This window comes from Lygodium microphyllum, chromosome 7 (assembly GCF_053477565.2).
Source record: "Lygodium microphyllum isolate KBCC chromosome 7, Lygodium_microphyllum_v1.1.10, whole genome shotgun sequence".
NCBI classification, from domain to species: Eukaryota; Viridiplantae; Streptophyta; class Polypodiopsida; order Schizaeales; family Lygodiaceae; genus Lygodium; species Lygodium microphyllum.
The window spans coordinates 145,359,139-145,431,227 of record NC_141141.1 but is presented as its reverse complement, the minus strand read 5'-3'; positions in this window follow the sequence as shown (position 1 = coordinate 145,431,227).

Below are 72,089 nucleotides of genomic sequence, written 5' to 3'. Positions count from 1 at the left end.
AAAAATTTATAACCGTTGTAAATCAATACAAGTTCTGCATAACAATGATTGCAAGAATCAAAGATAATGCAAGGAACATTCAAATAAAATTTCAGCCCATGTGCACACCATTTAGACCATGAAAGATAAAAAACAAGCAAAATTCTTTCATAAAATAGAGCATACCGCCTTTTTGTGTGTTTAGGGTTTTTTGAATATTTAATCGAGACTGTGTATTGACCAAATAGCCATGGATTTCAGCATAGATCTTTAGCCTTTAGCCTCCTCAGCCTCTTGGAACAATCCGGTGCCTCCTGGACAAGCATCCATCTCCCGATTCTCTTCTTGATTCTTGCCACATGAAGTGTCTCTATGCAGGAGAGAGAAAGATTGAATTATGATCTCCACAACTGGACAGCCATTCCACGTGCGGTCTGGAGCGATGAGGAGTGAAGATTGAATGTAGATCAGCCATCTGGTTAGTTGTTGGGGGGGTTGTTTACAAGCCCCATAGCCCCCTCCATCAATCGTGAAGAAAATGGCACCCTCCTACTGCTCTTGCGAAAAAAAATGGACTCCCTTCCCACACAAATTCATTTTTTTTAGGGGCCCCCAAAGAGTGCCCGCAAAAGGCATGCCCTTTGGACTTTTAAAGTCCATACCCACTTGACCTTGGGTCTTGGCCTCCCGAGCGCTCCCATTTCCTCGTTCGGTGTTCGTTTCAAAGTCTGAAAAATCCTGGGCATCCATCTTGAAGTCCCGCACTATTGAGCATCTCCCACCGTCTTGTCTGACACACCAAAAAATTATTAAAATTCACCAATTGTTGTCTAGTGGGTCTTTTAAGCACTTTCAGGCATTGCCACTTAAAATCGTACTGATTGCCACTGCCGCCTTTGACGAAGTCTATTTTTCCCCTGAAACTCAAAATTTGTGGTTATTTTTAAGCACTTCTCAATATAAAAAATCATTTTTCATTGGCAACCACGAGATAGGGTGACTCAACCCATCAAATCCCACGAACAGATCTGCACATAAACACAACCACAAAGAGTATCAAGCTGATACAAAAAAGTTACACATCAAAACACAACATAGCTCTCACCCTACCCCTTGTCAAAACCAAGGCATGATTCGACGAGGAGTAGGTCTAGCATAATCTGACAAAAAGCCCAAGCTAGTCACTAACCAGCTGCTGCAACAAAACTAAGCTAAAAAGAACTATCAAAGAGGTCGTCCTAAGTGGTGGTCTGAACTACCTACCTAACTAAGGACAACTCAACTAGGAGCTTCTAGTAGGCGAGAACTCTTATAGTCTGATCAAGAAATAGTTTATTTTAGCACATTACTCTTTAGCCTCTTATTTTCCATACTCGGGCATGTAAAAAGGAGGGAGCTGAGCGTAGTGACCCCAGGAGAACACGGCATCGGTCTCGGGTCTTATCTCGGTATCCAAGAACCTACAAAGCCTGCGCAAGGCGACACTGAATCTTTTTCTAATGCTCACTTTTATTTTCGCTCCAACCTTCTTGTATTCTTTGTTTTTCAGCTAGATGCTATCCCTCAGAAGACAAGGCATCAGCCTCGGGTCTTGTCTCATCCCCAAGAACCTATCAGGCCTTCGCAAGGCGATAAACAATAGCTCAAGGATTTTTCTTTCTTTTCTTTTCTATTTTTATAGGGGTTAGAACCCATTTTTACACACTTTCATATATTCATATATTGGCTTTCAGATATTTAGGGTTTTACCTCTTTCCATCATTATTTTAGTATGCTTTTCTAATTGCCTCACAATTAACAGAAACTCCTAGAACGACCGCCTAGTAGGTTAGCAGAACAAGGTCACTAGAATTGCCTTCTAAAACAAGTCTTTCAATGCCTGACAATGCCTTTGCAGGAGGCAATGACTACTCAGACCTCCCCCTGACATACAGAGCCTAAACCTAAGACTTCATGCCTCAAGTGCCGGTCCCCAACAAACAAAAGAAAGTAACCCTTATACGCACATATATCATTAATTGCTTAAGGAAAAAGACTCGAAAAGGGGACAAAACCACCTGGAATGGCCACAAGAAGCTCCTTCACAGCAAAGGTTCCCTCCAGCGACTTCGTCAACCTGTATGATGCAATCACTACAACAAAAAACCATTAACTGTACCTGCACCAAACAGACATGGGGCCCTCTTGGCCTAAAGAAATGGCACATTTCAGTGCAAACTAGCTGGCCCTCTTGGCCTAAAGAAATCAGACATGACACGACAAAACTAACTGGCCCTCCTAGCCTTAGGAAATAGATCATTAAAACCTAAAAACAATTGGCCCTCTTGGCCCAAAGAAATCAAGCAAACATACACCCCATTCCAAGGGGAAAAATAGGGCTCTCATCCCTAAACTAAATGAATCAAGTTGTGACCTATACCTCCTGCATATATAGCAAGAGGCATACGCATAACATGTCGTCTAATCAACCTATGGGTCCAGGATAATAGTGGTAGATGGGTCTCGGCCACTCTTCGCATTACCCATATCAACCATCGCTTGCCATATAACGCGTGGTCTGATAACATTCCCCACAAGCAGCCAGGTCCCGTCTCGTTATCAAGAGAGACATCCGAACTAGGACCACAGTTGAAGAAGAGGTCCTCTTCATAAGCAAAATTAGCTAAGGAATCCACAAACTGATTCCAATAACGTGGAATGAGCTGAAGAGATATGCTCTCAAATTCATCAAGTAGGGTTATAGCAGTGCGATGATACATATGAAGGATGGGATTTCGGATTGTATATGTCCCATTGAGTTTATTTAAGATCAGCTATGGGAATCCCCCTTTACCAACAACTGTCGAATACCACCTTTCTTGGCAATATTCAATCCCATAATCAAGGCTTTATACTCTGCACGTTGTTAGTGAATCCTACCTCGAGATAAACAGCTAATTTCATTGCAACGCTACGTCGGGGATCTCGGATAACTACTCCAATAGTCCCTTTTTTATTAGGCCCTCGGGACGCTCCATCAAAGTATAACGTATATGTCCATAATGGGTTTACACAACAGCCATTACAAACTCCTCTATTCGTAATTATGATAGTCAAAATTCAACATATTTAGAGGATGAACTGATGGCTCCATCCCACCTTCTTCATTAAAGTCAATAGGGATGCTTGTCAAAATTTGTAAACAGTGATGGTAGAATACTTTGATCTCCCACACAAAGGTCCTGCCTTCTTGCTCAATCATGTTGTATCCTTTGCTCCACGAGATAAGCTTCCCTTGATGATATCTTTGCTCGAGATATGGGTGCTCCAAATAAGGGATTAACTGCCCCATCAACTAGTTTAAGCTCTCTTGCAGATCTCAAATCAACCCTAGCATAGACCTGCAATGCATTTAATGCGTTAGCATATTCAGAAATAATAAGGTTCAATCTTATTAAGATTAACCTTATTCTTAAATTCCACTCCCTGTAGATTAGCTAATAAAGCCGTGGACTTATTTTTACATAACCGAACTATCTTGTAAGGGCCATCCCATCTAGGTTTCAGCTTTCTTGGAAATAGCTCCCTACGCGCATCGTAGTATAGAACTAACTGCCCTTTCTTAAAGGTATATTTATTTGCTTTTAGATCATGCGTTTGCTTCATCCGACATTTAGCCACTTCCTGGTGCAACAAAATCTACAATTTAAGTTCATCCAAGTGGGCTATAGTCGTAAAACTCTCGAATAGAACATCTTCATCACCCAAAGAATGATTGATTGCGAATCTAATGGTTGGCAACTCAATTTCTAAGGGCAAGACACACTCCTCCCCATAAACTATTCTAAATGGAGTGTGGCTAGTGGCTTGTTTGAATGTCATATTATACACCCATACCACCACATATAAATTTGTATCCTAGTCTCACTTCTTTTCGGAGACTATTTTGGATAGGATACCCACAAGCTGCTTATTGGTACTTTCAACTTGTCCATTGGCTTGTGGATTATAGGGGGTCACCTTATTATGCTTAATTTTCCATGCTTTAGCCAGGCTTTTAATTACCTTGTTCAAAAAATGGGTTCCACGGTTCGATACTATTTTCTTTGGTGGACCAAAATGACAGATGATCTACTCAAGTAGGAAACTAGCAGTCTCTTTTGCATTATCCTACCTCATCGCGCTCGTGCTTCTAACCACTTTGTAAAGTAATCAGTTGCTACTATAATGTACCTTTTCTGAGTAGTAGACGATGGGGCAATAGGTCCCACAAAATCGATGCCCCACTTCTCAAATGGAAGGATAGCCATAATCGGCGTAAGTGGACGCTTCCTATTCTCTCTACTATCATGTATATGACATGTATCACATCTCTTGACATAGTTAAATGAATCCTGGAAGATGAACGGCCATCAATATCCAGCTCTTAAAGCCTTCAGTGCCGTCAACTGGCCAGCAAAGTGCCCTCCACAAGCGGAGTCATGGCACTCTTCCAATATAAATGGAACCTCGTCAGGCATCACACATCGATGATAGATATCATCAATACCCTTCCGATATAGTGTCCCTGCAATTAAGGAAAATTTCAATGCCTGTTGTTTAATTTTCCTCTTCTCCGATTTTGATAAAGTACCTCTAGTCTCTCTCCCGTAGAAAGATAGTGCGTTATAGCAGCATACCATGAGGGAATAGATGCCATATCAATCTTGAACAAAGTTTCCATGTCACTTCCTTAAGCCAAGACCTCTTTTGGATTTTTGAAATCCATAAGACACTCTACAATGCCCTGAAGCTTCGGCAGCTTGCTCTTAATCTCATAATCAAATTCCTGAAAAGTGATTAACCACTTTGCTAAACGATTAGGCGGCTGTAGCTTATTCAACAACAATTGAAGCCCTTCCGCCTTCGTATAAAAAACCTCATTCTCATAAAGAATGTAGTGCTTGAACTTTTGGGTCGCAAATACCATCGCAAGGCACAACTTCTCCATATAGGTGTAGTTAATTTCCGATATACCCAACTTTCGACTAGCAAAAGGTATCGGATGGTACCATTTTGCCTCCCAAATTTGGGATAAGAGCAGCTAATACTATACATGGTTGATGTTGAAAATATATAGAACATTTTGCTCCTTTTAGATGCTTTTAAAATAGGTGCTTTGGCAAGCTCTTGCTTCACATCGTCAAAAGATACTTTGCAAGCATCACTCCATGCAAACTGATAGTTAAAGGATAATAGGTTCGTCAATGGCAACATTCTTTCTACCAAGGCATTGATAAACCTTTGATAATACCCTACCGATGACAGAAAGCTATACACTTCCTTTGGTAAACACTGTTAACTCATGGCGACTATGACCTTGATTTTTTTAGGGTCAGTCGCAATCCCTACGGAACTGACCACATGGCTTAACAAAAGCCCATAAGGCACTCCAAAGACACACTTCCGCAGGTTGAGAGCTATGTATAATTGTTTGCAATGCTCGAAACACTTCCGCAAAATAATCAACTGCCTTTCTCTTACGGTGGCTACCCCTAGATCATCAACGAATACTTTCAACTCCTCTGGGAAGATATCACAAAAGTTCTTGTCGGCTATTCTTTGCCATGAACCAGGTGCATTACATAACCCAAATTCCATCACATGGTATGCAAAGGTACCGAAGACAGTGATAAATGTCGTTTTCAGCTTGTCTTGCTCAGCAATCACCATTTCGTTATACCCTACAAAGCAATCCATGAATGAATATATTTCCCTACGCGCCAATTGATCCAAATTTGGTGAATAAATGGCAACGGGTAGTAATCTTTAATAGTCTGTTTATTTAGCTCTCTAAAGTCTACACAAAGACAGATTTGATTCTTCTTATTCTTTTTAATCACAACTGGTGAACACCATTCAGTATGCTGAACTGGGAAGATCAAACTTGCCTTTTGCAACTTCTAGAGTTCTTCAAACAGCCCGTCCTTTAGTTCAAAAGGCATACGCCTTACTTTCTGATGTATAGGGTGGGTATCTTCCTTTACAGGATTGGTATGCATAGCTAGATTGGGAGGAATACCCCTAAGTTCATCAGATGTCGCGGAACTCTTGAATCAGGGATACATAGTCCTCTCTCTCTTTCGAACTGAGCATGGAACCTAATTTGATTGGCTGCAAATCATTAGGCATGCCAAGGTCCAACTCAATAATGTTCGCATCTCTTATTTGATCTTGAGACTCTATCTGCTCATTCAAGGTTATCTGATAAATATCCTCTGTAGTGGACCCTTCTTTAGATCCATTGCTCGATGACGTCTCACTACTAGATGGATCATCTACTGTTTCTAGTTTAGTGGAGGATAATGGATCTCTCTCACTCTAAGGAGACTCAGGGTAAGCATTCACTATTAAACGATGGGCACCTCGACCTAGAATCACTCGACTAGCGGGTATATCGACTTGACAGTCTGTCTGTATAATCCATGGCCTGCCTAGCAAAACTCAATAGCTAGGGCGTCCTGCAAACCTTATCACCCTGAAGTCTAGATAGCATTCCACGCTCGCAACTGTAATGTGGACTTTAGTGATGCAACCTTCTGGTTGTCTTAGATTATCATTAGCCATCCTAAGAAGTGTGAAACCGTCTTTGGATCTCTAGACCTAACCTCTCCATCAAATTTGAACTCATGATATTGACGGAGGATCCAATGTCCACAATAGCATGCTCCACTAATATTCCATCCACATATACTGGAACCCTAGGGCAATGCTTTTCAACATTATCGAACCAATCTTCTCCTACTCTAGCTATGCCCAAAGGTTCTACAATATACCCTATACACAGGATTTTCTTGAATTCCTTGCGTATTCTTGGAGAAAGTTTAATCAATTGTAGGAGATTTACATCTGGTTTAACTTTGCAAAGAGAACTTGCTAGGTCAAAGTCGTGGTAGTTAGCCAAAGTTCTCTTCTCGCGCCAAACCATTCTCTCCTTTGGTCTTTCAATCAGCTTTGGTGCCTCTTTTCTAGCCTTTACCTTCTTTCTTGGAAATCCTTTATCCTTCTCGGGATCAACTTTTGTAATATTTCCGCAACTACGTACCGTAAATATTGACGTCCCGCACACGACGTAAACCTTGTGCAAAGGATTATCTCTTGCATTGAAATTATTGGCAGTGTAATGTGTGACCCGCACACGTGAAATGGGATCCTCCGCATGGGTAAATCAAAATCGGGAAGTTCAAAAACCGCAAGACTCACAAAAACACCCTCTTGGGAGGGACAATTTAAATATGTAAGGCAAATTTTTTTACTATTATCCCTTCCCCCAGCCGATGCATGGCTGGAGGAGAGGGAGTGTGGAGGGGGGGATGGCCAAGAAGGGGTGAAGTGAGGGACTGCATGAGGGGAACCCTCCACGTGTGTGGAGGCCCTCTTCCCCACCCCCATGCCTATATAAACACCCCCTTCTTTTGAAGTTCCTCCTGAAGAAGATGCACCACCATTTCTCTACTCCTTAGAAATTAGAAGAGCAATCAACTCCTCAAAATCAGGAAATCTTTCACGGATGGAAATGGATGTTCAGAACTGTGCATAATCCTTTCCTAGACCATTCAAGGTCACGGAAACTAAATCATCATCTTCCACTGGCGACCCAATGGAAGCAAGTGCATCTGCAATCTTCTTCACCTTCATGTGGTAGTCGTTGATGCTCATACTTTCTCTTTGCACATTATGCAACTCTTGCTTGAGCTGCATTTTCTTGGCTTGCGTATTTGTGCTATACATTTTTGACAAAGTATCCCATGCCTCCTTTGGCGTACTTGCATCCTGAATATGCACAATCATAGAGTCTGAAATGCTGATAGACAGCCAATACATAACTTTCCTGGCTCTCTCATGCCATGCTTTAAATGCCTGCATTTGCTGTTGATTGGGAACATCAGGAAGAACTGGTTCTTCTTCATTTCCTGCAACAAATTCCCAATATCCTTTTCCCATAAGGAAATTCGTCATTCTAAACTTCCATGCTTTGAAGTTATTCTTGTCAAGCTTTTCAGTGACAATCTGTGAAAGAGAATCAGATGCCATTACAGAAGACTGCAAAAAATTATGTCACTGCAAAAACCACAGCTTCACCCTCACAAGGGAAAATCTGCAAAACTGGCGAAAGTGGTATTTGACCACACAGTCACTTCCTAGTGACGATTTTGCATAAACAGGAACCAAGGATGATTCTGAAACTCCCAATGTCTCTGCGCACAAGCATACGATGCAATTTCTACAGTAACTTTTCACCGACCTGTAGAAAAGTGGCTAAACAGCATAAAACTGAGCCTTTTCCTAAGTGCGTGCAGAAAACTTCCGCCTCCAAAACAGGCCCCGAAATGGCCTCAAATCAAAAAAACAGGGTCGCTAAGAGCTAAAGCTCTTTCCCGCAGCATATACTGCCCTCTTGCTTTACCGCGAAGGGCGTCTCAACCTGAGACAATGCACTCCTGCAATTTTCGGCTGTGCTACCTGCAGAGATCTGCTCCCAAAACAGAAAATGAAAGCAACACTGCTCCTCTTACCAGACCACCGCGAGCTTGGCTTGCTTTCTTGAGCTCCTTACCATGAACAAGGCTCTGATACCATGTCAAGATTGTGGGAGAGAAGGAAGGAGTCTCGCTTGAAGCTTTCTTGCTTGCACAATGGGGGAAGACACACAAGGGTGGAGGCTGAAAACAGTTTTCCTCTTCTTAGTTGTGTAAGCCAAAAAGAACTCTAGTACAAAGAAATAGAAGAACCCTATGTATGGGTCTCAAACCAAACTCAACTAACTAAGGTGGCATACTAACTGAGCCACGAACTAGAGTAGATAAGGATAGCTATCATGTAGCTATTATTCATGGGCGGTGTACCAATCGTGTCTGCAACTGACAAGTCGGTGACATAAATACACAACGGTCACCCTGGCGTATCACGAGTGGAGCTCGATATCTCAACACTTAGGTCTTCTTTATAACAGTCTAATGTGTAGGACCAGCAACTCTTCTCTATTCAAACCCTCTTCCCATGGTAGAACACTCCAAGTAGCAGTAGTCTCCTCAATAGGCATGATTGGCTATTGTCCATATATTAATTCAACAAGCATATATCCTATAATTGCACTTTGAGTGGTCCTATCAGTACATAAAGCAAAGAGTAACATTCTTGGCCACTCTCTCATTCAACCCTTGCATGACTTTGCTAATGCCTCAATGATAGAGTGATGACCTCTTTCACTTTTTCCATTTACTTTAGGATTGTAGGATGAAGTTAAAGCCATCTTGACCCAATTGTGAAAAGAAGTCACGAGTCTCATCCGCATCCAATTCTCCTCTAGCTGCAACCACTTTACCAACAAAGCCATACCTGCAAAAGACTTCTTCCAATAAGAATTTGCAAATTTCTTGAGTAGTTTTTGTACTAAGAGCTCGATTGTACACTTGATTTGCCAATACTTCTTGTGCAAGCAAAAGATATCTCATATTCCACAAACCTGTAGGCATGGTAACCAAATCAACTACCCATTTGTAATGAATAGAGAATGGATAGGTTAGTTGCAACTCATCTCTATGCTTTACCATGGAATACATTTGATAGACATTGCATGATTCCACATAATGCTCCACATCTTTATACGTATTTTTCCCACCAATACTTCTCTTTGATCTTGGCAAATGTGCCCCATACTCCTCTATGTCCAACCCATAAGCTTTCATGAAACTCCTGCATCACCATTGTTGAGAAGCCCTATCTCCCACTACACATACTGGAGCTCCTCTCTTTTTCTTTGCATGCTTCCATAAATATATGTCTTTCAAGAAAAAAACATAAGCTTTTCTTTTAATCCTTTTGAATTCAATTTCGGACCACTCAGTCTTCTTTGTCATGAGCATGAGATATTGACCTATTTTCAGCCAATCATCGTCATACAACTCTTCCAAAAATTGTGTTTTCATTGAAGCATAACATTGATGATGCTTTCTCTCTACCACCCATCTCTTCTCCATGGCCATAAGCTCTTTTCTTACTGTTGAAATCCTTGTTACAATAGTTGTACCTGTAGTAACAACAACTATACTCATTCCCTATTGTCATAAAGTCATTTTTAGCACCTATCTCATTGTCCTCTTCATCTTCCATCAACTTCTCTTCATCTTCAAGCCTTGCTCATAAAAGCATGTGAGCCACTAGGTTTGCTCTACATACAAGATTCTAAAAATCAGGGTTAAGTGACTTTATATATGCAATCCACCATAACATGGCAATATTGGGAGTTGAGCAATTTACTATCATGCCCAATAGAGGTAGACAATCAATCTCTACCACTACATGAGCTCCCATAAAACACTCCCTATCACACTTAAGGGCTGTCACTACACCCCAAAGCTCTCTTTTGACTTGAGAATACTACCGTTGCCATTCATTGAGGACCTTTGCTCCAAACCAAAGGGCATACCTATTCCCATCAACATCATCTTGACCCATTTCCCAACCAATGCCAATTGGGCTTGTATCCACGGTGAGAATAATAGGCTGTCCATTCTCATAATTTTCTCTCTTTAGTATTGGGGCTAAAATCAATAAGCTCTTTAACTTCTGAACTGCCTTCGTATGCTATTTACCCCACCAAAACTTTTTCCCTTTTCTCAAGAGCTCATATAAACTTTCAACCACATGAGCAAAATGCGGAATTCATATCAAGTAAAAGACACATGCACCCAAAAATCTTCTCACCTTGGATACATTAAAAAATGTCTCCTGCATCTTGCTTGTGGCATCAATCTTCACTAGTGAGGGCTTTCTCCCATATGGTCCACACATGTTCCCAACAACTAATACTTCCTTCACTCCAAAAACTGACTTTATCCTGATAGAGTCAAATGCACTTCTTCAAGATGGCTCAAAATCCTGTCACAATCAGAATATGATCAGCCACAAATCTTCTACATCCACACTCATTCAACTCTTCATTCTTCTCATAGATATCACATACTTTGATTGGCACATCATCTACAAAAGGGTAATGCCAATTGAGGAATATACTCCCTCAAAACTTTATGCATAGCATTCATCATATGCGTCATTGAGTTGGTTGCTCCCTATGGAAGCATACACATCCTAACCAATCCAAGAGGTGTCTTCATGGTAGTAATATCCTGGCTTTCCAATGCAAGATGAAACTGATCATATCTTGAATATAAATCACCCATAGAGTAAATTGCGTCTACAAATGCTTCTGCAAATTCATCCACTATCGGGCTTGATCCAACATTCCTTATAGTGACTTTATTAACTGGTTGTAAATTCTGTATAGACCTCAAAGCACCATTCTCCTTTGAAACTATAAACCACTGATTCGAATATGGAGTTGAAGAGGGCTCTAAAATCCGCATCTTGATCTTCTCATTTAAAAGCTCCAATAGCTTAGGCAAATATGCACGAGGTATTGTAATAGGCTTTAAATTACATGGCACATGAGGTACTGTAAAGATCACCATAGGTGCAACTATGGCTGAATCAACACATCCAATTTCATCTGGCTGAAATGTAAAGGCTTTCCCATGCCTTGCCAACATTTGCAAGAAATAAGCTCTTTCTACAGGCAAAAGAAAGCTTGTATCGCTTCAGATGTAAATTTATGTCCTACTCCATGTGGATTCCACAAACTAGGCTGATGAGACACTTTTTTAGCCAATCCATCACTTTCACTTGGTAAAGGCAAAGACACAAGCTTAACCTTCTTTGCAATTTTTTTGTACTTTGTATCCACCCTTGCTTCAGCCCTGTTTTGCAACTCATAACATTCATGCTTAGCAAACTCTTGAATGACTTCATACATATCTAAAGTGTCAACATAAATAACCTCTTTTTCTGCCCTATTATCAACATTAATTACGGTAAAAACTTCAGCCATTGTATCAACATCAACCATCCCTGAATACAACCCTAAAATACCTTCATTTATAGCCATCAAATCATATGTCTTCAGCTCTTTTTCAGCCCATCCTACATGTTTCTTTTCAGGCATGCACATGACTGAAATATTCTTAAAACTGCCAAGACTACATGCTGTCCATTCTTGCAATCCAGACACAAAAATAGTTTTCCCCTTTCTTGGACGCATAATTATCTTCCTACATGCACTGGCATAGCCTCCACTTATAGCAACACTGTCTAAAAACCCTTAAACTCTGGTGCATTAGGTAGCATGGGATTATCCCGCAACCTATCCCGATTATGGGGACTATTCACACAAACAATGAGAAACTGTACCACCTTTGTATTGTCTTTACTCCAAATTCTAGCATATAAAGAACCATTATCCAAGCCTTTTGTCTCCAGCCTTGATTCGGAAATATAGGGCTGCCCCAAAATCATTGGATAACTACATGTAATATCCCGCGTTAATAAAAATGAATTAGTTAATGGAAATTTTTTTATTCCCCCCTTATCCCTCCAGGCGACTAGCGAGCTCGAGGGGGAGGGGAATAGAAGGAGCTACTAAGCTCCTTGGTGGATCCTTTGGAGGGAGGGAGGACATGCGTGTCTACACGCAGGGAGGGAAGATCCCCGTCCCCTCCATTATTTAATCGAGGGGGCGCTAGAAGGAAGGAGGAGCCGAGACTCTATGCAGGAGTGAGAGAGATGAGACCGCTATGCTGTCATAGTGCAGAATTTGGCCGCCGCCGTGAAAGAGAGGAGTGGATGCTGATGTGCCGTCGAGACACTGCCGATCTGATGCCGCGAGCCAGGGAAGAAATCACCCTGCCTGCCACCAGCTCGCCACGAAGTCGGCCTCTTTCTCCTTCCACGTGGGCTCTGTGATACCCAGAAGCTTTTGGAAGCCCCTTGGAAGCTTCCAAGGGTGGGCTTCCTTAGCCCCCCCTTCCTATAGCTTCTTAAGGCTACCCCACTAATTCCCTCCTAAGGGCTTTTCGGCCCCTATTTTCCCCCCCACCTCCCCCTGATTTGCCATTGAAGGACCTTTAAGTGGTCCTTAAGCCCCTTTCCCCCCCCGGGTTTTAATCCCTCTAAGCCCCTTTTCCCCTCCCGGGTTTTAATTCCCCCCTAAGCCCTTGTTCTTTTTCCCCCCTCTTAGCTCTTTAGACTATTCAAGTCACACCCATAGGCCTACTTTGTCCTTAGGCTACCTTGCGGATTTCCATTCTCTTGCATTAATTCCTTCACTCACTTTTTAGATCTTTTTGTGCAAGTGCTCTCTTAGTTGAGCTTTGTGTTCTTAGTTTTATCAAACAAACCGGTGTCCACACACTCCCATGTCCTAAAAATCCAATTCATCATCATGGCCTCATATGGTATCCCGTAAGGAAGAAATAGCCATGAGATAAAAGATAGGGAGGGAAGTAGAGGGAGTGAAGGAGGAAGAGTGGGAAAAAGGTAAAAGAAAAGGAAGGAGAAGACGGTGGAATTCCAATAAGAAAAAGGAAAAGACTATCTCACATTCGAACTACGATGCCATCGAAGAAAGTCCAAGGTGTAGCTGCGGGAGGGTCATCTCCCGGTATCCATGTGGATATCTCACCTCAAAGCCAAGTTTTTTCTTCTTGGTGTTAATTCGGTTTTAAGTCGATCATGCAAAGAAAAATTGTTAAGGATAGGATATATTTGTTCGAGTTATTTTTAAACGAAGGAGTTAGCTTATGAATGACAATGTATACAACTTAGCTTTCTTCAAATTGCATCAAGCATTATAAAATTACAAGTAAGATTAACCATTTACTATAGTAATATATTCCTAAAGTGTAGAAATTATATCTTGCACCATTAGTCTTATTCCCTTTCGCAACGATTCATGGTAAATAGCTAAATTCAAGAAAGGTTTCTTCAATGCTCAAATTACTAGGGAGTTATCTTTGCTAGTTGCACATCTTAGCAAGAAAATTGTTGTTATTTGGCATGATTTCAACTTTAAAGGAGGCAGAAGTTAAATGTTAGAAATTAACAAGTATAAAAATTAGATATACGAATTCATTTGGAAAGAAAATGTAAAAGGGGACTGCTAGATGACACTCTATTAACACTTTTCCCTTGCTATTTGAGGACTTGGGACTAATAAAGTGTGTATACACCAATTTCTCAGCTAGGCCTTTTTGTCCCAAGGAGTATTGTCGCTCTTTGTATCACCTTGGCATTATGCTATATGCCAAATTAAACTGTATTGATTAGGAAAGTAAATTGTCACAAGGATAGTAAAACCGTGACAAGACGGTTAATATTACCTTCCAAAAGATAACTGAACCAATCTAAACATAGAAACATTCATACCCTAAACACTTGACTACTTTCCTTACCGTAGGGACAATAAAAAGATAAGAAACTAGGGTTTGTCCCTAAGGTTCTTAAAAGAAGAAACCCTAGGCCTGACATACGTCAGCTTAAAGAATCTAAACGGATTATTCCATCGCAGGACTTGCGCAACATGTATGAAATCATTTAGTCTTGTGATTGATTCACAAGGAGAAAAGGGAAAAACCCTCATCAAGGACGGCAGATCCTTACGCAAGTTATCTTGCAAAAAGACGTATTTTTGGATATCCTTCTAAATAAGGAAAGTTGTAAAACGGGAACTAGCATACCTAAAGCACTTTAGGGTTAACCAAGTTGGGTATGCCCTAACACCGGAATGTAAAAGGATCTTGCCAATTTACAAGACACCTTGGGAACGAGTGCTGATACACTCAAAAAGGAAAGAACACTTCCTTAGCGGTTTGCCATACAACTGGGTTGATTAAATGGAAATGTTTGTGCTTGCTAGAGATTTTAGGACTCTGTTTAAATTATGAATTACAAATTAAATGAGTACCTATACTTCAAGTTAAAAGGCCTGAAGGGAGAGGCAGATTCAGTTACCCCCGACTGCCTGCCTGACCCTAACCAAGGGGGTTGTTGACCGCGCCGGGAACGTGGATCGAACCCGCCGCGAGAGGTCTTTCCGTTAAGCTCTACTTGGAGTAGGAGGACGCTTGGGTGCCAGGGGGGGCTCTGGCGATAAATCCCTCGCCTTCCGGGTCCTGCACAAGAGGCTAACGTGACTCGGGATTGGATCTTGAGCCCCCCATACTAGTTGACGGGCGGAAGCTTGGAATAGTGATCCTTGGAGATTACTGGTTAGCCTTCGGGCAGATTATGAACAAGCCTACGGGCAGAACTCCTTGTATTTCAAAGATAAAAGGATGAAATGTTAAAAGAACTTGCTTGATCTTATTCTTCTATGTCACGTGATAAGATTACGTGAAGGAACCAGTGCTTAACAAGGTTAATTAAAGAAGCTGATTGTTATATGTCAAATTAATGTGTTAGATAATTACATAACTAAAACAAACCGAGGAAAGTGCGGAGGATGGGCCATGGGTCCATCCTACGGTTGGGTGGTCCCGATTAGCCGGGAACTTTTCTCAAAAATCTCGAAGAACAGCGGAATGATCATCATGATCAAAACGAATAACGAGAACGATGACCTAAAGTTACGTCTTACCCGATTTACGCCGTTTTAGGGGAACGGAATGGGACTATGCCTTATGGCAGAGAGGTTGAGCTTTGCATCCCTCTCATTTCCCATTCTCCTTGAACCAAGTGCAGCGTGAATCCGCTTCAGACCCGGCGTTTCTACGTAAAGTAGTTCTCTCGGGTCTGACGCTACTTGTTATTAGCTGATGACCCATCAGGAAAACCCTAATTCTGATCGATCCTAAGTCGGAACGGCCAGGATACTTCCGCTACGTGATAGATGCGGGAAGAACTAGATCGCAAAACCCGTAAGATTCCATGGGAGTGCCGGGCGGAGCTTTCTAGACATCCTTTCTGATGGACTGCTAAGACGTGTCCTGGATGATACTAGGGGACACGTTACAAGCTGGTACCAGAGCCAGGTTAACAACGGAATTGTTTTTATGAGATCTCAATAAAATGAAATAAAGAAATTATTTTTGTCCAAACATTTCCTCATCTTCAATGCTGTCTTGCAGAACTATGAAGCGTGGAACAAGTTTTTGGTGTTTTGGGTCATGTTTATGACTGCAATGCATTCTCCGCTTTATAGACAAAGAATTGGGATGATGAACATCCTGGAGCAGATTTATAATCCATCACCTTTATACATAGAACGAAGATGGACGGGGTCTTCAGGAATCTACTACATAGCCGCCCACCGGTTTGCTTATCTACAGACCAACCTAAAGAGGATCAAGTGGTTGGAAGACTTGAAAGTCGTGAAGCTGTTCATTTTTGTGGAAGCTCACGTAAATTCGACTTTACATATTCAAGGTCAGAAGGTTGAAATGAACTCATATGTATATGAGGAAGTAACCCGTGTAATCCCAGCCGACAAGATTAAAGTGTTGGGCCGCCATGAGAAGTATGGATTCCAACGGAAAGGGTATCCTGAATTTCCAATGAATTATCGATTCCTAAAGATCCATGACCCAAAACCCTACTATTACACAATTCCTGTAGACAAATGCAATACAACGTTGTTCTCCCCAAACTGAATGTAATGATTGGATTATCATCACACGAGACGTTGTATAAGGCTATGCCCAATGTAAATATAAATAAAGACTTCTTTTATCAATATCTAGCTGTGCATCAGAGTTGTTAAAGAGTTAAGTAGCTTCATGATTTACGAGATAGTTGAACTAAAGATAAGCTAACGTCAATTATCATATAATAACGTTAAGAAAACTTTTATCCAGGCACAACCCCATGTACAGGTTTCAAATTTCCCCCCTACATTAAGTACTGCTGTAACCCAGGAGAAGAAGTTCCTCCTCAAATAGATAAAGCCACCCGAGTTTGACGGGAGAGGCAGATTCGTCCAATCTGATGATGAAATTTGGATTGAATCTATGGAGGATTACTTTGAAGCAGCTGGTACTGCACCTACCAATCAGGCCATGCTCGCCAAGTTAAAACTCAACGGCGAAGCCAGACTTTGGTGGAAACAATGGTGCAGGGATCAAGGGACTTTAGAGGGGTCCGTTACCTGGGAGAAGTTAAAGAAAGCCGTGCAGGGGAGATATTTGCCACCTGCATATCGTACATAGAAAATGAATGAGTTCTACGAGCTAAAATAGCTAGGACTCACTCTTGACACATACTACTCTAAATTCGTCTCACTTTTAAAGTATGCGCCGCAGATGGACATGACGCAGCAGGTGTCCAAATTTTGCGCGGGCTTAAATCCACCCGTAAATACCCATCTCGAATCTATGCGTCCATCAGATCTTCAGGATGCACTCATCCGAGCGGCACCTATAATTCAGGAGGTGCAAGCTAGACCAAGGGGTAATAAAACTTGGTCCTATAGTGACCCGAACAGAGGAGCATTCAGACCTCAAGTGAAGAGAGTTCAAGGTCACAATCAGGGACAAAGGAAGAAAGCAAGGACAAATAACGTCAACAACTTTGTTTCTACTCAAAGTAATGGCCGAAACCTCCGATGTTTCCACTGCAAGGAACCCAGTCACTTCAAGAGGCAATGTCCCAAGCTTAGCGGGGGACATCGTCAAACACCTTTCCAAGGTGCAGGCTGTGGTCAAGGAACCGCCACCCGTGGAAGAGGAAGAACTGCCTGCATTGCCAATAGGCAAAGATGCGAAGAAGAAGATGAGGAAGATCAGAGTATGGAAGCAGAATTCGAAAGAGCGACCATCCATGCCGCTTTACACAAGAAAGGGCCGAATCGCCAGTTCTCGGTGATTCAGACACCGTCGGACTATCAAGGTAAAGGTTTCAAAACCTTGATTGATTGTGGCAGTACACATTCCTTTATCTCACCAGCATGTGCAAAAAGATTAGGAATAGCCACAGTAGAAGCACCTACCCTGCTTGTGGAATTGGCAAACGGTCGTGAGGTAACTTGTACCAGGCAAACTGCTAAGGTGGAATTCTTTCTGGGAGGAAAGAAAACCTCAGTCAAATTCAGAGTCATAAATTTAGGTATCCATCAGTGTCTACTCGGGTTGGATTGGCTTAAGCATAATGATGCCCACATCCACTGTGGAAAGGGTCAAGTTTCCTTTCGAAACTCTGAAAGAGAATTTGTCACAACTCAAGGTGAGGCAGGAGTGCCAAGAACCCAATTAGCCAAAGTATCTTGGATCATAAAAGGAGTCAGAAAAGGATTACCCATTTACCTGATCAAACTCAACAAGTTAGATCAAAAGCAAGAGTCTCATGAAGGACCTTCTTGGCTAAAGGAATACACTGACGTATTCCCTGAGGAATTGATTGAACTTTTGCCTCCAAGAGAAGTAGATCATGAGATTAGGCTAGTGCCTGGAGCTGCACCAATTGCAAAGAGACCTTATAGAATGTCCATACCAGAAGCAATTGAGTTGAAGGAACATCTCAAGCATTTCTTAGATCAGGGTTACATCCGGCCTAGCAACTCACCGTGGGAAGCTCCAGTACTATTCCAGAAAAAGAAAGATGGGACACTTCGACTATGTATTGATTACCGAGGGTTGAATCAATCAACAGTCAAGAACAAGTATCCTATTCCTAGAATAGATGAGCTTCTTGATCATCTTCAAGGTGCAAAGATCTTCTCCAAGATTGATCTCAGGTCAGGTTACTATCAAATAAGGATCAAGGAAGAAGATATTCCAAAAACGGCCTTCAATACAAGATATGGGCACTTTGAGTTCTTGGTTATGTCATTCGGGCTTACAAATGCACATGCCACCTTCAATAGATTAATGCATGATATTTTTAGACCATATCTTGATGATTTCGTGCTTGTCTTCTTCGATGACACTTTAATCTATTCTAAACAAGAAGAAGATCATGAACCTCAACTTCGGATTGTCCTTGAGACAATGAGGTCCCATAAGCTGTATGAAAAAATGAAGAAGTGTGCATTCTTCAAGCGTCAGATTGAATATCTGGGATTCATAGTATCATCAGAAGGAATATCAGTAGACCCAGCCAAATTCAGAGATGTGCTTGAATGGCCAATACCAGTATCCATCAAAGAAATACGTAGCTTTCTTGGATTGACAGGATGGTATAGGATCTTTATCACAAACTATGCTTTGATTGCAGCACCTCTTACAGACTTACTAAAGAAGCAGGCTTCTATTACATGGTCAACTTCCGAACAAAATAGCTTCGACAAATTGAAGCAAAGTTTGGTATCAGCACCTATTCTAAAACTTCCTAACCTCAATAAAGAGTTTGAGGTAGTAATTGATGCTAGCATTCTTGCCTTGGGATGTGCACTTATGCAGGAAGGTCATCCAGTAGCATACTCTTCAAGGAAATTGAAGAGTCATGAAAAGAATTATGCCACGCATGATCTGGAATTACTAGCTGTCATCCATGCTCTAAAGCTTTGGAGACACTACCTGTTGGGTAACAAGTTTACTCTAGTAACCGATCATAAGAGTCTCAAATGGATTTTCACCCAGAACGAGCTCAACATGAGGCAATGTCGGTGGATTGAAGTATTGGAGGAATATGATTTTGAAATCAAGTACCGACGAGGGAAAGAGAATGTAGTTGCCGATGCACTCTATCGCAAGGCATTCCTAAATTCCCTAATCTTGCAGAATCCATCAATGGCCAGATCTCTGGCTACAAAGGTATCTATGCCAAACAACCCTATACTTGAACTAGCTAAAGAGGAAGCATGCCATGATTTAGCCTACCAAACAATGAAAAAGGAAATATCTACCAAGGAGCAGAATCAGAAGTTGCAAGCTAAGTATCAGGAATTTTCCATTGATAATGGTCTTGTCTACTACAGAACAAGGCTGTGTATACCAGCAAGCCAGTCACTTAAGCAGAAAATATTATGGGAAGCTCATGATTCTCCTTTTTCGGGACATCCTGGCTATGCTAAGACTCTTAATGCAGTTAGAAAGAGCTACCATTGGGAGAGGCTTAAAGGTGACGTTCTCAAGTATGTCACTGAGTGTTTGTCTTGCCAATGTATCAAAGCCGAACATGTCATGATGCCAGGGAAACTGCAACCGCTTGACATTTCCCAAATGAAATGGGAATTCATCAGTATGGATTTTGTTGTGGGCTTACCCCAAGTCCAAGGAGGATACAATTCCATTATCGTTGTGGTTGACATGCTTACCAAGGTTGCACACCTGATTCCAGTAAAGACAAATTATAAAGCCTCCGACATTGCAAGATTGTTTATCAAGGAGATATTCAAGCTACATGGGTTACCTAGAAGAATCATTAATGATCGAGATTCTCTCTTCACATCACACTTCTGGAGAGCTATCTTTGAATCTATTGGGACTCAACTCTGTTTTAGCACCGCCTACCATCCCCAAACGGATGGCCAAACAGAGCGAGTAAATCAAGTCATCGAGGATATGCTTAGGGCATACTGCTGTCGAGAGCCTAAGAGGTGGATTCAATACTTGCCATTAGTTGAATTTGCCTACAATGCTTCTTACCAGCAGAACATTCAAATGACCCCTTTCCAGGCATTGTATGGTCATGATTGTCGAAGTCCCCTAAACTTTTCTAATCCAAGCCTAAGAGTTGAAGCTTCAAGACAAATGTTGGAGGACATGGATGATCAAATAAGGTCAATAAGACAAGACATACAAGTGGCCAAGGATAGGCAAAAGGCCTACGCAGATTTGAAACGTCAAGAAAGAATCTTTGAAGAAGGAGACATGGTCTTCATTCGGGTACGCCCTAAAAATAGTTATCTATCCCTAGGAGAATGCAAGAAGCTAAGTCCAAGGTATTGTGGGCCATATAAAATCCTCAAATGCCTAGGACCCAATGCTTATAGATTGCAACTCCTTGAGAAGCTAAAGGTTCACAATGTATTCCATATCAGCCTATTGAAAAAATATATACCCAATCCTAATCATGTACTTGATGACCAACAAATTGTAATGCCTAGTCAAGGAGTCCTTGAACTAAGGCCAGAAAGGATCTTAGATGTTAGGGAAAGAATTTTAAGATCTAGAACCTTGAAAGAATGCCTTGTCCAGTGGAAAGATTATCCCGAAGAGGATGCCACTTGGATAGATGAAAGCTCTCTCAACCATCAATATCCCCAGTTTATCTCGAGATGAGGACATCTCGATTCCTCTAAGGGGGAGAGAATGTAATATCCCACGTTAATAAAAATGAATTAGTTAATGGAAATTTTTTTATTCCCCCCTTATCCCTCCAACCGACTGGGGAGCTGGAGGGGGAGGGGAATAGAAGGAGCTACTAAGCTCCTTGGTGGAGCCTTTGGAGGGAGGGAGGACATGCATGTCTACATGCAGGGAGGGAAGATCCCCCTCCCCTCCATTATTTAATCAAGGGGGCGCTAGAAGGAAGGAGGAGCCAAGACTCTATGTAGGAGTGAGAGAGATGAGACCGCTATGCTGTCGTAGTGTAGAATTTGGCCGCCGTCGTGAAAGAGAGGAGTGGATGCTGATGTGCCGTCGAGACGCTGCCGATCTGACGCCGTGAGCCAGGGAAGAAATCACCCTGCCTGCCACCAGCTTGCCACGAAGTCGGCCTCTTTCTCCTTCCACGTGGGCTATGTGATACCCAGAAGCTTTTGGAAGCCCCTTGGAAGCTTCCAAGGGTGGGCTTCCTTAGCCCCCCCTTCCTATAGCTTCTTAAGGCTACCCCACTAATTCCCTCCTAAGGGCTTTTAGGCCCCTATTCCCCCCCACCCCCCCCCCCCCCTCTGATTTGCCATTGAAGGACCTTTAAGTGGTCCTTAAGCCCCTTTCCCCCCCCGGGTTTTAATCCCTCTAAGCCCCTTTCCCCCTCCCGGGTTTTAATTCCCCCCTAAGCCCTTGTTCTTTTTCCCCCCTCTTAGCTCTTTAGACTATTCAAGTCACACCCATAGGCCTACTTTGTCCTTAGGCTACCTTGCGGATTTCCATTCTCTTGCATTAATTCCTTCACTCACTTTTTAGATCTTTTTGTGCAAGTGCTCTCTTAGTTGAGCTTTGTGTTCTTAGTTTTATCAAACAAACCGGTGTCCACACACTCCCATGTCCTAAAAATCCAATTCATCATCATGGCCTCGTATGGTATCCTGTAAGGCAGAAATAGCCGTGAGATAAAAGATAGGGAGGGAAGTAGAGGGAGTGAAGGAGGAAGAGTGGGAAAAAGGTAAAAGAAAAGGAAGGAGAAGACGGTGGAATTCCAAGAAGAAAAAGGAAAAGACTATCTCACATTTGAACTACGATGCCACCGAAGAAAGTCCAAGGTGTAGCTGCGGGAGGGTCATCTCCCGGTATCCATGTGGATATCTCACCTCAAAGCCAGGTTTTTTCTTCTTGGTGCTAATTCGGTTTTAAGTCGATCATGCAAAGAAAAATTTTTAAGGATAGGATATATTTGTTCGAGTTATTTTTAAACGAAGGAGTTAGCTTATGAATGACAATGTATACAACTTAGCTTTCTTCAAATTGCATCAAGCATTATAAAATTACAAGTAAGATTAACCATTTACTATAGTAATATATTCCTAAAGTGTAGAAATTATATCTTGCACCATTAGTCTTATTCCCTTTCGCAACGATTCATGGTAAATAGCTAAATTCAAGAAAGGTTTCTTCAATGCTCAAATTACTAGGGAGTTATCTTTGCTAGTTGCACATCTTAGCAAGAAAATTGTTGTTATTTGGCATGAGTTCAACTTTGAAGGAGGCGGAAGTTAAATGTTAGAAATTAACAAGTATAAAAATTAGATATACGAATTCATTTGGAAAGAAAATGTAAAAGGGGACTGCTGGATGACACTCTATTAACACTTTTCCCCTGCTATTTGAGGACTTGGGACTAATAAAGTGTGTATACACCAATTTCTCAGCTAGGCCTTTTTGTCCCAAGGAGTATTGCCGCTCTTTGTATCACCTTGGCATTATGCTATATGCCAAATTAAACTGTATTGATTGGGAAAGTAAATTGTCACAAGGATAGTAAAACCGTGACAAGACGATTAATATTACCTTCCAAAAGATAACTGAACCAATCTAAACATAGAAACATTCATACCCTAAACACTTGACTACTTTCCTTACCGTAGGGACAATAAAAAGATAAGAAACTAGGGTTTGTCCCTAAGGTTCTTAAAAGAAGAAACCCTAGGCCTGACATACGTCAGCTTAAAGAATCTAAACAGATTATTCCATCGCAGGACTTGTGCAACATGTATGAAATCATTTAGTCTTGTGATTGATTCACAAGGAGAAAAGGGAAAAACCCTCATCAAGGACGGCAGATCCTTACGCAAGTTATCTTGCAAAAAGACGTATTTTTGGATATCCTTCTAAATAAGGAAAGTTGTAAAACGGGAACTAGCATACCTAAAGCACTTTAGGGTTAACCAAGTTGGGTATGCCCTAACACCGGAATGTAAAAGGATCTTGCCAATTTACAAGACACCTTGGGAACGAGTGCTGATACACTCAAAAAGGAAAGAACACTTCCTTAGCGGTTTGCCATACAACTAGGTTGATTAAATGGAAATGTTTGTGCTTGCTAGAGATTTTAGGACTCTGTTTAAATTATGAATTACAAATTAAATGAGTACCTATACTTCAAGTTAAAAGGCCTGAAGGGAGAGGCAGCTTCAGTTACCCCCGACTGCCTGCCTGACCCTAACCAAGGGGGTTGTTGACCGCGCCGGGAACGTGGATCGAACCCGCCGCGAGAGGTCTTTCCGTTAAGCTCTACTTGGAGTAGGAGGACGCTTGGGTGCTAGGGGGGGCTCTGGCCATAAATCCCTCGCCTTTCGGGTCCTGCACAAGAGGCTAACGTGACTCGGGATTGGATCTCGAGCCCCCCATACTAGTTGACGGGCGGAAGCTTGGAATAGTGATCCCTGGAGATTACTGGTTAGCCTTCAGGCAGATTATGAACAAGCCTACGGGCGGAACTCCTTCTATTTCAAAGATAAAAGGATGAAATGTTAAAAGAACTTGCTTGATGTTATTCTTCTATGTCACGTGATAAGATTACGTGAAGGAACCAGTGCTTAACAAGGTTAATTAAAGAAGCTGATTGTTATATGTCAAATTAATATGTTATATAATTACATAACTAAAACAAACCGAGGAAAGTGCGGAGGATGGGCCATGGGTCCGTCCTACGGTTGGGTGGTCCCGGTTAGCCGGGAACTTTTCTCAAAAATCTCGAAGAACAGCGGAATGATCATCATGATCAAAACGAATAACGAGAACGATGACCTAAAGTTACGTCTTATCCGATTTAGGCCGTTTTAGGGGAACGGAATGGGACTATGCCTTATGGCAGAGAGGTTGAGCTTTGCATCCCTCTCGTTTCCCATTCTCCTTGAACCAAGTGCAGCGTGAATCCGCTTCGGACTCGGCGTTTCTGCGTAACGTAGTTGGCTCGGGTCTGACGCTAGTTACTGTTAGCTGATTACCCATCAGGAAAACCCTAATTTCGGCCGATCCTATGTGGGAACGGCCAGGATACTTCCGCTACGTGGCAGACGCGGGAAGAACTAGATCGCAAAACCCATAACATTCCATGGGAGTGCCATGCGGAGCTTTCTAGACATCCTTTCCGATGGACTACTAAGACGTGTCCTGGATGATACTAGGGGACACATTACACTGCATGAATCCTGAACAAATGTTGATGGACATCCCCATTATACATAGCTTTCTCTCTATGCTTACTGCTACCATAAGACCAATTTCAGCCAAAAGCTTACTGTCTACACTCCCATTTAACCCATTTTCAATATCAGCTTGCTCCAAATTAGCATTACATGCATCATCATATTCCCTCTGAAGTTGTTTCTCTATGTCTTTGTCAACTTGCATCAATTCTTGCAAAATTTCACCATCAAACTGTCTTTTTTGTTTCAACATATCAATGATTGCATCATGAAATTCATGCTTTGCGATTCCAAGAACTTTACCAAGTGTGGATTCCACTCTACTACCAAGTATGTGATCTTTCAAGACCTTTTTAAGGTTTGTGGCAATCTCAAGTTCTGATTGTAACGTGTAATCGGGTTGCTTGCATCTTTTCTTCCCATCTTGTTTCTTCTCTTGAGATGCATCCTCCATAACATGCTTAGGTGGTCTTTAGCCTCTTTCTGCTGATCCATTTTATTTCGTGTTACGCATTTACATGGGCTTGAAGAGGAAGGACTAACATCATCCTCATCTCTTCTTCTCTTTTCTTCCACAAGAGCTTATTGATTATGAGTCTTGGCCAAATAATCATAGGGTGAAAATGAATCCATTGGTGCACTCCATCCTATTCTGCCTCATATACTCTGACTTGCATCAGCCAATTTAGACTTTGTTGTTTTGCCTTTTTCCATGCAATTTAATGCTTGCATCCAAATGCTAGATTTTACTTCAACCATGCCTCCTTTACGAGCTTCATCAATCCTTCCAATTCTGAACCCATATGTGGCTGCATCTATGGCAACAAATGCTATCCTTGCAGCCATATCTTCCAACCTCTTTTGCATGCCACCATTTTCAAAATTTGGCTCTATTGGAAGACTAGTTTCTATTGCACGTATTTTGCCATCTTTCCAAAAGACTAACCTTTTTGCTTCCGCTTCATAGTAGGCTGTACAATCTCACTTTTCATGCTATAAATAGTTACACCAGATGCATCTCCTCTTGCATTCTTCTCTATACGGTCTTTGGGCTGTTGCCCAACCCTTCTCTTCTACCTTAACATCCAACTTTTTGACCTTTGCATAGGTTTATGTCAAATTCAGCCTCAAATCATGCATGCCTTTGATTAATTCATCCACAACATTACCTTTAAGAGCCAAACCAACATGTATAGACCGTTGTTCTGCCATAGCCACAAGCACCTTGGCTACAATTTCAGTCCCCTTCTAAGTACTGGTAGGTATGGTGCTTATACTTCATCTTAATTGCATCCAATCTCTCTTTACCAACATATGCATTGCCTCAATTACATTAGCCCAATCAGATTTCAACCCCATTTTAGAAGAGGCATCTTCTGAATGATCAATCAGCTTCTCATGTAAGATAGGATCTGTAGCCTTGAGAAACAAATCAACTTTTCGACTCTCCAATGATTGCTGCTCATGAGCATCCAATTGCGCATATCGACTTTCAAATTCAGAGAGCAAAGCTGTCATCACAGCCAACCCTTTATTGGGCTTTTCAATCCAATCTATAAATGTCTTTTTAGTTACCAATCTTGCATCTTCCAAGAAAAACTCTTCTTTCAAATCTTTCTTAAAGGCTAACCAATCAGCATCTCTTCTATGTAACTCATCAATCCGATCATACAATGTATGCCTAGCCAAACACGACTCCATGCATACTATGGTACCCCATGAAACAACATCTTTTCTTCATACAACCAGATGAAGGCCGAAACTTTCTAACCCTTAAACTACTTCAATTCCTACCCCACTGCTTGCAATGCATTCACAACTAAGGAATCAATTCTTTATGCTTCCTGTCGAGTTTGCATATGTTATTGTAACAACATTTGTTGCTATTGTTGTTGCTGCAACAACAAAGAAATTATCTATTGTAAAGCATCACCACTACTTGAACCTGTAGAATCCCCCATATTTACACACATGTTGTTGACTTTCACATCGGGTTCACCACTGTCGGAGCGTTTAGGGTCGAAAGTCTACCACAGGGGTAAGAGACAGTAGGGTGAAGGGAGATTTAGGGAGATGAGTAGATGGAAGAGAAGGGGGTTTAAAGAAATAGAAGATGTAGAAGAATACTCATAGAGGTGAAGCTTGTTAATTTATTTTTGCATCTTGAGAAAATAAATCTCTTGTAGATCAAAAACATGCATAAAACAATAGCTTTCTCTCCTATTGATTGGACCACCAATTTGATACTTCCGTTGGCTCCAAAAGGGGGGAAAAATAGTAGGACACTTGGTAAGAATACTCCTAGATCACTCCTTCTTCTCCCAGTTCAGAGTGATGTTTGATGCCTATAAACTACGATCCCATGTTGCGCGATTTCACCAATCCTTCTTTTTGCATGAATTCCCCCAAAAATGGTTGAAATCCAGTTGCTTTTTTGTTACATGTCATCCTGTTCTAGAAGTTGTCTATAACTTTTGGATATTTACAAGAAAGAATATCTAAAATATAAAAATATACTAAACTTGTATCAAAATCTAGTATTTTACATCCACACTACGGACACAGACACTAATGACTAATATGGCACTGACTCTCTAGATCAATAAGAAAGCCAAATGACAATGCACTCTAGTGTTTTTTACATTGTGTCCGCATAGCGGCACGCAACGGTAAGCATTGTGAGACAAAATATTTCACATCTTTCCATAGCCCTTTCCAATAAAAGCTCTTATGAACCTTGTTAAAAGTATTTAAAAGATCCAAATGTCTTGCTATTGGAAAAGAATGCATCTCTTGAATAATTTTCTACTTAGAAATTAGATAAAGGTGTCATGTAAACTCAACCTTTGAACCATAAGAGACTATTGTATCTCTTTGGATGTCATTGATTCAATCCTTATAGATAGTGGAGATGGTTGATATCAAACATGCCCACATGTGTGAGGGCATATCAACCACAACATTATCCTTGTTCACCATGTAAAAAATCTTCAAATCATAATTTCAAAGTGTGGCTAATCATGTTTTTTTCTTGGAAGAGAGTGTGGGCTATTGCAAAAGGAAGTACTGCAAGACCTGATGACTCGGGTAAGTTACTCATGAATCTATGTGTGCATCACGTGGGTTCAACATAATGTATTTTTAAAATACCATTTTTTACATACAAAAGGGTGTGATATAATGGGGTAATTTTCATATTGAATAGAAAAGGATTATGTTTTATTTAGAAAAAAATCATAGATAAGGATATTTATAAATAGGCCTTGGATGTACGTGATGTAGAGGATATACATATATTAACTTCCCCAAGCTTGATGATCACATTTCACTTTGAAATGGCTGCCAGATATGCAATGATGCCATTTCTTGATGGCATGGAGTATTTCTAACATTTCTTGCTTATAAACATGAAGGTTTCTTTCCTTCTCATCAAACTTTCTACTTTCATATGCAATCACTCCATGGTCTTGAGCTAAAACAACCCCAATTTCATGACCACTTGTATTTGCACAAATTGTAAACTCTTTAGAAATGTCTAGGCAGACTAATATAGGGTGCTGAAACAAGTAATGTTTCTAGCTCATTGAAGCTATTCTCTACTGTTGTATCCCAAAAGAATGCCTCTTTCTTTAACCAATTGGTAAGAGGTGATGCCACATGTGTATAACTCTTGATGAACCAACAATAGAAATATGAGAGTCTAAGAAATCCCTTAAATGAAATGATGAATTAGTATGCATTGAATCTTCTTTGAAGCCTCTATAATACCTTATTCACTAACTATATGACCTAGGTACACCACCTCTTTTTCCATGGAGATATAATTGGAGTCTTTTCTACATAACATATTTTGCCTCAAGAGCTTAAACACTTTTTTGACATGATGTAAATGGTCATCTTTGTTCTTGCTATAGATCAAGATATCATCAAAAAATACTAGGAACCATATATTCAAGAATTTGGAAATTTTCATAAAGTTTGGGAATTCCTAATGTGATTAATATTTGGTCATGTGGTTAAATCTTATCCCCTTACTTGAAGGTGAAAATTTTCCTAGATACTATATAAGCAATCCCTCCAAGTTCCACTCTCAAATATGGGGTTAAGATTTAGATACTCCATCAAATATTTACTCCTTATTTGAAAGTGGAACTTGGGAGATTTCCAAATTCTCTAATATAGCATTTAGGACTATTTTGTAGTGAAAATGCTGAAGTATTTTATTCATTAAAGCTTGGAAAGTGGGAGGAGCATTGGATAATCCAAAGGGCATCACTAAGAAATGATAGAGATCTCTCTCCAGAAAAAGTTTGTTTTGTATTCATCCCCCTCTTTCATTTGAATTTGATGATATCTTGAATGAAGACCAAATCTTGGTAAAGACTTTGATATCTTTAAGTTCATCCAAGAGGTCATCTCTGCAAGAGATGGGGTATCCATTCTTGATTGTGCACTTATTAAGATCTCTATAATAAATACATATGTGGAAGGATCCATCCTTCTTCTTGACTAGAAGCATAGGTGAAGCAAAAGGGGACTAACTTGGTTGAATAAACTCCATTTCCAATAACTTGTTCACTTGTTTTTTCACCTCTTCCCATTCACACTTTGACAATCTATAGGGTGGCTTGTTGATAGGTTAAGTGTCGAGATCCAAGTCAAGTGGATGATCCACTTCATGCTTCTGTGGTAGAGGAAGAGACTAAAAAGCACCTCTGCATTCTTCCAAAAGGCAAGGGTCCATTTCTTTGGACGAGCTAGAAGACTGTCTATCATCCACTTTAGATAATAAAAGTGTGAAAATACAATACTTAGCATATTCTTTCAACTGATTAGCTCCATGCTTTTCTTTTTAACACCATGCAATACTATTTGCTGCCCTTTCCACATAAATTCCATTTGCTTCTTTTCTAAGTCCATTGAAAACTTCCCAAGGTATTTAAGCCAATCACAATGATGCACTACATTAATAGGCCCCATATCCAAAGCAATAAAGTTTATTTGAGTAGTATATATTGATGATAAGAGAATGAGAATATGTATACAAACTTGATTGTTGATTTCATGAGCCCCATTAGCTCATTAAATACGTTAAAAAATGCTCCATTTCATGAGGAACTTTCAACCATTCAAGAGATTTAAAATTTACAAAGCTATGAGTGATCCCTATATCTATGAGAATGTGAGAAACTCTTCCCTTAATTAATCCCTTGAGCCAAAGTATATCATCCCATTTAGATCTTATCTATGCTTTATAGGAAATGGAGCACAACCTTGGAGAATAGTAATCAGCATCCATGTAATAGCCATTGGGTTCAAAAGGAAATCCATCCGTGGGATCATAATACTCATCATTATTGTCCACTTCATTTACATCCACTTCTTCATAAATTGCGCCATCTTCAATTTGAGTTACATTGTTATGTGTCTCTACTTCCAATTCCTCTTCAATGATCATACTTACTCTAGCATTTTTTTCCCTTGTATTTTGATCTATGATTGGAAGTCCACTTCTCTTTACATTTGAAGCACAACCCTTTAACAAACATTTCCTTCAGCTTGTCATTCATAACATACTTTCCTTTGGCATTTTTTTTTGAAGCTTTGGCATAAAAAATTGTCATTTTTGCTCTACTTTTCCATCAACATTAAGTCTCAAAGTTGCACCCTTTTTTGATGCATATGCTACAAGGAAAGTTTGTATCCTGTCGTGCGTGGCCTTCCATCATGCCTAATTTCATCTTTTGGCTATCCAAATGGTGGTACACTTCTTGTAATTTAATTAGGCACATGTATACACCTTTTTTTAATTGAAAATTCTTGTATTTTTTCCTATACCTCTCTGCATATTGAATCGAAGCATGCACTGAAGGTGGCTGCATATCTCCAATTTCTGATGAGAGAGCGAGATAAGTCCAAAGATATACTTTTTAAGTTTTGCCTCATCTAAAACACCATCCACACACATGAACAAGTTAAGAAATTGGTTGGAGTAGTCTCTAATTGATAGTCCTCTTTGTTGAAGAGATTACCAATGTCTTTCCAATTGCTCTTTTTTCAATGGGGAAATGAAAACTTCAATCATGGCTTTCTTCAATGTTTTTCCCTATTAAGAAAACTTGTCCTACCTTTGCCATAAACTTCCACCATGTAAAGAAGCTCTATTCTCACTGAATTAAATTAACATTTAATTTTAGAAAGTATGAAAATGGAATAAGAAATTATGAACTTCCACTAGTCTAGAGCTCCATGAATCCATGGTTGCTACAAGGTACAAGAAAGAAGCAACTAATGCTAGTGCTCAATAAGTTATTGGTAATGTGTCGAATGAGTGAAAAGTGTTTAGAATAGCAGCAAAGCCCCATTTATACTTGTAAGAGAGTACTTTAAATCACTCTTCACTCCTCCAATAATTTTCTTTTTCATTTAATAACGGACTCCTGAAATAATCTTTGGTAGTCTAGCATTTTCCTTCATCACAACTTCACCTAACACCTACAACATAGGGTTGCTTGTTTTGATCTTCATTAATTAGCTACCTAGCCAATTTTACAGTTAGTAGGAGTTACCTCTACTCATCTTTTCATGTACTAGATTCTTTAAGTTGTTGCTACTACTTAAGACTTTTTATCTCTTTGGTTTTACATTATGGACCCTCTCATTCACCCTTGCATTTCTCACGGTCCTTCAATTGAACCATTCTATCAAAAACTTATATTTTATAATTTATTAGTGGAAATTTTGTGGTAATGACACTCACTTATGTTGTTACACAACACACACAAGCACACTGACAAACCAAGCTTTCGATTATGCTTTTAGTAGGACCATTAGATAGAGCATAAAACACACACATATTCCCCTTTCTCCTTTCACATAAATATAGACTTCCTCTTCTACACTAGGATGCATTTTGGAATGAGATATTTTAATATTTCCCTATTATTAGCTTTTGAAACCCTTTATAAACACATAGCATATGCCTAAGTTCACACAAGACATACACCTACTATATAGGCATGCACACCATTCCAACGAACCTCTCTCATCCCTTGACTCTACAAATGGACGCATGTAGTACTTAGGCATTGTAACTAGGACACACACACACACACTCTCTCTCTCTCTCTATATATACACAAATGTCACTCTCCTCTCTTGTTACTACTAGGTCGAGAAGGTCTATTTGTTCACCTAAGCATGTTTGCACAGTCCATGTTGCATACCATCTAGAAGTGTAGATGGAGTCAGGATCAAAGTAGCTATGATGTGCATTCTCAGATTCCTGCATTTCATAGGGTATGCATTTCATACGAATATCATCAAGGAAGGGGACAAAAATCTACTATTTACTGTAACATAGACCAAATGGAGAATGATGATGGTCGTGATATCCAAGATCACGAGGTGTATCTTAATCAACATGTCCTGTATCCTTGCACTCAATGCAAGCTGGTAATTAGACAAACTTGTCACTTGTCCATAGAGCACATACAACACTTCGGTGAGTTTCAATCGAAGATAATTGATCAGAAAATCTCAAACTTTGAGTGAATGGTAAGAAAAGTGTGTATCCATCATGCTTTACATTCACAAAGTAATTGAATATCATATACAAAAATATTAGACGTGCTCGTGAAAATTATACAGAGAGGTGACACCTCATGTAACCCACTGAGAGAGGAAGTGCCCATACCATTGTATGATGGGTACCAAGTATCTCACCTGAAGATGTTGCTTGCGCTCCTAAGTATGCGAAAAAAGTACAGGTGGAGTGATGTGAGTGTGACCGAGTTGTTCAGGCACATTCTACGCTCCATTGATTTTTTTCCCTCTATTATAAAGAACACTTATTGTGCTTTTCAAGGTGTCTTCTGATTTTTTGTCAAGTTGCTAATGTATCATATATTACCACTTGGAAACATGATGCGTGGGTCCCATGATGATGCATGACTGGTGTTACGAAAGCTTGGCATGGACTACGATAGCATCCATGCATGTGTCAATGATTATGTGATGTTTCGAGGAGACTACAAGACTATGGAGACATGTCCAAAGTGTGGTGCTCATAGGTATTGACAAGACTTGCAAGGGCAAACCATCCCTCAGAAACTTCTTAGACACTTTCCACTTACACCGTGTATATGCCACATATTTCATACATAGGGCATGGAGAGCTTGACAACGTATTCTACCTAAAATAGATCCATAGCTGCAGTCCAATGAATATCAATAGATTCATGTGCATGGAGCCACATTGACTCCACCTTTCCAAGCTTTGCATGAGAGCTAAGGAATCTTCGGCTCGGCCTTGCTATGGATGGTGTGAATCCATTTGGTCTTATAGTGTATTGTAACCTATAGTCTTTGTTAACTAGAACATCTTGCCATGGCTTTCTACGAAGAAAGGACACTTGATCCTTAGCTTTCTCATTCTTGGGCGCTACAAAGTCAAGAACATGGATGTCTACCTCTGTCCATTAGTTGATGAGCTCAAGATTTTGTGGGAGGAGGGAGTCACTATGGAAGGCATGAGCAGGCACGATGGTCTGCAGTCAGCTAATATACAAGCCATTCTCATGTGGACTATGCATGACTTTTCAAGATTTGGGGAGTGCTCAGATAAGGGGGCTTTTGTTCTCGTTCAAGTTTGTGTTGACTAAATAGGGGTATTGTGGCATGTCTGATTACCTCAGGTTATCAAATGCATATCCATTGTGTGGCTAAAGTTAGATTCTCGAAGGTCACAAACCATAAAGAAGATGGTATATCAAGGATATGTTACTTTCTTGCCAGAAGGTCATGAACTGAGGAAAACTTTTCTTGGATGATCTCCAACACAAATGAATGCCCAAAGCTAGTACCAGTTGAAAATGGTCCACAAGGAGTCACATCCAAATGAAATGAGATGGTTCTCGATTTTCTATGAGTTGCTGTATTGACCCACTTATAGATCAACCATTTGTTGGATCCCATGCATACTTTCAAGAATGTGGACACCTTATTATTGTGTCACATCAGAGGAAAAAGAGACACTGCAAGGGCATGAATGAGTTTGAAGGAGGCAGAGGCAAGAAGGAGGCACTTTGGCCACAGTCAAGCACTAATGGTTGCTTGCAAATGCCTCACACTCCTTGGGTCCTTTCCTTAAATAAGAGTCTATTGTGAAGCAAATTATTAGGTCTATCTGCACCCCGATAGGTATGATGCATTCCCTTAGGTCCATTTTCTCTAAAGACGACTAGCTATCAGGGCTGAAATTTGATGATTGGCATAAGTTATATTAGGTTTTTTTTTACCTTGGTTGCAAGTAACCTGCGTATTTTGCTATTTAGTGTCTACTCAGTGTTCATAATGCTTCTTCATTTGTGATAGTTTGTACTATCGATCGCGATCGCGAAATGTCTCACTCTAGAAATATGCGAGGTGATTTACAGGTTGTCAAATATAGTGCAATGGATCTCACAGAAGGAGATCAAGACATTCTCTATTGAATCTGCAAGGCAATGAGCGGTGGAGATGGTCTATCTCTTTGAGAAGTACCTCCCCACCAGCATGCTCACAATACAAACTCACCTCCTGATGCATCTCGTAGATGAAGTGGAGATTGTGGGGCTGGTTCATACACGATGGATGTTCTTCTTGGAGTGGTTCATGAAAATCCTGAAGGGCTTTGTGTGACAACGATATCAAAGAGTTTATTGTTCATGATATAAATCATGGGATTCTTATGAACACAAGAAGAGTTTCACTGGAAGTTATATGAGATATTTGCATACAAAATTCAGGCATTGTTATCCAATAACCACCTTAGTTATACTAGTTCTTTTGTATTTAGCATATCATTTGCAGTTATACCATGTACATTTATGAAAAATAAGTCTATGGGAACCTATAACTTGGACATCTGGAAGTAATTGATAGTCTGCTGGATAAATCACATTAATTCAGGTACAAAAATATGGTCAGAACCCAAAAATGATGCCAAAAACTGTCAAAAGTCCACTAGGTCCACATGGGACCAGAAGTAACTGACTTAAGTGACCAGCAAGTGACCTAGGCTGGTCAAAAAGTGACCAGGGACTGAGCAGAGAGCACTGCACTGTCTGAGGGAAACTGGAAGAAAGCTGGAGCTGAGATGCATGAAATGGAACATGCAAACTGAAGATTAACAAGCCCAACTACTGAAGATGTAAACATGGTGAGAGCTCCACTTCTCTGCCTCTTTGGTCTGACGAAAATACATGCTGAAACTGTCTATAAAAGAGGAGAAATTTGAGAGAAGAGTATTCAGCTTGCTCTTATGCACGACTTCTCTCATCTTGTTTACCTTATTCTTGGTCCAATGAAGCCCGACTTGTACCCAAGTACTTGAGTGACTTTGGGGCAAGCAAAGGGTGGGGATATTGAAGACTTATGGACTGTTATGGGCTGTAATAACCAGTCATAAACAGGGCAGCCCATTGTTATGATCCATTTTTATGAGCAAACATGGGTTTTTTATGGTTGTAATGGAGGGAAATGACCTCTTTTCTTCAGGACTTTGTTCATAGATGATCAAAAGTTCTTCTTCTTGAGTTTATGCACTCATTTTGAACTTGATTATGGGTTGGAATTTTCTGTTCTAAAACAGGGCTGAAGCTAAAATTATACTTTTTCCATTCATTTCATGTATCTTTGGCCCAAATCTTGGATGCATTTGAATCTATCAACAATATACTTGACCCAAAGGATTGAAATCCATCTATGTACATGCAATAAATGCCATTAGAGCTTGCATTTGACATTCATAAATGAATTGGAAATCTAAAAATATCATTTATGAAATGATGTGTGTATCCTGAAGCATTTGATGTAATCAAGTTAGTCTTATTCCTTTTGTTCATGTATGCTAAGTACAAAGTGAGAAGGCTTGAATTCTTCTTCCGTACCTAAATCATTTCTAAATCTCGAATCTTATTAAAACCCAATCCATTTTTCCTTTCTGAATCTTGAATCCTAAACTCTTCTTCTGCACTAAAAGCCCCGGTGGTAGACCTTCAACTCTTAACGCGACGACAGTGGTGAACCCGACGTGAAGATCCACTGCGGAAGAAGAAGTCCAATGGGAGAATCGTCAAGCTCGGGAGGAGATGCTTTGCAACAATTGGTTTGTCTAATACAAGAGAGCCAACAACAACAGCTGCAATTTCAACAGCAGTTGCAATTGCAACAACAACGGAGACAAGAAGAAGAGCGGATTGATGTTGCTGCCATTAAGGCCTTAGAAGCAGTTGGGCATGAGCTCAAGCAATTTAATGGGCAAAATGTATCCTCTTTTATCCGCCTCTACACTGACAATATGGTCTTCTTTGGAGTTCCTCAACATGCCTGGAGCCGTTACTTTGCCCGCCTGGCTGTGCATGGTCTCCAGGACCGAATTCATGGTCTTTCCCAAAAAGATGCAAGATGGACTGTGTTCAAGAAGGCTCTTTGAGAATAAATTTTCCTTGAAGATTCTGGCCTTATGACAAAGAAAATCTTTATCGAATGGGTCGAAAGGCCCAATAAGGGTCTAACTGCTACTACTGCTCTTCATCGAGAATTCGAAAGCAAATTTGCCCAACTAGATCTCGATGACCAACAAGGTATGGAAAGTCAAAAGATTGAATTATTTTTAAAAGCTGCAGATTCTTCTCTTCAGGAGAAATTGACTGACTGACTTGAAGACCCTGGCTCTGAGTCGGGATTGAAGACTGCTTGGAGTGATGTCACTGAAGCAGTTAATATGATTGCTCGAAGAGAGCGATTGCGCCTAAGATGGGGATCAACCCCTGTAACAACTGATTCTATGAAGGAGCCTGTTCCAGCTTCTTGACCTCCTATCTCTATGGCCGAGCAATCAAGAAATTTTGTTGTTCCTTCTCCAAAGAAGGATGTTATGGATGAGTTAAATAAAAGCATGTGGGATCTCTATCTTAATTTAACAGAAATTAATTCTAAAGTAGAAAGGCTTGATGTTAAAGTAGAAGAAAGGGGTCAGTCAACCGCCCAAAGACCTGCACGAGAAGGCTTCAAAAGACGCTGCATTTGGTGTGATAGCCTTCAGCATGACAAGAGGGAATGCGGTGCATTCCGTGAAGCTGAAGCACAAAAATTAGTCTTTTGGAAGGATGGTAAAATTCATGCAACTGAATCCGGGCTTCCTCTTGAGCCAAACTTCGGCAATGGTGGCATGAAGAAAAGATTGGAGGATTTGGCAACAAGAACGGCCTATGCAGCTGTTGATGCTGCAACTTATGGGTTGCAAATCGAGCCAACTAATGAAATTGTTAAAACATGTAAAACTAATGCAAAATCTAAAGTCTGGACACAGGACTTGGAACGCATGGAGCAAGGCAAAGCAACTAAGGATGATTTAACCACTACCAGCCAATGTATTTGAGGAAGAACCGGATGGTCTGAGCCTGTGGATTCATTTTTAGCTTTTGCCCGGTTAGCTAAAATTAATAATCAAGAAGCCATGATAGAAGAAAAGAGAAGAAGAGAAGAAGATGTTGCCAGTCCTTCCTCTTGAGGACCGACAAAACGTATAACAAGAAGTAAATCGGACCAACAGAAGGTTGCTGAAGATCCGCCGCCACCAAAATTTGATATGGGAGAAGCCCCTCAAGCGAAGAAAATGGAAGGAAAAAGAAAAAGCAAACATCCCAGTTACAAGTTGCAGTCTGATATAGAGACCGCAACAGATCTTAAATGGATCCTAGAAGAAAGGATTCTTGGAAGTAGAATTGAATTTACATTAGGTGAAATTCTCGGTATTGCAAAACGAGGATCTCATGATGTAATAATTAATGTAATTAAACGAAAAAGACAATATGTTGGTGAGGAAACTGAAGAATCTATACATGCTTTTTTGCAAGTACTTCATGTGTATTTGTAGGATGAAGAGAAGCTGAAAACTCAAGGGATTCGATTAGAGGCAATCAAAGAATTGATTGCAGCCATAGAAGCCAAAGATGAAGACATTTATGAAGCAGAAGTTGAAGAAGCCATAATGGTGGAAACTTCTCAATCTAAAGTACAGCCCATGCATAAGAAAGAGACTCTTCTTCACAACATGCAGGAAGAAAGTGAAACTCACTTTATTCCAAGTTGTCACTATTCCCATACCCATTGGGCAAGGGTGACTACTGAAACTGTTGTTAAAATCGGTGAGAAAGAAACTCCATGCATTGCCCTTATAGACCATGGATCGGAAATGAATGTTATGTCAAGAAGTCTCTATGAGAATGGTGGATGGCCCATTGATGTGGACCTAGGGTGGCGCATGAAGGCAACCAATAACTCTTTTGGCGATCTTTATGCAGCATGTCCTTATGTACAAGTTACTATTGGTAATGTAAAAGATGAATTTCATTTCTTTGTTCAAGATTCATGCAGTTATCCAATCATTCTTGGACAACCATTTATTTTCGAGTCTCGTTTAGAGACAAAGGCTCTTGATGATGGTTCATCATATGCTCGGATAAGAAGCAAGCATAATGATAAAGTTGTTCAATTCCTAACTGTCTGTGTTAATCACCATCGGAATAGGGATCGATTGAGAGATCATCCTGTTCCTCCTAATGCCCGAGAATTTAAGGGTTTTCGGGTAGTGCTGCTATAAGTGGAGGCTATGGTAGTGCATCATGTCACAAAAAATTGCCTCCACATATGAAGGAGGTAAGGCCAAAAGCTGATTTGCAGGTTTTTCCGGCCAATGGAGTGGGCTGTTATAAACAATTTTCAGCCATGAATAGGGCTGAAAAAAAGTATTTGAGTCATATGGAGCAAGAGCTGAAGCAAATTGATGTTTTACCTAAAGATGAAGAATTTTCAGGACTATTTTATGGGCTGAATTATAATGATACAATGGCTGAAATATATATAGCCATTCATGTAGAAAATCAAGCTGAAAATCAGTCCATACAGGTATGTACATTGGATATGTATGACATAATTCAAGAATTTGCAGATTATGAAGCTTTCGGATAGCCAAACAAGGATGAAGCAAGAGTAGAAACAAAATATAAAACAATTGATAAGAAGGTCAAGCCGCTAGCTACTCCTCTACCACCTAAAAGTGAAGGATTGGCAGAAAGGGCTTCCAAACAACCAAGCCTTCATGATCCTAAAGATATTGGTCACCAATTTACAGCAGAAAGTCTACAAAAGCTGAAAATTGGTGACAACTCTTTTCTCTTGCCAGCTGAAAAGTAAATCTTCATGCAGATGTTAAAAAACCATGGTAAAGCTTTTTCATTTCAGCCACATGAAATTGGCTGTGTGGATCCAAGCATTGTGGTACCAATCGTAATTTTTACAGTCCCACATGTGCCTTGGAATCTTAAACCAATTCCGGTTCTAAGGGCTCATTTGCCTAAATTATTGGAGCTTTTAAATGAAAAGATAAAAATGCGAATATTGGAGCCATCTTCAGCTCCATATTCCAACCGATGGTTTACCGTACCTAAGAAGAATGGATCTTTACGATTCATTCAAGATTTGCAACCCGTTAATAAAGTCACTATAAGAAATGTTGGTTCAGGACCAATTGTGGATGAGTTCGCCGAAGTATTTGCAGGAAGGGCAATCTATTCCATGGGAGACTTATATTCAGTCTACGACCAATTTCAGCTTGCTTTGGAAAGCCGTGACATTACTACAATGAAGAGGCCTCTTGGCCTAGTCCGCATGTGTACTCTACCTCAAGGGGCTACGAATTCAGTAGCTCACATGATGAATGCCATGCATAAAGTATTGAGGGATTATATTCCTCAATTGACTCTTCCTTTTCTTGATGATGTTCCAATCAAAGGATGTGAAGTTCATGAGAAAAATGAAGAACTCAATGAACTTGGATGTCAAAAGTTTGTTTTTGATCATATTAATGATTGTGCTCAGATCCTGTCTAAATTAGAAGAAGTTCATCTTACTGTTTCAGGAGCTAAATTTGTTTTTTGAGTTGAAGAAGTCCTTGTGGTCGGTCATATGTGTGGACCATATGGCCGAAAGCCTTCTCCATCTAAAATAAATGCAATCAGCAAGATGTAAGAAGAATGTACAAATGTTTCAGAAGTGAGAAGACTTCTTGGTGCATGTATCTTCTACCTTATTTGGATACCACATTTTGCCCATGTTGCTGAAAGTCTTTATCAGCTTCTAAGAAAAGGCCAAAGGTTTCTATGGACAAAAGAACACACTCAGGCTATTCGGAAACTCAAGAAAGTGCTGACTTCAGCTCCCACTTTAAAGAGGGCTAACTACTCTAATGGACAGCCCATTATACTCACAGTGGACACAAGTCCTATTGGAATAAGATGGGCAGTTGGTCAAGACGACCTTGAAGGCAACAGATATGTAATCCGCTTTGGAGCAAAGGTTCTTAATGAATGACAAAGAGGGTATGCTCAAATTAAAAGAGAGCTTTGGGGAGTAGTAACTGCATTAAAATATGACAGGGAGTACTTCATGGGTGCACATGTTATAGTTGAGACAGATTGCCTTCCACTCTTGGGCATGATAGCCAACTGTTCCACCCCTGACATAGCCATGCTAAGATGGATAGCCTATATTAAATCCTTAAATCCTGATTTGAAACATATTGCAGGTAGAGATAATCCAGTTGCTGACATGCTTTCACGAGCCAAATATATGGATGAAGAAGAATCAGAATTTATAAATGATGCTGTTAATGTAGGTACAACAAAAGTAACAGCAAGAACAACAGGTTCAGCTGTTAAAATGATTTTTACATCAGCAAGGATGGATGAATCAACTAAAGAAGGACAATGGACAGCTAGTAAACAGCATATTCCATGTTTTGTTATGGTTTGTTCACACTTTAAAGAAGAATATTATGCAGATGATTGGCTAAAAATTGGCCAATTTTTGAGCACTATGACAAAGAAGGAAGAATGGACTCATGAAGAGTTCAAGAGAATTAAGAGAAAAGCCTATGGTTTTTTTCTTAAAGATGGCTACCTTTGGAGGCATGCAAAAAAGAAAAGAAGGGCACCTGTTTGTGTCTTAGGTGACAAAAAGACACAAAGACAGGTCATGCAAGAATTCCATGAAAGCCTATTGGCTGGTCATAGAGGCATATGGGGTACTTTTGCCAAAATAAAAGAGAAATGTTGGTGGCAAAACATGTATAAAGACATTGAGCATTTTGTTGAGTCTTGTCATGCTTGTCAAATGTATTCTATGGTAAAGCATAGAGATGGGCTTCAGCTTACCTATCCTTTATCCATTCACTATAGATGGGTTATTGATTTAGTAACCATGCCTACAGGAATTTGGAACATGAGATATCTAGTACTTGCTAGAGAAGATCTCACAAATCAAGTGGAAGGAAAGGCCTTGACAACAAAGTCCACTCATGTTCTTTGTAGATTTTTACTTGAAGAAGTATTTTGCAGGTATGGTGTGTTGCTAAAGTAACTGCTAATAGAGGAGAATTGGATGCCGATGAAGCTCGCCATTTCTTTGCTCAATTGGGGATTAAGCTATCTCTTACTTCAGCCTATAATCCTGAAGGCAATGGTAAGAGTGAAAGAGGCCATCAACCAATTCTTAAAGCTTTAGCAAAATCGTGCAAAGGAAAGTTGAGGGAATGGCCTAAAATGCTACCATTCGCATTATGGACTGATAGAACAACCCATAGTGCAGTGACAGGATATATGCCAGCTGAACTCATGTATGGACAACCACCTATTATGCCTATTGAGGAATTCATTGTCACATGGAGTATCTTGCCTTGGGATGAAGGCATGAATAGGGAAGAATTGTTGTCTTTACACATAAGGCAACTTGAAAGAAGGCCAGAAGATGTTAAAATAGCCATTGAAAGGCTAAAAACAGCACGATTAAAGAATAAGAAGAGGTTTGATAAGCACCATCGACTCCATCCAAGAGCTATTCAAGAGAATGACTGGGTTCTTGTTTATGATAGCAGCCTGGACAATCAACATAGTGCTCATAGGAAGTTAGCCGAGCGATGGTTTGGACCATATGTTGTAAAAGTAGTACATCATAATGCCACTTACTCTTTGGCTGAAATGGATGGGACCATGATAAAGACTCCAGTAGCTGGGAAACGAATCAAACTCTTCAAACGAAGAGAATCTTCAACTTATGAACTTGATGACTTAAATATAAGCCCTCTACTTGAAGACATGCAGGAAGAAAAAGACTTAGGGAATGAAGATGAAGAAGAAGACCCTCCTTGACCTGTAATCTTATAAAATGGCACATGCCGGAGGATGTGCAAGTTAGGAGGGGGTGAATGTCAAAGAGTTTATTGTTCATAATATAAATCATGGGATTCTTATGAACACAAGAAGAGTTTCACTGGAAGTTATATGAGATATTTGCATACAAAATTCATGCATTGTTATCCAATAACCACCTTAGTTATACAAGTTCTTTTGTATTTAGCATATCATTTGTAGTTATACCATGTATATTTATGAAAAATAAGTCTATGGGAACCTATAACTTGGACATCTGGAAGTAATTGACAGTCTGCTGGATAAATCACATTAATTCAGGTACAAAAATATGGTCAGAACCCAAAAATGATGCCAAAAACTGTCAAAAGTCCACTAGGTCCACATGGGACCAGAAGTAACTGACTTAAGTGACCAGCAAGTGACCTAGGCTGGTCAAAAAGTGACCAGGGACTGAGCAGAGAGCACTGCACTGTCTGAGGGAAACTGGAAGAAAGCTGGAGCTGAGATGCATGAAATGGAGCATGCAAACTGAAGATTAACAAGCCCAACTACTGAAGATGTAAACATGGTGAGAGCTCCACTTCTCTGCCTCTTTGGTCTGACGAAAATACATGCTGAAACTGTCTATAAAAGAGGAGAAATCTGAGAGAAGAGTATTCAGCTTGCTCTTATGCACGACTTCTCTCATCTTGTTTACCTTATTCTTGGTCCAATGAAGCCCGACTTGTACCCAAGTACTTGAGTGACTTTGGGGCAAGCAAAGGGTGGGGATATTGAAGACTTATGGACTATTATGGGCTGTAATAACCAGTCATAAACAGGGCAGCCCATTGTTATGATCCATTTTTATGAGCAAACATGGGTTTTTTATGGTTGTAATGGAGGGAAATGACCTCTTTTCTTCAGGACTTTGTTCATAGATGATCAAAAGTTCTTCTTCTTGAGTTTATGCACTCATTTTGAACTTGATTATGGGCTGGAATTTTCTGTTCTAAAACAGGGCTGAAGCTAAAATTATACTTTTTCCATTCATTTCATGTATCTTTGGCCCAAATCTTGGATGCATTTGAATCTATCAACAATATACTTGACCCAAAGGATTGAAATCCATCTATGTACATGCAATAAATGCCATTAGAGCTTGCATTTGACATTCATAAATGAATTGGAAATCTAAAAATATCCTTTATGAAATGATGTGTGTATCCTGAAGCATTTGATGTAATCAAGTTAGTCTTATTCCTTCTGTTCATGTATGCTAAGTACAAAGTGAGAAGGCTTGAATTCTTCTTCCGTACCTAAATCATTTCTAAATCCCAAATCTTATTAAAACCCAATCCATTTTTCCTTTCTGAATCTTGAATCCTAAACTCTTCTTCTGCACTAAAAGCCCCGGTGGTAGACCTTCAACTCTTAACGCGACGACAACGAGCTCAGCTAGAAGGTAGCATGGCTAAAGGTTGGCTAGTGTCACATGCGTTAGTACATATTTCAGAGTGGCTACCAATGGTGGATTTAGATAATAGCATGCTATAGTCACTAAAGGATGATGAAAGACTGAGAAGGAGATGTGGTGGTTGGAAATGGAGTAGAAAAAAAAATGGATGCTGCCATGGAGGAGAAAGTGAATCATTTTTGTATGTTGCATATGCATCCATGGAGAAGTGGCTCACTAGGTACGAGCATGCTAGAAAAAATTGGGAAGAAGTGTGATCAGAATTTCGATGCAGTACACTCCATCAACCGATTCGATATCCTGAGGGCATAGAGAAGATGACATAAAAGCCATGGTTTATGTCTATGCAACAGTGTTTGCATGGAGCTTTGATGTAGCTTCTCGCAAAGGGGTAGAGGTCTCTACTGAGTGGGAATTCTTGAGGGGATGTAGTCTAAAGGCAATTGCATGTTTTATAAGCTATCTAGATTTTATATGCGACAACTAATCTAGCCATTTCAGTGTACAGTACAAAATCTACACTGCTGGATGGTCATGCTGGTGATATTTTGGTGTTGAGCACATCAACAAAATACGCTCCACAATGGATTGTGGTGTCATAACAAAGTTTGAGCAAGAGAGCTGATGGCAGCCCATGGATTTGAACACCATTGTAGATGAGATGGAGCATTTTGAAAACTTGCAAAGTGTTATCTCAATGGATTACCGTAGTTTCTCCATGATCATATTCAATGTACAATGGTTTAAAGTGGTATTGGAAGGAGCTAAAGCAACCATTTGGTGAGGTCCATCTGGATTTTTGGAAATAAGTTCTGAGAAAAGATAGACTGATTTGCATGACTTGTTTATCCTAGTGGCCCATTGTGAGCAAGTGCATGATCTATTTTTTTTTTAAAAAAATTCACGACATGAAACAATCACAAATGTTGATTCACTCTTATGTGTGATATTAAACATTAATCTTCTATCTAAATACTCCACAACCTTGATGGTGGTATATTGTGCCATAAGCTCCTTGAAGTGTAAGAGCGTCTGGTGAAAGCAATGTTCCTAGCTAGATGAGGAGAGTATGTAGATGGAGGGGTCGATATTGTGGAGGGTAGAGGCCGAAAAGAGGTCTTGGAGTGTGTAGAGGAGACAAACACGCGTAACCTAGATGAAGAGACAAGGGGCCATGAATTTTTTGAGAATAAAGTGGACTTCTCCTTCTATGGTGACTTATCTATAGACCTTCCAGTGTATGTGGAGTTATGCTAGGAGATTGACATGGGGCCATAGGCCAAGTCATATTTGCATCCACCTGCTCAATTCATTGATGATTTTCTTTTAAGGATACCTTAGAATATGCATTTTAATTAGTATCATTTTTTTCAGAGTTATATTGTTGTGCTTTACCTAAATCTTTATATTGAATATGCTAACATAATTTTCTATCTGTTTAGGTTACCTTTGAGGATCCTTGGAGAGTAGGATGAGTCAAGGGATGAGCGATGAGGAGTTGTAGGAGATATTCAAACATATATCTTTAGATTAGATGGCCCAATTTAGAGATATGGCAGACTAGGAGTTGCCTCAGATGTCATCCGGCCATTCTATGAGATCTACTTCGGCACACTCAGATGCTTGGATTTCCAGTAGTAGATGAGTTCGATGCTCTAGATTGGCCTCGGATGAAGGGAGTGGTTTTAGGGTTTATTGCGGAGATGTAGATATTGTGAGCCTACACTCGGTTCTAGATAGGGCTGCTACTCCTCACTCTCACATAGGTTCCATAGAGGGTGGCTCAGGTGGGTGTTGTGGAGGCACCGATGTAGTGTCTCCATCTCATCAATTTGGTGGATACTTATTACCTCCACAATTTGTCACACTTGTAGGGACATCTACTCCACTAACTTCGGGTTTCACTCTACCGTCCCAAGTGGCACCCTTTTGATGCTACTCCAAGAGCTATTACCCCCATAGATATGCTAGGTATATAGGGGTCTCCTAGTTATACCCAGGAGCATGGTTGCAGGTGGGAGAGGACATACCTTAGACATATCCTAACATGGTACGAATACCTAATAGATGACAAGACAGGTGTTGTGATCATGAAAGATAAGGGGAGGAGGGTGATGTCTCACATGAGAGAATTGTACCAACAAGTATTTAAGCACAAGGTTTTGGACCATTGGAAGAATATACTAGAGGGGAGCAAGGACTACATAGTGGTATCTTTGCATGAGGAGTTTCTAGTACCTAACATGGTAGAGATATTTTCCACTAGGTGGATGATGGAGTGTATCCGTGCATATATGTCACATACATGATCAGATGCATGCAAAGCACTCAAGAGTGGCACCTTAAAGCTTAAGTGGATAGATGCAGAGGATTGGCAAAGACTCAAGGAGGAGGCTACAAATACTCCAGGATGATTGTGACAACAAGTGAGAGGTAGCGAGGGCATGATTGGAGGCACGTTTTGTGCATCATCTGAGGAGTGGCGGTCACATGACTTATCTAGAGGACTTTGTAAGTTTTCTTTTGGTTTTCTTCGCTTTCTTATTTGCAATATCAGTTGTACTAACAATCTTATTTCTAACAACTGTATTCTATTTTCTTTGTAGCACTCCATCACAAACCGCGATCCCACAAGTTTGGAGACTCGATATGCAAAGCGACATGGTCTCACTACACTCATCAATAGATTGTATGCGCACGGTTGTCCAATTAGTCAATCTTCTTTCTTGTATGTAGTCACTTTTTTTTAAATGCATTATGTGTGGTGGACTAAAGTCTAGTTGTTCATTTTGTAGAGCTCACTTGATGCTCCTTTGCATCGGGACAAGCTTTTTGATGGCGAGGATCTGTAGCACGTGCTTAGATTTGTGAAGTGTACACCATCTTCTTTTTTGGTCTTGTGATTTGTGCAGGCATCTTTCATGTACTATTCCTTAGATGTACTTTTCATCCTTTATATAAAATCACATATTGGGATAATTACACATAGATTTTCATGTTTGTTTTGGCTCTCCTCTTTGTCCATGTCCATGTAATGTCATGAGTTGTCATCACTAGCCTTGTACTTATTCTATGAGTTATCAGTCTTGTGGGTTTAAGTAGTTTTGCACTCATCTTGACGACCATTGCGTATTCAACATGTAATTGCTTTGCAGAATGTTATATAGCACATGGTGCTATATGTGGCAAGGAAGCACAATTTTTTTTTCCTTTGTAACTGGCACTATTAGAATCATTGATTTTTCTACACGTATCACTATTACTGTCATTATCTACATCACAAATTGTCATTATCTGAGCAATGATTTCTGCGATGATTTTGTAGAGATGTTTATACCAACGATTTTAGCGCGACGACATGGGTAAATTTTTAAATGAACATTTGTGTCACTTTGAACATCAATATGAGGCATGTATATTGTAGTGTTTTTAGCTTTGAGAAGTCGAACCATGCTTGTACTTGTCTCAATAGTTTTCAAGCATCACCACATGTTGACTTTTAGAGCATTCAACTAAATTTATTTTCCATAAAATCTACCAATTTTTCTCTCTTTGAAGGTGCATATGTCGAAAATTTTCATCATGTTACAATGGTCGAATTATACCTTTTACATTTTGTGTGATCAAATTCCTAATTAGATCGTTATTTAAGATAGTTGATAATGATATATATGAAAAATTGGTACATATATCTTCACTTTAAAAAACATCAAGACAAGTAACATTTTTATCTCATTTTCGTTAAATAATTAGATCATAGAACATGTTTATAATTTTTTTCATGATCAAAATTATACCTTTCAAATCATCCATCACGGAGTCCACAAGCCCAAGAAATTTGGGATATTTACTCATCATTTTCTTAAGAAGAGCCACGATCTCTATACTAAAAGGTGACATCTCAAATCTACACAAACATGGCAACAATGAGAAAAATTATACTACATTTGTTGACAAAATTTTAGGCAACATAAAAAGAACATCACTAAGCATATTGTCATAAGATTGTTGTCTTACATTCATTCAAACACATAGAATAGATACAATCTTTTTTATTTTATCAATTATAATTGTTTTTGTTTTGATGACAAATCACTTCTTTTGTGTGGATACACACAGTCACCACTCTCTCCATCTTGGATGCTTTCTGTCACCTTCCAAATATTTTTGTGCGTGTGGATCATAGTCAACCATCTCACATTAACTTGTTTCATTTCATAATTAACAAACCTTATAATAGTATATTTCAAGCCTTTCGGCATATATAGACATGATAATCAACCTTTATATACATGATTTCATTATCTTCTAGTCAAAGAGGAATGTAATAAATGAAGCCTACAAAAAAATAAAAAATATTAGAAAAAAGAGAGAAGGAGAGGGGAGATAAAGAGAGGAAAAGAGGGAGAAAAAAAACAAAGGGATGTGGAGGTAGGGAAAGAGGAAGAGGGAAATAGAGAGAACAATAGAGAGGGAGATAAAAGAATTAAAAATTTTGGAAATAAAGAAAGGGAGAGGGGAGGTCGAGAGGGGGAAAGAGAGGGGTGTGTAGGTAGGGAAAGAGGAAGAGGAACATGGAGATGGAAAGAGGAAGAGGAGGAGAGAGAGAGAGGGGGTGGAGAGGGGGGAGAGGGAGATAGAAAGGGAGAAAGAGATAGAGAGACAATTAATATGATAAAAAATATAAAGATCGAGGGAAAAGGAGAAGGAGAGAGAGAGAGAGAGAGAGGTAGATAGTTGATTCAATTAATTAGTAATTTTCTTAAAAGTATACTTGAAGGCTTATTTTTAATATAGGAGCACTACAAGGAAATGGGTAAATAGTAACACTTTTTTAATATAAATTAGTGGTGTCACAATTTTAATCACAATATTCATCGCTATTTGCTTCAGAATTTTGTCATAATGATACACATTGTGATAGAAATAGCGACACTGACTGAGGAAAAAAAAGCATTGAAAATTTAAGCGCGACATTTTTATAGACCACTTGCGTAAGAGAATGAAAGAAAGAGCAAGAGAGATCAAAGCTGAGAGAGAGAGAGAGAGAGAGAGAGAGAGAGAGAGAGAGAGAGAGAGAGAGAGAGAGAGAGAGAGAGAGAGAGAGAGAGAGAGAGAGAGAGAGAGAGAGAGAGACAGAGAGAGAGAGAGAGAGAGAGAGAGAGAGCTCACCACCACCTCTACCACTGCCACGGCCATCCATGAAGGAGAGGGGTGTAGAGGAGAAAAGGGAGGGAAGTTGTAAAGGTGAAGAAGGAAGGAAGTGCAAAAGGTTTCATCTTTGAGCCTTTGAGGTAGGTACACTGTCTCTCCTTTCCTTTTTTTCCTATTGTCTTCTTTTCTCTCTTTATTTTTGTTTGTGGAGAGATATATTGAGAGAGAGGAAGAGAGGGAGGGAGGAGGGAGAGAGAGAAATGGAGACAAGAAGGGAGGGAGAGGAAGAGAGGAGGGGGGAGGGGAGGGGGCTTCATGAAAAATAAAGAGAGAGAAGGAGAGAAAGAGAAAGAAGGGGAAAACAAAGAGGGAGGGAGAGAAACAGAGAGAGAGAGAGAGAGAGAGAGAGAGAGAGAGAGAGAGAGAGAGAGAGGGGGAAGGAGTGAGAGGGAGAGGGAGAGCAAGAGGGAGAGGGAGAGGGAGAAACAAAGCGAGATGGAGGGAGGGAGGGAGAGAGGAGGGTGAGGGAGAGAGAGGGGGAGAGAGAAACAAAGAGAGACAGAAGAGAGAGAGAGACAGGAAGGAGAGTGAAAAGAAGAGAGAGGAAGGGAGAGAGAAAAATAGAGAGAGAACTAGAGAAACAAAGAGAGAAAAGGAGAGAGAGGGGAGGGAAGAGAGAGATAAAAAAGGAAGGGAGAGAGAAAAATAGAGAGAGGGAGGGAGAGATAGGGAAGGGAGAGAGATATAGAGAGAAAGGAGAAAGAAATAGATGAAGACATGAGAGAAAAGTAGAGGGAGGAGGGAGGGAGAAAAAAGGACAGAGAGGAAATAGAAAGGAAGGAGAGAGAAAATAGAGAAGAAGAGGGAAATAAAGGAAGGGAGAGAGAGGTAGAGAGAGGAGAGAGAAAAGTATAGGAAATGAGGGAGAGAGATAAAGAGAGAGGGAGGGAGAGAGATATAAATAATCAAAGGGGGGGAGAAAAATAGAGAGGGAGAGAGAAAGAGAGGAGTAGAAAAGAGAGAGGAAGGAAGACTAAAATAGAGAAAAAAAGAGATAGAGAGAGAAAAATAGAGGGAGGCAGAGAAATAAAGAGACAAAGCAAGAGATGGGAAAAAGAAAACAATAGAGAGAGGATAGGGGGAAAGAGAGAGAGAAATATGTGTGTGTGTGTGTGTGTACAAACAAAGGGAGGAAGCGAGGGAGCGATGAATTGAGAGAGAGAAGGGTATTGTTGTCTTTTGGTCGTAACATAGACGAAATGGACAATGATGATGGTTGCGATGTTCAAGATTGAGAGGCATATCTCAATCAACGTGTTCCATGTCCTTGCACTTAGTGCAAGTTGGCAATTGGACAAAAACGTCACTTGTCTATAGACCATATACAATGCTTTTGTGAGTTTCAATAAGAAATCTTGGACTTGGAGTTAACAGTTTAAAAAAAGTATACCAATCATGCTTTATATTCAAACTATAATTGAATTAAACTTCAATAATATTAAATGTGCCCTAGAAATGTCCGAAGAGAGATGTTGTTCTATTCTAAAGAATACACATATTGCGGCCCATAAGAAGAGTTCACGGGTGTGTAATGGATGGAGTACCCAAGCAGATAAATCCATTGGAGAGAATGCGACTAACTATGCCCTTGAGACCAGAAAACATTGGAGTGCTTGAGCCGATAAATCCATTGGAGGGCATGTTGCTAACTACGTCCTCGATTCTAGAAGACATTGGAGACCTTTCAGACCTTCCTTCAATCTTGGAGCTTGAGATGAAGGCAAGGATCAATGCATTACTATCCATAGATGCAAGGTCATCTAGTCCATTAAGAGAGGAGACATCCATACCATTATACAATGGGTGTTGGCTATCTTCCTTAAAGACGTTACTAATGCTTCTAAGTGTACACGCAAAGTATGAATGAACTGATGCGAGTGTGACTGAGTTGTCTAGGTACATAGTACACTCCTTTGTCTTTGACTCCATTATAAGAATGATTGTACTTTTTTCAAAGGTGTTTGGGTTTTTTTAAAGTTGCTAAAATATCATATATTTTCACTTAGAAACACAATGTCCGAGTCTCGTGTGATGATTCATGACTAGTGTTATGAAAGCTTGGCATAGACTACAACAACATTCATGCGTGTGTCAATGATTGTGTGCTATTTTGAGGAGACTATGAGTCTATGGAGACATGCTCAATGTGTGGTGCTCACAGGTATCAATAGGATGATCTACAAGGACAAATCCTTCTTCAAAAGTTTCTTAGGCACTTTCCACTTATACCATGCATCCGTCTAATGTTTCCCACATCAGGGATGGTGAGCTTGATAACATGGCATTGGCAAAATGGGTCCATAGATGGAATCCAATTAATACCAATAGACTCATGAGCATAAAGTCACATTGACTTCAACTTTCTAGGCTTTGCATGAGAGCCAAGGAATATTCAGCTCGGTCTTGCTCTGGATGGCACGAATTCATTCAAGCTACTCAACTTCTTATAGTGTGTGGCCAGTAGTCCTTACAAACTACAACATCTTGCCATGGCTTTCTATGAAGAAACGACACCTAATCCTTTATGTGCTTCTTTTTGGGTGCTATAAAGTCAAGAACATGGATGTCTATCTCCATCCATTAGTCAATGAGCTCAAGATTTTGTAGGAGGAGAGGATTTCTATGGAAGACATGAGTTAGCATATTGGCAAGTGGTCCGTTAATATACGTGCTAGTCTTATGTGGACCATGCATGACTTTCCAGGATTTGGGGAGTACTCAAGTAAACAAGCTTCGATTGTCATTACTAATATCTAGCATGGCTCATTTATGTTTGTGTTGATTAGATAGGGATATTGTGATGGTGTTGATTTTGATGAGGTCTTCTCTCGTGTGATCAAGATGACCATTGCATGCTTAGTCTTGGCTTTGGCAACATAGCTTGACTTGGACTTGTATTAGTTGGATGTTAAGACAACTTTCTTACATGGGGACTTGCATGATGAGATATACATGGAACACACTGAGGGCTTTGCAGAGCCTCGCAGGGAACACCTAGTGTGCAGATCGAGAAAGATTCTTTATGGCTTGAAGTAAGCACCTAGGGAATGGTACTTGCACTCACAGGGCTATAGCCATAGTGCTATGGATCCGTCCTTGTACAAGAAGAAAGCTCGTGATGGTTCATTACTAACTTTGGTACTCTTTGGATGACATGCTTTTAGAAGGGAAAGCTCATGATGAGCTAGATGCTCTTAAGACTCAACTCAAGAATATCTTTGAGATGAAAGATCTGGGACATGCCTCTCATATACATGGTATGCGCGTTACACATGATAGGTCCTAGGGACTATTCTATCTATCATAGAAGGAGTATATCCATAATGTCCTTGAGTGCTTCCATATGCAAGATGTGAAGCCTATTGACTGTCCATTGCCTTCTCATGTGAAGGTATCACAGGTTGATTGTGTTGAGATATCGAGCTCCACTCGTGATACGCCAGGGTGACCGTTGTGTATTTATGTCACCGACTTGTTAGTTGCAGACGCGGTTGGTACACCGCCCATGAATAATAGCTACATGATAGCTATCCTTATCTACTCTAGTTTGTGGCTCAGTTAGTATGCCACCTTAGTTAGTTGAGTTTGGTTTGAGACCCATATATAGGGTTCTTCTATTTCTTTGTACTTGAGTTCTTTTGGCTTACACAACTAAGAAGAGGAAAACTGTTTTCAGCCTCCACCCTTGTGTGTCTTCCCTCATTGTGCAAGCAAGAAAGCTTCAAGCGAGACTCCTTCCTTCTCTCCCACAATCTTGACATGGTATCAGAGCCTTGTTCGTGGTAAGGAGCTCAAGAAAGCAAGCCAAGCTCGTGGTGTTCTGGTAAGAGGAGCAGTGTTGCTTTCATTTTCTGTTTTGGGAGCAGATCTCTGCAGTAGCACAGCCAGAAAGTGCAGGAGTGCATTGTCTCAGGTTGAGACGCCCTTCGCGGTGAAGCAAGAGGGCAGTATATGCTGCGCAAAGGGCTTTAGCCCTTGGCGACCTTGTTTTTTTTATTTGAGGCCATTTCGGGGCCTGTTTTGGAGGCGGAACTTTTCTGCACGCACTCAGGAAAAGGCCCAGTTTTATGCTGTGTAGCCACTATTCTACAGGTCGGTGAATAGTTACTATAAAAATTGCATTGTATGCTTGTGCGCAGACACATTGGGAGTTACAGAATCATCCGTGTTGCCTGTTGATGCAAAATCGTCACTAGGAAGTGACTGTGTGGTCAAATACCACTTTCGCCAGTTTTGCACATTTTCCCTTGTGAGGGTGAAGCTGTGGTTTTTGCAGTGACATAATTTTTTGCAGTCTTCTGTAATGGCATCTGATTCTCTTTCACAGATTCTAACTGAAAAGCTTGACAAGAACAACTTCCAAGCATGGAAGTTTAGAATGACGAATTTCCTTATGGGAAAAGGATATTGGGAATTTGTTGCAGGAAATGAAGAAGAACCAGTTCTTCCTGATGTTCCCAATCAACAGCAAATGCAAGCATTTAAAGCATGGCATGAGAGAGCCAGGAAAGTTATGTATTGGCTGTCTATCAGCATTTCAGACTCTATGATTGTGCATATTCAGGATGCAAGTATGCCAAAGGAGGCATGGGATACTTTGTCAAAAATGTATAGCACAAATACGCAAGCCAGGAAAATGCAGCTCAAGCAAGAGTTGCACAATGTGCAAAGAGAAAATATGAGCATCAACGACTACCACATGAAGGTGAAGAAGATTGCAGATGCACTTGCTTCCATTGGGTCACCAGTGGAAGATGATGATTTAGTTTCTGTGACCTTGAATGGTCTAGGAAAGGATTATGCACAGTTTCGGACATCCATTTCAGTTCGTGAAAGATTTCCTGATTTTGAGGAGCTGATTGCTCTTCTAATTTCTGAGGAGCAAAGAAATGGTGGTGCATCTTCTTCAGGAGGAACTTCAAAAGAAGCTGTCTTCTACTCAAATGCTGGAAGAGGTAGAGGCAGATGTAGAGGAGGCCGATATGGAGGCCGTGGTAGAAATCAGAATATGCAACAAACTCAAGAAAACCAGTCCTATGGAGGAGGACGTGGTAACTCTAGAGGCAGGGGGAGCCAAAGAGGTCGTGGTGGATGGCAAAGAGGCCAAAATGCAAACAGTAATGTTGAATGCTACTACTGTGGTAAAATGGGTCATATGGCTAAAGACTGCTATAAAAAGAAGAATGACATCATGAATGGAAAGCTGCAACAAGGGAATTATGCATCTTCTAGTAGACAGGGTGATGACAGAAATGAGCACTTGTTTATGGTGCAGCACATGAACAATTCTGTGACAAGTGCAGAAGAAAGCAATGATGTATGGTATGTTGACTCAGGTGCATCAAACCACATGACAGGTCATGTAGAATGAATGGAGGATGCAAGAAAAATGGAAAAACCAGGATTTGTGGAGACTGGTGATGATACTGCACATCCTATTGTGCAGATTGGAAAAATTCATTTGTCTATGCAGGATGGAAAAAAGAAATACCTCTCCGATGTATTTCATGTTCCGAATATCACCAAGAATCTGGTTTCTGTTGGTCAAATGGTTGAGCAGGGCTTGCAGGTCAGATTTAATCCTCATGGATGCTTTGTTGAGGATATGAAAAATAAAGGTCGCTTGATAGCAAAAGGAAAGAAGAAGGGCAGAATGTTTACATTGGATGCAGACATGTCTGAATTAAGTGCAGCAATGTTTGCACATGGGACCGGTGTAGTTGCAGATATTGATATCTGGCATAAACGCATTGGTCATGTTAATGTACAGCGACTTAAATCAATGCAGGCCCAAAATATTGTTGCAGGTTTGCCGAAATTCAAGGTTGCAGAAATGCATAAGGTATGTGAAGCCTGTCAGTTTGGAAAACAGGCAAGGAAACCATTTCCTAGACATGTTCAAGAGAGTAAGAAGCCATTGGAATTAATCCACTCTGATGTGTGGACAACTAAAGCTGCATCTCTTGGAGGCTGTCATTATTTTGTCACTTTTATTGATGACTATAGCAGAAAAATTTAGGTGTATTTTAAAGAAAAGTGAAGTTTTTGGGCATTTCAAAACTCTTAAAGCAATGGTTGAAAAAGAAACAGGCCTGCAGATAAAATGCCTAAGGCCAGATGGAGGGGGAGAGTACCTCTCAAATGAGTTTGCAAGGTTCCTGCCGGAGCATGGCATAAAGCAGCAATATTCATGCAGTCATACCCCACAACAAAATGGAATTGCAGAAAGGAAAAACAGGCATATTGGAGAGGTATCTCGTGCCATGCTCAATGAAAAAGACTTGCCAGATTTTTATTGGGCTGAAGCAGTTGCTACAGCAGTCTACATAATGAACAGGACTCCCACTGCAGCAATACATGGAATGACTCCAGAGGAGAGGTATACTGGTAGGAAAGCACATATTTCTCATTTGAAAATTTTTGGTTGCATTGCCTATGTACATGTGCCAGATGAGTTGAGATCCAACTTGGATCCAAAAGCTGAGAAATGCATCTTTATTGGTTACTCTCTGCAGCAAAAAGGGTATAAATGCTATAACCCTTCTACTCGTAAGTTTACAGTGAGTAGAGATGTTGTTTTTGATGAGATGAGTAGCTGGTATAAACCAGTAAATGTGATTGATGATGTAGATGCACAAAATGGTAATGCTGCACAAAATTCACAGTAGCAGTCACAAAATATTAGTGGACCTGGAGTGTCCTCTAGTAGTGGTTCACATTCTTGGCCATGGACAGGCAGATTGAGATCAGGAGAATCTTCTCAAAGTAATGCAGATAGTGGTATGCAGGTATCACGAAAAGGAAAAGAGATGGTTGATCAGCCCATGTTTGATGTGAATGCAGGTCACTCTTATGTGGATGGTGAATCTAGTGGCTCAGAACAGAGCATTGATGATGAGTTGGGTATTCCTTCTATTGTTACACCTGGAGTAAGGAAGACCAGGGATGTTTTGAGAGCACATGGGAGTGAACCTACTTTGTGCAGGTCTACGAGAGCTAGGTATCCTGTGGATAGGCTGAAATATGATGGATTTACAGCCATTCACTATGCATATATGGTTAAAGTGATACAGAAACTAGAACCCACTTCTTTTGAGGAAGCCATGGGAAAAGAAAAATGGGAGAAAGCCATGGATGAAGAAATGGATGCCTTGGAAGCAAATGCTACATGGGAATTGGTACCTTTGCCTAAAGGTAAAAATGCAATTGGCTGTAAGTGGGTTTATAAGGTGAAGCACAATGCAGATGGTTCTGTGAACAGATACAAGGCAAGATTAGTAGTCAAGGGGTATGCACAAACATATGGCATTGACTATGAAGAAACATTCAGTCCGGTTGCAAGGATGGCAACCGTAAGAGCAGTCATTGCTATGGCTACATCAAAGGGATGGTCTTTACATCAGATGGATGTAAAGAATGCCTTCTTGCATGGTGATTTGCAAGAAGAGGTCTATATGGAGCAGCCACCAGGTTATGTGCATGCTGTTCATCCTGAGTTTGTTTGCAAGTTGAAGAAAGCCTTGTATGGTTTGAAGCAAGCACCTAGAGCATGGTCTGACAAGATAGGACAGTATCTTGTCACTATTGGATTTCAGATTTCCAAGGAAGATTTCTCACTTTATGTGAGAAAAACAGAGAAATGTATTATGCTACTTGTCATTTATGTTGATGATTTGATTATGACAGGTGACAGTGATGAAGATATCCTTCATGTGAAAGTGCTATTGAAGCAGAAGTTTGAGATGAAGGATTTGGGAGAGCTGCGTTATTTCTTGGGCATTGAGGTGATTAGATCACCAAGTGGGATACAGCTCTTGCAGAGGCAGTATGGATTGGACATGCTGTCCAAATATGGGATGACAGGCTGTAAGCCTATTTCAGTTCCTTTGGAGCAGAATGTGAAGCTGAGCACAGATGCAGGTGAGCTTCTAGAAGACCCTACTATGTACAGACGCATAGTAGGAAGTTTGATTTATATGACTATTACTAGGCCAGATTTGAGCTATGTTGTTGGATTGGTAAGTCAGTTTATGCAGGCTCCAAGGAAACCACATTTGGATGTGGCTAGACGCATACTCAGGTATGTGAAGTCCACATTGCAGTATGGACTATTTTATGAGACTAGGGTTCAGATACAGTTGCATGGATACACTGATGCTGATTGGGTTGGTAGTATTTCTGATAGACGATCTACCAGTGGATATGTGTTCTCTTTTGGGAGTGCTGCAGTCACTTGGAGCAGCAAGAAACAGCCTACAGTTGCCTTGTCGAGCACAGAGGCTGAGTACAGGGATGCAGCAATGGCTGCATGTGAGGTAGCTTGGTTGCATAAGCTACTTTATGATATGCATTAGTCTACAGATGGGCCAGTTGTCATTTATTGTGACAACATGAGTAGTATACACTTGGCAAATAACCCAGTCTATCATGCTAGAACAAAGCACATTGAGGTGCATTATCACTATGTGCGAGAGAGGGTCTTACTAGGTCTTATTGATCTAGTTTATGTCAGCACAGAGGATCAGGTAGCTGACATATTCACGAAGGCATTGGGCGCAGAGAAGCTGCGCAAGTTCAGAGACCTGCTTGGTGTGTAGGAATTGGGATTGAGCTCGAGGGGGAGTGTTGAGATATCGAGCTCCACTCGTGATACGCCAGGGTGACCGTTGTGTATTTATGTCACCGACTTGTCAATTGCAGAAGCGGTTGGTACACCGCCCATGAATAATAGCTACATGATAGCTATCCTTATCTACTCTAGTTTGTGGCTTAGTTAGTATGCCACCTTAGTTAGTTGAGTTTGGTTTGAGACCCATATATAGGGTTCTTCTATTTCTTTGTACTTGAGTTCTTTTGGCTTACACAACTAAGAAGAGGAAAACTGTTTTCAGCCTCCACCCTTGTGTGTCTTCCCCCATTGTGCAAGCAAGAAAGCTTCAAGCGAGACTCCTTCCTTCTCTCCCACAATCTTGACAGATTGTCCATAGATAGATGAGCAAAAGGCTGAGATGGCCAAGATTCCCTATGCATCCACAATTTGCAGTCCTATGTATGCTATGATAGCCACTCGTCCATATATTGCATTTGCAGTTGGTGTTGTGGCACATTACATAGCTACACTTGGCAAGAGGCATTGGGATGCCATGGAGGTTATCACGAGGTACCTAAAGGGCACTATTGATAAGTGCATATGTTATGGTAGCCAGGATACAAGAGTCGTGGAATACACCGACTCTAACTATGCAAGACATGCAGATAGTAGGAAGTCCACTTCTAGCTATGTATTAATTTTTGCTAGAGGTGTTGTTTCATGGATGTCTAGGGTGCAAAAATGCATAGCCCTTTCTACTAGAAAGTCCAAGTATGTTGCAACCACTGAGGGTTGCAAATAGGCCATTTGGTTGGGCCATTTGGTTGTTGACCTTGGTATTGCATATACTATCCCTACACTACATTTAGATTCTATGAGCGCTATCTAATTAGCCAAGAATCCGGTCTTCCATGTGAAGATAAAACACATTGAGGTGAGATATCACTTCATTCATGAGGTCATTGAGGACAAGTTTGTTGACTTTGTCAAGATCTCAACTCACCAGAATCTTGCAGACTTGCTTGCGAAAAGCCTCTCTATAAAGCACTTTGCCTTCCTTAGGAGGTTGATGGGCATTCGATGAGATGACATATTTCCTCATCTTGTTGTATCTATGTATATCTTGTATTATCTTTTATTTTTTTCTTTTTACTCCTCACTTAAGAAGATTTTCCTTTAAGTGGGAGGTTGTTGGGGGTAAAGGCGCCTCTTTCTAGCCGCTTGTGTATTACTATACTGACAGTACCCGCACACGTATACATTGCAGGCAGTGGGTGTCCATCATTGTCACTTCATTCTTTATTCTTTCAATGACATTTGAATAAAGGGAATGCCGATCACACATTGTGACTATCGGAGTTCCCACATTGTGTGTCTCTCTCTCTTACTCTTGCTCCTTTCACCATAGCTCTTACTCATGCTCGTGCTTCCACTTCAAGGCTCACCTCCCTTCAATTTTTAGCATTTACTTCATGCTAAACAAGATGACCAAGAGTAAAATCTCTGTGCTGGCTAATAGTCAATGCCTCACTGTTAGCATTTGAACCACTCACGGTAGTGTACCACCTTCTATAAGCAAAAACCTTACTTTCCCCTGCCCTCATACTATTTTGGACTTGCATTTTGTGAAATTAGCTATACCCCTAGCTATCTGAGCCAAGAACTCTAGATATCTTGAATTTATGGTCCCTAAAAGAGCTTTAATTCCTCTCTTCTCCTTTAACTTGCCTTGTAACTTATCATTTCCACAGAGATTAGCAATGGCCCCTTTTTCTCTATTACAAGTCCTAGAACACCATGCTCAATGTAACATACATATTTTTCCTCTTATTGGACTATTGGACCACTCTCCAAAGACAACAGCTACGACCACATATGCACAGAATTGATATAAAATTTTGGTAATAATGTGCCAATTGGCTAAACAAAATTTGCAATAATTGGCATGTTTCTAAGTATTGTTAAGTATGTGCCTATATGACTGAGTTAAGAAAGACAAGTGCACATTGTCTGTGCACTAGTTTATGTCAGAGAGAGAACTAGAGAGAGGGAAAGAGGAGAGAGAAGACTACATAAGAGAGAGAAAGATTGCAAGAAGAGAGAGAAGAAGAGTGATGAGGAGAGAGAACGACAGGAAAGAGGGAGAAGCCATAGAAGCTGTGAGAAAGAAGGGAGAGAAAGACTGTAATTGTATTAATGTGTCAAAAAGATGTGAAAATTTACATGTCCTCTCCTTTTATACCAATGTCAGTGTGACATGGCATAATATCAATATTTTTTACACTAAATCCTTATTCCCAGCTTCTTACAATCCATCCCTTCCTGAAAGTTTTTGCCCTAAAAAACAAACCTAGAAAAATGGAAAAAAGATGGATAGAACAAAGTACTACTCTGTTTTACAACTTTACAAATGGGGAATGAATGAAGTATGACCAACTACAAGAATTGAAATTGAAGAACAGAAGTAAGCCTCAGCTATATACATGATTTGGAGTACTTCAAAATCATATGGAGCCATAAAGTCTTCAACAAATAATCTCAAAACAAAGTAGACAGCTTGCTGTGTAAATAGACCCTGTTGGACCAAATTTGCCATAACTTCTAATAGAAGTGTCCAAATGAGACGTACCATATATCAAAACGAAGCTCTTGAAGATTAGGCACGATAAAAACTATTCTAAAATAGTGTGCTATCCTGAACCTGTCTGCATCATCACTAGCTCCATAAGCAATAGGCTTCAGCCACCACCAATGTATCCTTTAAGAAAGGAAACTCATCCAATATAGAATCAAGTCTCCAAGAAGCTTCTTCAGGTGGTAAACCTCCCCATTTGATCAAATATTCCACAATAGAACGAGTTCGAAGCTTCTTCTTACGCTGACCTATAACAGCCTCTGTGATGTACTGAATAAGACCGTCTTCATCAATAGGTGGCAACTCATCAACTATATCCACTAGATCACCATAAAAGGGCTTGAGCTGACAAACATGGAAGACATTATGAATCTTTGTGGAAGAGGGAAGCTCTAGCCTGTATGCCAAATCTCCAATTCGCTTAAGGGTCCGGTAAGGGCCATAAAACCTGTGGGCAAGCTTATTACTAGATTCATCTTTTAATGTAGAGTACTTGGACTTGGGCACCTTTAATAAAACCAACTCTCCTTCTTGGAACTCTAAAGGCCTCCTCTTCTCATCAGCATACATCTTCATTTGATCTTGAGTCTTCCTTAGATTCACCTTACATTGCTGAAGAAGGGTATGCATTCTTTCCAACTCTTCCTTCCCATGAGGATTGATCTTTTCATTAAAGATGATTATGGGTAAGGGAACTTTACAAAGCCTCAAAGGGTGAAACTCCTATACTAGCATGAGTAGAATTGTTATAAGCAAACTCAACCAAGTGTAACCAAGAATCCCATGAGGTTTGGACATCATAGCAAAAATGACGAAGATAAGTCTCCAACCATTTATTAACTCTTTTTGTCTATCCATCAATTTGAGGATGATAAGCCATAGATGGATCCAATTTAGTGCCCATAGATATAAATACCGCCTACCAAAAGCCACTCATAAACTTTGAGTCTCTATCATGGACAATCACCTGTTGTAATCCATGTAGTCTAAAATCTGCTCCATAAACTGACTGGCCACTTGAGAAGCAATAAACTGAATCTTGGTTGGAATAAAATGGGCTGCCTTGGTGATTTTGTCTACCACCACATATATACTATTCCATCCCTTCTTGGTAGTAGATAAGCCAGTAATGAAATCCATAGTAATATGAGTTCATTTACCAGTAGGAATAGGTAATGGATGTAACAAACCTCCTGGCTTATGGGTGATGTCTTTATTCTGCTGACAAGGCATACACTTCATAACAAAGTCCTTGACATCTTTTCACAGTCCTTTCCATTAAAAACTTTTACTGATCCTATCATAGGTCTTGAAAACTCCTAAATGTCCAACTAGAGGCGAAGAATGTAGCTCCTTCATAATTTTCCGTGTAAAAGAAGAATTAGAAGGAATTACAATCTTGCCTTTCAACCAAATAAGGCCATTTTTAAGTTGGTAATGCGAGTTTTCTTTCATAAGACCTTGTTTTAATTTCTGAAAAATATGTCTGAATTCTTCATCTAGAAGATAAGCCTCCTGTAATTCTTCAATCCAGTCATTATGCAATTCTGTCATAGCTGAAACTTTACAAGCCCACATACGAGAAAGAGAATCAGCCACTATGTTATCTTTGCCCCTTGTATGAGTGATGTCAAAATCATAATTATGTAATGTAGCTACCCAACGACCTTGCTTTGGAGTAAGATTGGACTAAGTAAGGTAATACTTAAGTACCCTGTGATCACTATGTACTCTTAATCGGCTGCCATATAAGTAATGGTGCCACTTCTTAATTGCATGCAAGATAGCCAACATCTCCTGGTCATAAACATTCATGGCAATTTCTTTATCTATAAGCTTACGGCTCTCAAATGCAATTACTCCATGCTTTTGAAGCAAAACAGCCCCTATGCCACGGCCACTAGCATCACACTGTATAGTAAATTCTTTGGAAAAGTCCAGGCATACTAAGATAGGAGCAGAGGTAAGGAGTTCCTTTAAATGGTTGAAGCTGCTATCTGCAAGAGCATCCCAAAAGAAAGCCTCCTTCTTCAGCCTATCAGTCAAAGGAGTTGCAATGGCCGCATAATGCTTAATAAATTGGTGATAGAATGAAGATAAACCAAGGAATCCTCTAAGAGAGGTAGTAGTAGTAGTCGTTGGCCAATCTTTTATACGTTGCACCTTCTTGGGATCAACCTGTATTCCTTTTTCACTGACAATATGTCCCAAGTATTCTACTTCAGTATGCATGAAAGAAAGCTTCTTCTCCTTAGCAAAAAGCCTATGATGTCTTAATACATCAAAAACCCTCCTCATATGAGCCAAGTGATCCTATAAAGTCTTACTGTAGATCAAAATGTCATCAAAGAACACCAAGACAAACTGCAAGAGGAAAGGTCGTAAAATCTTATTCATCAGGCTTTGGAAGGTAGCTGGAGCATTTGTAAGCCCAAATGGCATCACTAAGAAATGATAGAGCCCATGATCAGTCCTGAAAGCACTCTTGACTTCATCACCCTCTCGCATGCGAATCTGATGATACCCTGATCTCAAGTCAATCTTCGTAAAAAATCAAGCCCCCTTAAACTCATCAAGCAAATCATCAATCGTGGATATGGGATACGTGTTCTTCGCTGTGATCTTATTAAGATTCCTATAGTCAATGCACATTCTGAAAGATCCATCTTTCTTTTTGACTAACGTGACTAGAGATGCATAAGGCGAAGAACTTGGTTTAATGAATCCCATCTCAAGAAGTTCCTTGATTTGCTTGGCTACTTCCTCTTGTTCACACTTCGATAATCTATAAGGTGGCTTATTGATTGTCTTTGAGTTGGGCTCCAAATCAATGGGGTGATCTACTGCTCTCTTAGGAGGCAATGAAGTAGGTACCTCAAATAGATCTGTATACTCCTTAAGAAGAGCAGTCAAGGCTTAATGGTTTGCTGAATTGTTCGGCTGGTCCTGTGTTTCTTTATTCAGATGCAAAACAAATATTTGTGAGCACCTCTTGTACTCTCTTTTGAGTTGTTGAATGGTAATAAGCTGAAAATCTGATCTACTAGGAATTCTCTGTAAATGGATAAGTTGTCCATTGGAGATAAACTCAATATACAACTATGAGAAATCCATAGTGATCCTGCCTAATGTCATCAACCAATCACAACCGAGTACAATGTCTATAGGCCCCATTTCCAGAGTAATCAAGTTTACGTTTGCTTCAAAATTTCTAGCCAAATGTAAAGAAACCTTTGGGCATATCTGTGTACTGATTTCCTCTTCACCATTAGCCACTTGAACTCTAATGGGCTGCTATAAATCTGTGGGAACACAGTTTAGCTTGTCCATGATGGACTTATTCACAAAACTATGAGTATTGCCACTGTCTATTAGAATGAACACTAGCTTTCCACATATGCTTCCCTTCATACGGAGCGTATTAGGGCTCTTAGATCCTGTCCAAGCATCCATAGAAACAAAACAATTAGTGGCAGAAAGCGGTTCATAACAAGTTCTACCTGGATCAAATGGAACACTTCCACTTGGATCAAAAGGAAAAGAGTTAGCTGGATCATAAAAATACTCTTGCCCAACTTCCTCCTCAAGATCTTCATTTTCAGCATTAAGTGCCATTGCATTAGCTTCATCCATGTCATCCTCAAAATCCTCAAAAACCAACATACTCTGAAGCTTGGGTTTGACATTTTTGTATACACACTTTGAGGCATGATCATGTGTATACTTTTCCCCACACTTGAAACATAAGCCTTTCTCCTTTCTTTCTTTATAAAGATCCATAGGAATAGATTTAGGATTTGTATTGGCTGAAATGGATTTAGGCTTGCTGTCCCCTTGTTTGAAATCAACTCTTGGACTGTTTGCTGTCCTGAAATTACTTTAAGGTCTAGAAGCATTAAATGGAGGATAAGTTGGTACCCGTAAGCTCCCATTTGGCACATGATTGCTGCCATAAGTGTTACCAACTTGCCCCTGCTTAAAAACAGTCCTTGGCTATCCAAAACCAGGCTGAAATGAAGATTCTATTCTATACTTTCTTCCATAGCGCTCCGCAAGATCAATAGCCTTAAAGAGGGAAGTAGGATTTTGTGCCATAACATTAGCTGATAAAGATGGCTCTAAAACATACATAAACTTATGGATTTTAGCCTCATCACTGATGCTTTCCACACACATGATCAGGTTGAGGAATTGGTTAGTGTACTCTCTTACACTTAGGCCCCTTTGTTCCAAATCATACCATCTCCGTGCTAATTTCTATTTCTCAAGAGGAGAAACAAATACTTCAGCCAGAAGTGCCTTGAAAGCTTTCCAATTCTCTACAAGTATGTTTTCTTTTTTTATATACCTCCACCAGGTATGGGCAAATCCCTCCAAATGCAAGGAAGCAAAATGAATCTTCATGTCATCAGTTTTAGGGAATATGTCAAAGTAAGACTCCATCTTAGAGGTCCACTCCTCTAAATCAGATGGTGAAGATGACTGACCATTAAATTTAGCTAAAACAATCTTGTCCTTTGGCTCTCTTTCATGAAATGGTTGCTGTCCCAAAATAGACTATCATGATTACCACATATGGAACCTCCAAATTGAGATGGAAATCTTCCAACACGTGGTTGAGAACTACTATGTAATCTTCCTGTTGATAGAGAACCCCTAGAAATTTGAGTATTCAACCCAAAAGCTTGAGAATTAGCTCCATTCAAACTGCCCAAATAGTCATCATGCCGCTGTGAAGCCTCTCCTACTTCATACTGGCTATTTGGAATGCCTCTTCTTCCAATAATCCCATGTCCATGACCATTTTGGTTAGATGGCTGAAGTGGGATTGAAGGATCACTGTTTGAATAAGCTTTCTCCTTAGCTTCTTTTGGTCCCGTTTGCATTTGCATTTGCATCCATTGAGAGAATTGTGCCATAAGTTGAGCATTAGATTCCACTAACTTATCAATAGAATCATTTGTTTGAGTTGTTGAATCCACCAACTTCTCAATGGAAGACTTCGTTTGATCAATAGACAAGACCATTTGCTCCATTCTTAATAAGATGGCCTCATGTCGTTCCCTATGTTTTTGTTCATGGACGCACAAGGTATTATTAAGTATAGTGACTTTCCCTTGTTGTTGAAGCTCTTGAGGGCTCTCTTGAGGTGTATTATCCAACATGGAATCCTTGATTTGCTGAGCATAATCTTCTTGGACCTTATTTTTACCCTTATGTCCTACCATAATAGTGCAGTCCTGTAGTACCCCCTTTCAGAAAAATGGCTATAACTTTTGCTAGGGAACTCCGATTTCAAAACTTTTTAGTTCAAGTAAAAGCTAAGTATACCTCTTCAAGATGAGCTATAGCGCACTATAAAAGATTTAGGATAGAAAATTCTGTAGCTGGATTTTTGAGGTTGAACTGTCTAGGCCTGCACCCTATCTAAACCTGTAAGTGCTATGTTTTGACCCTGTAATGCAAGATAGTAACCCCAAATGGTTACCAAACCGTGTAAAAGGCTGTATAGGACCTGTGGGTACCCTGTAGTACCTGCACCTGTACTTCAATAATGAAGGGTGTACCTGTAACCACCTGTAAATACCCTGTAAGCACCCTGTAAATTCCCTGTTTTGGACCTGTAGGTACTTGAGCCTTTGGGAAGTCTTCAATCTTCAATTCTCCACTCGCTGTACCTTTGACATGGTTTATGATGACTTGATCAATCTTCATATGCTTGATAGAGCCTCCAGTTTTCCAATGTTGCTAAAATAATCCCCAAGGCTTGTGTATTTAGTACTTAAGAACAATCTTGAAGCTTTAAATGCTTGAAATTGAGGCATTAAACCCGTTTCCCCCAAATTTTTGCTCCATGGAAGCTCTTGAGCTTCAATCTTTGACCATTTTGTGCTTAATCCTTGCAATTTGTTGAGGAATCCTTGCTGAAATGATCCCACGGGCTAAAAAGATGAAGAATCTTCAAGAAATTGTTGAGAAATGAAAGCTTGGGCTGAAGCTTTCATGGTTGCCCCTGGATTGTTCATGTAGGGTTTGAAGAGAGTGAAAAGATAAATAATATAGTCCCATTTTGGAGTTTACACACTAGGAAGTTGAAGAAATCACTACCAAAGATCGTTTAGAAGCACCATAGTTGAAGATTGGCTGAAGATTGATGAAAAACAGGGCTGGAAAAATCAGCGCAAATTTTGGGCTGCTGTCCAATCCACGTGGCTGATCCTCCAAACCATAAAATGGTATGCAACCTGTTGCATTTGATGCCTAGAGTGCCATTATGCAAGCCATTGTTGAAGGAGAGCAATGATTTAGTGAATAAGGAAGAGATCTCAACTGGAAAACTCCATGGAAGCTTGGCGCTTGGAAAAAGAGGAAAGGAATACCTCTTTTGAAAAGTAACCACAGTTTAACCCCAAACTAAGTGCAGTTAACTCTTCTTTACCCTAATTACCTCCAATTTTACATAAAATTTGATGACGACCTGTCATTTAAGCCATCCTCCACCATATCTGACCTTGGATATCTCTAGATGTAGTCTCTTACTAACTGTAGATGATCTGCAACACTCCACTAATCACTATCTTGTACAATTTTTGTCTGAAATTGATTTTGATAGAGGAAAATATGACTAAAAATAGAAGAAAAGAATGGATCAAAGACCAATGCTCTGATACCACTTGTCAAAGAGAGAACTAGAGAGAGGGAAAGATGAGAGAGAAGACTGCAAAAGAGAGAGAAAGACTGCAGGAAGAGAGAGAAGAAGAGTGATGAGGAGAGAGAAAGACCAGATTTAGAGAGAGAAATATAGGAAAGAGAGAGAAGCCATAGAAGCTATGAGCAAGATGGGAGAGAAAGACTGTAATTGTATTAATGTGTCAAAAAGATGTGAAAAATTACATGTCCTCTCCTTTTATACCAATGTCAGTGTGACATGGCATAATATCAATATTATTTACACTAAATCCTTATTCCCAGCTTCTTACAGTTTATGTGGGCAAAAGATTGGAGATTATGCACAACTACAGAAGATGTATGCATATATGCAATGTGCTATTATAGTACTATACTGCACTATGTTGTGAAGGGTGGAAACTAAAGTATGGTTAGGTGATGCAAACTAGGATGCTAGGTGGACTTATTTAAGAATTTGTGCACCAACATACTTGAGTTAGGTAGGTACAAGGAAAGTGTTCTTAGAGCATGTAAACACTTGTGTGAACTAGGACGAAGTGATGTACTATATGTGGAGTGACTTACTAATGGATTATGAAAGGAAGAGTGCAATTAAGATTAAGGATGATGCTCTAGTGTATTATGGTAATGCATTAGGATGAAGTGGAAATTCATTTTTGAAGCAAAGTAAGAAAATTTACAATTTAAGAGTTCATTTGAATATATTTTGGATTTTTATACTCTCGCTTTTGATCAACAAATAAATTTGTTGGTCAAATTTTTCATTTCTAAAAATATTTTTGAAGGTAAAATTGAATTTTCAAAAAGTTGAAATCTTTACACCATCCCTTCTCTCTAAGCTATTTTTCTCCATTTCACTACTCTATCATAGCTCCATTATGAGCTTTTCTCTCTGTCTATCCAACTTACTTTGACATAGTAAAGTACGCTCACCTCTCCTACTCACCATGGATCTATTTCTGTCTGTGTACTCTCCCTTCACACTCAACTATTCCATTTCCCTTGATACCTCTATGTGCCCTTCCATCCTTCCTATACAAACTAAGCTACCTGCTTTCCTTTGGCATCTCTACATGTCTATTTGTGTCTCCCAATTCTACCTCCATAAATATTAGAATCCCTATTTCCATTAACATCTATGTGCTTCTATTTTTTCCTCTCTAATATACTTCCATATAATCAAGCACCCTCATACCATTAACATCTTTATGTATCTATTTGTGCTTTTTCAATCTACCACCATAGGCACCAAACCCCCTATTTTCATCAACATAATTATATATCTATCTTTATGTATTTATTTGTGTCTCTACAATTTACCTCTATAGACTCTACTCTAATTTTATTAACATCTTTGTGTGCTAATCTCTATGTATCTATGCATGCCTTTTTAGTTAACCTCCTTATTAACATCTTTGTGTGCTAATCTCTATGTATCTATGCATGCCTTTTTAGTTAACCTCCATTAACATCTTTGTGTGACTATCTATATCTCTCTAGTTTACATTTATAGATTCAACTTTCCTACTTCCATTAAAATCTCTATGCATCATCTATCCCTCTCTATTCTAACTTCATAAATATCAAACCCCCTATTTTCATAACATCTAAGCATGTTAATGTATAGTATATTAAAAAAATCAACATACATTCAACTGAATTGTGCAATCTGATTCACTTTCTTGATGACAATGAACGTCAACAAGAACTACACACTTGTAATTTTGATCATTCAATCATTCAAGACTCCAAACGGTCTCACTTTAGTATCATTGGCCAATGTTACATTAAAATGAGTAATCTCTATTGAGGGACTACTCCAAGAAAGCTGCATATTGAGAAAACCTTGAATATTTCCTAGAGGGTAACAATGTTAATCCTCAAGTTCTACAAAGTTACAAGCTGATGAGATTAAAGCATGTGGACTTCTAGGTTGATGGTTGAATCTACCCAATTGATCTCCTAACCAATAAACATCTATTTTTCTTAGGAATTAGAAGCTTGGTGAAATATGTGTGTTTACAACCTACCAAATAACTATAGGTTTTTTATAAAAGCTAATGATTGTGCATGCAAAACAACTCTAACAAAGGAAATAGCTATAGAAGAAAGAAATTAAAATACAAGGATGCAATTAGTGATGAAACAAGATATATTCATCAAAATTTTGGCATGGAGATAGAAAGAGTAATAGATCATAAAAAAATATTCCTCTAAGGATAAATTTATAAAAATGGAAAATAAAGTGATAATAAGATGTAATGAAGGTACCACTATGGATATGGATGTTGGCTATCAAAAAGCATGCGCATCATCACTTTTAATTTTAATACTGAAACAATGAAGTGAGACTTTCCTTTGCAGCACATTACCATAGACAATGTATTATGATAAAAGGTAACCATGAAAAGTTGGTTATGGATACTAGTATAGGCATGAGTGTCTTACAAAATAGTTATGTATCATTTTCATGGAATTGTATTAGACAATACAGTCATTGTTAAACAAATTTATTCCATTCACTACAATATATAGGGCTTATACTACATTTCTAGCGATATTTTTAGTGTATGGATAAATTGTCCCTATCATCGTTAAATTGTCATTATTAGTTATACCATAGATCTGTCGCTATATAATGATACTAATAAAAATCCAAATAGCAATGATAACAACAATGCTTACAATAAAATAATAATGTTTATAGCAACAATTGCAATAAAATTTTTGATGCTAATAGTGATGGTTGTAGGCCAAAAAAAGGGTCAAGCAACCTTGCCACTCTTTTAGCCACATAGTCCTAGAATAATATTTTGCCACATTCCATTTACAATTAGTCATTACCATAGTTTTAACATTATATATCATGATTCGATAGACTATAAAAACCTTACCAAAAAACAAGTAAACAATTGATTCAATATCTAGAAAAGTATAATGGTAACATTACTAATATAGAATTGCAATAAGAGTAGGGTATAAGAATAATAGGGGAAACTCTATCAATATGACTCAACATGAGCCACATATAATGAAGGAAAAAAAATGTATAAAAATAAGTTGTATACAATGAAGAAAAAAAGTGTATTTGGAGCACAATGCCAAAAAAAGAGAAGTGACTGAAAGAATCCAAGCTTAGGTAGCTAGTCACCATATGAAAGCTTGTCTCAATGTAATGGATCATATAAGAGACTTTGAAACATAACTAAAGATCAATCCAAAATAGGAAATGTATTATAAGAACTAAAAATTTTCTATGCTATTAAAATAGACATGACATACCAGACCCCTAAGCATAACTTGGAGATCCTTGTACATTTGGTATATCTATAGGAGTGGCACTTATAAGATCACCACCTATTGTGGATGGCTAAGAAAATCTAAGCATCACAAGAGTACCAGTGCCTATAGATATAGCCAATATATGTGATGGGAATCCACTCGATTGTCAAGAAAGGGACATTACATCTATATCTCTATAGTAGCAACCACTAGAGTTACCCTCCCTAGAACCTTGAAGCTAGGAGTACTAACTAGCTATGCAATCGTAGCATATATATGTTTGTAGCATCCCTAGGAACCAATCCTAGTATGATGAGGAGAGGAAGTGTATGCCTTTTCATAGCATCCACCAAAGTCACCACCTCCACCAATTGAGCAATCTGTACATGAGCTACCTCCCTTTGTAACCAACTTAGAGTATCAACTATATCTACCAAAGATAGACAAGTTAGAGTGTACTAATGTAGAACATGAGGATACCAATCAAGATAACTCTTCATTTTTTCTATCTCTAAAGTACACTATCTAAACTGGAGTCATACATGAAAAGTCACCTCCATCTCCTCATCTATGAAGGGTTAGCTCATACTACTCTCTCTAGACCAAGTATGGTGATCTACACAACCAAACATAGTTGTCAATTAGTTCAATAACTCTAAAGGAATAGATCGATATATGCTAAAAGAGTTAAATAGAGGTCTCCACAAAGAGAAGAGTCTAATTTGCTCTCAATGATCACTCCATCTGTACTTTTCCTATATACTCATCAAGAGTGCAATAAGTGTCTTTAAGTGGGATACCCACTACTTTTCATGTAGTGGCATGAAAACCTTCTCTTTCAAAGGGTTAGAGGACTAAGCATCCATAAGTAGTAATGCCTCAATCATCTCACATTTCAATATCTGAGGGAGATTCGATTGGCCTCTCTCTCTGTCTCTCTCTCTCTCCCCTATATTGAAAATAAATCTTTAAATAATCTATCTCCACTATAAAATATAGGCCATATACCAACATCTAAATCTACAAAAATATTCATAAAATTTATCCCGATCATTGCTAAAACTATTAGTATATACATCTCTACAAATCTATCATTATTTACATCATTATCTATGTCATTATGTGCGTAGCAATGCACATAGCGATACTAATAGTGATTAAACTAGCGATGGATTTAACAATGTAGATATCAACACATGTAGGGTTATTTGTGTTGCGAATAATGACAATTGCAAAGAAAAAAAACCAGCCCCATATGCTAAACAATATTCCATCAATTTTTTATAAATTGAGCACAAAATTTTCATTGAAACACATACATCATGAGATGTTAGGAAGAAAGAGTCATTGATTCAATATTCAAATAAGTATAATATCGATTTGATATCTCATAAAACTACATGGAATGATAAGGAGAAGAGTCCAAAACAAATAAAGAAATGTATCCATGAATATCACAAAATGTGAGTCCATACAAAGGATGAGAAATATATCCAAGTAAAGATACATATAAAGAGCCTACATGGGTCATAGGGCCAAAAAAGGAAAGGATGTGCACTCCACAAATCAAAGAAACTACTACAGCTCCTCACTATTTGAGAGCTCATCCCAATGCAGTCGAATATCAAATGGACTCTACAATATAAACAACCAGAGATTAATCCAAGATACATAATGCATCACAAAAAAACTAATAATTGAAAACAAGAAAGAGGTATGACTTATAGGGTGACCGTGCATAAGATCAATTGATGAGTATAGTGAGACTATGTCTCTCTACATATTGAGTCTCAAACCTATAGATCACGGTTTGTGGTTAAGTGATGCAAGGAAAACAAAGTGCCATTGTTAGAAATAAGGTTATGAGTGCAAGTAGTATACCAAATGAGAAAGTGAACATGACTAAAATAAAACTTATAAAATTCTCCAAATAAGTTCAATGTCCACCACTCCCTAGATGATGTACAACCCCTGCCTCTAGCCATGCCCTTACTACTTTTTGTTGTTGTAGCCATCATCCTAGACAGTTTATGGCTTCCTGGCTTCCTCCCTAAGTCTCCACATCATCTGCACCAATCCTAATGATCCAACCACTCAGGACCTGGAGCACCACTCTTGATTGCCTTATGCACATTTGACAATCTATATAGCATGTATGCATGCATACAATCCATCATCTATCCTGTGAAAAACTAGTCCATTGCAGTAAGTATTAAAAACTCCTCATGCAATAACACTACTACATATTCCTTGCTCCCCTCTAGTATATTTTTCTAGTGGTTTAGAACATTTTTCCTATATACTTTTTGATACAACTCCCTCATATGTGCCATCACCCTCCTTCCCTCATTATTCATAAGTAGGATACATGTTTTATCATCCACTAGGTATTTTTA